The sequence below is a fragment of the Ursus maritimus genome, unplaced genomic scaffold, assembly GCF_017311325.1.
Source record: "Ursus maritimus isolate PB19 unplaced genomic scaffold, ASM1731132v1 scaffold_20, whole genome shotgun sequence".
NCBI classification, from domain to species: domain Eukaryota; kingdom Metazoa; phylum Chordata; class Mammalia; order Carnivora; family Ursidae; genus Ursus; species Ursus maritimus.
The window spans coordinates 15,115,808-15,187,896 of record NW_024424453.1 but is presented as its reverse complement, the minus strand read 5'-3'; the positions used below and the strand labels follow the sequence as shown (position 1 = coordinate 15,187,896).

Below are 72,089 nucleotides of genomic sequence, written 5' to 3'. Positions count from 1 at the left end.
TTTTTTGTTTCAGTTTGTTTTACTCATTCAGAACCAGGCCTGCAGATATCTCTGAGGTTGCATGGCTATCATTCTATCATAGGACCCTCGACTGCGAGCAGCCAACAAGCCAACGCTACATGTAGGCTACAGAGAGAGGACAAAAAGTTTCACTGCAGAGCTGTTATGGAAGTCATTCCCTTTCTAGTCTGATTTGCCAGCTATCTTTAAAAGGAACATAACTTAAAAAGAAAGCATCTTGAGGATTCTATGGTGTGGAAATGGGAGAAACTACGGTCTACTCTTCACTTCACTTGTCACTCTCCTCCCCTCAACAGGCAGGAAATAGATCTATCAGCCACACACTTAGCTAATAGTGACTCGGACGTGCTCTTCAAGGGAAGGAAGGGCACACATTTGGGAGTTGGGGAAGGGAAGCGTTTATCACCCAACACAGGATTTTAAACCCAAGTGACATGAATCTATTCAATGGAGACTTGTCTTGACTTTTAAAAAAAATGCACCTTCAGTATCGGGCTCCATGAGGAGTGTAACGCTTGTTTGAGGGAAGAGGTTTGCTGTGTCTCTTCTTTCTCCTTTTGACAGATACGTGTTTCCTGTAAAGTAAATCCCATGTACATCAGCCTCGTTTCCAGCACTGAATAAGTACCACATGACTGAATCTCCTCGGCACATGTTGAGACCAGGCTGATTCCCGTACATGAATCCATTCATGGCTGTAAAAGTTGGGAAATGGTATTTTGAAAGTGGTTTATCTCATGTCCTCCTACATGAAAACCTCCCATATTTTCCAGCGCCAACTTTGTTGATCTAATTTCTGAAAGACCCATTCATGCCTGCCCCACCGCTTTATGCATCAGGAGTGTCTCTGCAACTCCTAGTTGCACCCAGCAGCCCCAGACAGTCCCTGGCTGGAAGGGGAAGAGCTGCAGGCAGGGTTCTTGACGTTCTGCCCTGTTCGTCCCAGCTAGCCATTTCCTAGTTCTCTCAAGAGTCAGATTTGCAAGCATCCAAATGTGTGAATAATAACAGCTATTCCTTGGCACTGTAGACTGAGAATGTGTTTGTTGCTCTGGATGGAAAATTCTCTGATTCATCATGAAGAACAGGGAAGAGTGAATGCGGAAAGTTTCCTCTCACTGCTGTTACTAATCAGTAATAGTCTTGAATTCTCCAAAATGTAAAAATGCACACTCGAAAGGAATATTATCATGATCGTGACTAATATTGATTCAATTAAAACAACATCAGTTTATAACACAAGTTAACATTTGTTTCTTCTTACTACAGTGATTTTCACATGTAGTCCATTAGCAATGTGGGCATTCTGAACAATTAGCTCACTGTCTCTAAACCTCTAGAATTACACTGGGAACGAAAAAGAAAATCTGATGCTAGGTTTCAATTAAATAAGAATTTCTGGAGGTTGCCCTGAGCATTTAAAAAAGTAGTTTTAACAGTTTTAATAAAACTCCCAGGGGAATTCTAATTTGTAGTCAAGGGTGAGAATCACCGAAGTTTGTTGACAACAGAGACCATATCTCTCTTCATTTTGAATAATAAAACGAGGCTATAGCTACCAAACCACAGATGAGAAAAGCATCTAATCCAGTTGTTCTCAAACTGACACATATATCACAATGACGTAGAGGGTTTGTTGAATAGGAATTGCTTGGCCCCACCCATAAAGTTTCTGATTCAGTAGGTAGGAGTTGGGGCCCAAGAATTTGCATTTCTAACAAGTCCCTGGGTCATGCTAAAGCTGCTGATCCAAGGACTACATTTTAAGGACCATGCATTTAATTGACATATTTTGTATGTTTTATTATCCTAGATTAAGCGAAGCGAAGAATAATGGACTGATACCTTAAATATCAATATTACCCTCAGAGTTGTATTTAATCGTCTGTTGAAAATTAATCAATGGGCAAAGCAATTAGCATTTTGGTTTCATTAAAAGCATTACATGTGCAGTACTGAAATCAGAGTATTGGCAGATGGTGCGTACTTACAGTGCATCTTATTAGATTCCTGGAAGTCTTCATCTTCCTTATTCACCAGGTGCGGTGCAGTGGTAAACATTCTAATATTATCATCCAGGAGTAAACTTTCATTCTCATCAAACACTGTGGGAAACAGATAGAACTCCTTGTTTACATCTTTCTGTAAATCAAAACAAAAACAACGAAGTGAAGATAGGGTAAGTGTAGCAGAAAGGCTTCCATGTACACAACACTATTTGGGCACAAACTCGCCAAAGGAAGGAGAAGAGGTTTCCATTCCTCTTCGTAGATGGGGCTCACGACATTGTCCAGTTGACTACCAGAGTTTTCATTACTATCTGTGTAGTAGGCTTTTGGTTCAACATGATCTAAGTATCTCTCTGCACCTACGAGTTCTGACTCCTCTCCCCACCTTCCTGCCAGCTCTGCCCACACCAACGGAACACACCAACAACAATTACTAAAATAGGGGGAGTAGATGGCTGTGCCAGAAATTAGAGAAAGTGTCATCCACACTTATTCATGAAAACTTAAAGAATTTCTATAAGGCAGAGCAGGAGAAGCAGATAGAGGGAGGAATCATCTTAAGTGAAGAAATAGCCTGCCAAATGAGGGGGGCCAGGAATTCACACAATCTCTAGTCATCTGGACAAACATTCTCACTTCCTCTCCCCCGTCCCTGCTGAAAAATAAGCAAGCAGAAATGCTATCTGGTCTATGAAATGTTTCAGTAGTTCAGAAGAAGGCAATCAGTCTAAGAGACCAAAGCGTATGAACCCCTAAAAACTAGATACTCCCTCAAAGAAGAGAAAACTTTGTCTTTTTTTCTGAGATAGTTTTTTTTCAGATGAAAAATATGATTATCAAGTTTTTAAAATCCAGCTAAAGCAGAGAGCTGAAGGTTAGATCCTATAGAAAACTAAATCAGTGATAGAGATAATTTTTTTAAAAATTTATTTATTTAAGAGAGAGAGAGTGGAGGGAGGGGCAGAGGGAGAGAGAGTCTCAAGCGGACTCTGAGCTGAGCATGGAGCCTGATGCAGGACTCAATCCCATGACCCTGAGATCATGACCTGAGCTGAAACCAAGAATCTAACAATTAACTGCTTGTACCAATGAGGTGATGCCCCTGTGATGGAGATAATTTTAAGAAAGGTCTCATAAATCAGAAGAAAAGATTCAAAGATGAAAAATACATACGTAGTAACAATTTCAGAAAGAGAGGCATTATAAAAGGGGAAGACATAATGGTAATAAATAATGGAAACGTTTACCACTATAAAGAGAAAATTCAGATTCAAAAGCTTGACTGCCAACAAGGCAAAAGTAGTCATAGAGATCTATGCTTAAAAATATTCTGGTAAAATTTTTGAATTTCAGACATAGACAAATTTCTACAATAAGTCATTTTAAAAGTGTTATTACAGGGCGCCAGTCTGGCTCAGATGGTTGAGTGTCTGCCTTCAGCTCAGGTCATGATCTCCAGGTGCTGGGATCAGTCCCATATCAGGCTCCCAGCTCAGCGGGGAGCCTGCTTCTCCCTCTCCCTCTGCCTCTCCCCCTGCTTGTGCTTTCTCTCTCTCTCAAATGAATGAATAAAATCTTTAAAAACAAGTGTTATCACAAACATTGGACTTCTCTAGTACATTAAATATCAGAAAAAGATGGAGTAACATTTATGTTTCTGAGGGAAAAAGATTATGATACAAAAATTCTGTACCTAGCAAAGAACAACAAAAATATGTTCTCACATGTGTAGGGACTGTAATAGAAGACTGCTACAGTCACTTGTATTCTGATTTATAGAGAAAACTTCAGTAAAAGTCTACAGGTCATATTTTCTGATCATAATGCAACAAAACTAAAAAATACTAATAAAGGGACAAAAAGTTAATAAAATTAAAAAGATCATATTTGATCCTAATAACTCTTAGATCAGAGAGGAAGCAAACATGATTACTAAATACTTGGTAAACAACATCTATGAGAACAAGGCATAATGTATGGAATATACTAAACATATAAACTGAGAATCTGAAATACTTTTATTTTTTTAGAGAGAGAGAGTGCACAGGGGTGGGGGGAGTGGAGGGGCAGAGGGAGAGAATCTTAATTAAGCAGGCTGCACTCCCACTGTGGAGCCTGATGTGGGGCTCAATCTCACGACCCAGATATCATGACCTGAGTTGAAATCAAGAGTTGGACACTTAGCTAACTGAGCCACCCAGGCACCCCTGAAATACTTTTTATTTTAAGGAAAACCAAATAAAAATAAATGTTTGTAAATATCTGCAAATTTTAGAAAAGTAAAATAAAAAAAGAAGAAAGGAATTAATAAAGGCAAAAGAGAACCTGTCTAATAAATTAGAGCACAAATTAAAATGGCTAAACCTAAAAATGTATTATTTGAAAAGACCAATGAAATATACAGATCTCTGGCAAGTCTAATAAAAAAAGATGAGCGATAACCTAAAAATACCACAATAGAACTGAGAAAGGAATATAACCACACATACGGAGAAGGAAAAAAAGATTATTATGTACAATAAATGTTCTAAGTTGACTAAGAAGAAGGTACCTGAATAGACCAATATCCATAGGTGAAATAAAAATGTGATTAAAACACATTTTAATAGAAAACAAAAGAAGGAAAGAAAAAGGAAAACCCCTAACTACTTCTTTTTTAAAAGTCACACACTTGAGGGGCGCCTGGGTGGCTCAGTCGTTGAGCGTCTGCCTTCGGCTCAGGGCGTGATCCTGGCGTTCCGGGATCGAGCCCCACATCAGGCTTCTCCACTAGGAGCCTGCTTCTTCCTCTCCCACTCCTCCTGCTTGTGTTCCCTCTCTCGCTGACTGTCTCTCTCTGTCTAATAAATAAATAAATAAATAAATAAATAAATAAATCTTTAAAAAAAAAAAAAGTCACACACTTGAGGGATGCCTGGGTGGCTCAGTTCATTAAGTGTCTGCCTTTGGCTCAGGTCATGATCCCAGGGTCCTGGGATCGAATCCCACATGGACTCCAGGGGAGTCTACTTCTCCCTCTGCCTGCCACTCCCCCTGTGGTGTGCTCTCTCTCTCTGACAAAGAAAGAAATAAAATCTTTAAAAAAAAAAGTCACACAGTTGATGTAATTTTATGGGCAATTTCTTTCAAATCTCTAAGGAGCAGATAATTCCTATCTATTTAAATAGTTCCCAAGTATTCAAAACGTGGAAATCTTCCCAATTTATTTAATGAAGATAGTATAACCATGATACAATACCTTAAAAAAGCACACAAAATCTAAAATAATATCACTTCCAGCTTAGGTGAGAAATTCTAAATAAAACACTATTAAATTCAATGCAGAAATATAATTGAAAAAAATATTTAAAAACCACAGTGCTCATACCACCAGCATTTTTCACAGAGCCAGAACAAACAATCCTAAAATTTGTATGGAACCATAAAAGACCCCAAATAGCCAAAGCAATCCTGATCAAGGAAAGCAAAGCTGGAGGCATCACAATTCCAGACTTAAAGCTGTTATTACAAAGCTGTAATTGTCAAGATGTACTGGCATAAAAACAGACACGTAGATCAATGGAACAGAATAGAAAACCCAGAAATGAACCCACAACTATATGGTCAACTAATCTTCAGGAAAGTAGGAAAGAATATATAATGGAGAAAACACAGTTTCTTCAACAAATGCTGTTGGAAAAACTGGACGGCAACATGTAGAAGAATGAAACTGGACCTCTTTCTTACATCATACACAATAATAAATTCAAAATGGTTGAAAGACCTAAATGTGAGACAGGAAACCATCAAAATCCTAGAGGAGAACATAGGCAGCAATCTCTTTGACATCGGCTGCAGTGACTTCTTACTAGACACGTTGATGGAGGAAAGGGAAACAAAAGTAAACATGAACTATTGGGACTTCATCAAGATAAAAAGTTTCTGCACAGTAAAGGAAACAGTCAACAAAACTAAAAGGCAACCTACAGAATTGGGAAAAGATATCTGCAAATGACACATCTGATAACTCTATAAAGAACTTATCAAACTCAACACCCAAAAAACAAATAATTCAGTTAAGAAATGAGCAGAAAACGTGAATAGACATTTTTCCAAAGAAGACATCCAGATGGCTAATAGACACTTGAAAAGATGCTCAAAATCACTCATCATCAGGGAAATACAGATCAAAACCACAAAGAGATATCACCTCACACCTGTCAGAATAGCTAAAATCAACAACACAAGAAACAACAGGTATTGGCGAGGATGCAGAGAAAAGGGAACCCTCTTACAGTATTGGTGGGAATGCAAACTAGTGCAACCGCTCTGGAAAACAGTATGGAGGCTCCTCAGAAAGTTAAAAATAGAGCTACCTTATGACCCAGCAATTGCACTAGTAGGTATTCATCCAAAGGATACAAAAATACAGATTCAAAGGGGTACATGCACCCTGATGTTTACAGCAGCATTATCAATGATAGCCAAACTATGGAAAGAGCCCAAATGTCCATTGACTAATGAATGGGAAAAGAATATTACTCAGCCATTAAAAAGAATGGAATCTTGCCATTTGCAATGACATGGATGGAGCTAGAGTATATTATGCTAAGTGAAATAAATCAGTCAGAGAAAGACAAATACCATATGACTTCCTCACATGTGGAATTTAAGAAACAAAACATATGAACATATGGGAGGGTGGGAAATAGAGAGGGAAACAAACAATAAGAGACTCTTTAGAACAAACTGAGAGTTGCTGGAGGGAGGGGATGGGGTGAGCTAGATGGGTGATGGGTATTAAGGAGAGCTCTTGTTATGATGAGCACTGAGTGTTGTTTTAAGTGATGAACCACTGAGTTCTACTCCTGAAACCAATATTGCCTTGTATGTTAACTAACTAGAATTTAAATAAAAATTTGAAAACAAACAAAAAAAGCCCACAGTGTTCAAGCAATGTTTTTCCCCAGAAGTGCAAGACTGGTTCAACATTAGGAAATCCTTAATGTAGTTGGTCATGCTTACAGGTCAAAGGAGAAAAGATACATAATAATTTTTTAAATAAAAAATTTTAAATAAAATTACATATTTTGGCACTAGATATTCCCTCCACTTTCCCCCAGATCTTTGCAAGGCTTCCTCCTTGAAATTTAGATCTCACCTCAAATATTACATTCACTTTATCTGAACTAGGATTTCTGTTCACTATCACATTACCCTAAATAGAAATTCCATGTTCATGGCTAGGAAGACTCAATACCACCAAGTTGTCAGTTCTTACCAATTTGATCTATAGATTTAATGCAATACCAATAAAAATACCAGAAAATTATTTCTGGATATAAACAAAGTGATTCTAAAGTTTATACAGAGAGGCAAAAGGCCCAGAATAGCCAACATAATACTGAAGAAGAACAAGGTTGGAAGACTGACACTTCCCAACTTCAAAACGTACTACAACACTACAGCAATCAAGACACTAGGGCATTTGTGAAAGAATAGACCAATAGATCAATGGAAAGAATGGAGAGACCAGAAGTAGACTCACATAAATTTAGTCAACTGATTTCTGCCAAAGAAGCGAAGGCAATACAGTGGAGCAAAGATAGTCTTTTCAACAAATGGTGACATAATAACTGGACGTTTACATGCAAAAAAATAAATAAATAAAAGAATATAGACACAGATCTTACATTCTTCATAAAAATTAACTCAAAATGGATTACAGACCTAAACATAAAATGAATAAAATAAATGTAAAATAAATAAAGTTCCTAAACGTTAACATAAGAAAAATCCAGATGACCTTGGCTATAACTCTTTAGATATAACAACACCTAAACACACAACCTGTAAAAGAAATAATTAATAAGCTGGACTTCGTTAAAATTATAGTTTATGCTCTATTCAAGATAATGTCCAGAGAAGTGAGAAGACAAGCCACAGACTGGGAGAGAATATTTGCAAAAGACACATCTGATAAAGAACTCTTATCTAAAATATCGAAGAACTTTTAAAACTCAACATTAAGAAAACAAACAATGCAATTAGCCAATAGACAAAGACCTTAACAGACATGTTACCAAAGAAGATACACAGATGGAAAATAAGCATATGAAAAGATGTCCTACTTCATATATCATTAGGGAAATGCACATTAAAACAACGGTGGGATACCACCTACTGGGACGACCAAAATCTGGAACACTGACCACACCAGATAGTGACAAAGATGTGGAACAACAGGAGCTCCTGTTCACTTCTGGTGGGAATACAAAATGGTATAGCCATTTTGGAAGACAGTTTGGTGTTCTCTTAGAAAATGAAATACACTTCTACCACACAGTCCAGCAACTGGGCTCCTTGGTAGTTACCCAAAGGAGCTGAAAACTTATGTCTACACAGAAACCTGCACATGAATATTTATGGCAGCTGTACGCATAATTGCCAAAACTTGGAAGTAACCAAAATGTTCCTCAGTAGGTGAATGGATAAACAATCTGGTACTTTCAGGCAATGGAACCTGATTCAGCACTAAAAAGGAATGAACTATTGAGCCATGAAAAAAAGACTTGGAGGAAACTTAAATGTGTATTACCAAGTGAAAGAGGCCAGTCTGAAAAGGCTATATGCTGTATGATTCTAACTATACAACATTCTGGAAAAAGGCAAAACTATGAAACATTAAAAAGGCCAGTGGTTACCAGGTGTTGGGGATTGGGAGTAAGGGATAAATAGGTGCAACACAGGATTTTTAGGGCAGTGAAAATATTCTATATGATACCATAATGGTGGATACTTACATTATACATTTGTCTACACCCACAGAATGTAAACACCAAGAGTGAACTCTAATGTAAACCATGGACTTTGGATGATAACAATGTGTCAATGTAGATTCATCAATTGCAACACATGCACCCCTCTGTTGGAAATGTTGATATTGGGGAAGGCTGTGGGGGAGGGGGAGGGGATATATGGGGAAATCTCTACTTTCTTCTTAATTTTGCTGTTACCCTTAAAGTGTTCTGAAAAATTAAGTAGACAAAAATAATAATAAAAAAAATAAAAAATAAACTCGAAAGCTAAAAAATAAAAGGTGCTGTAGTAAGGGGATAGGTAAGAGGGGAGAAAGGATAGGAGCTAGACTTCTTTGAATATGCCTCTTTTTGTAGATTTGATGTTGGAACCAGATAAATATTTTACATTATTATAAAATAATATTACAATTTTTAAAGGCAATCCCTAGAAGAAATAGAAGTAAAATTAATTAAATAAACTTGTGTATCTGGTGGGTAGCAAAACTACACAGAGAGGAGCTACTCCAAGTGACTTTAACTTTGTAATTTGACGGAACATCCCCAGTGGAATCTACTCTCAGGACAAAAAGGGCTGCAAACAAATCTAAATTGTTTTCAATAATTAGACTGCTGGCTGTAGTGCTGTAATTGTGATTTTTGAGGCTGTTGTATGTTTATTGTGGGGTGAATTGAGTGAATGTTTACGTTGGTATCATTGAGAACTAAAATTTTTCAGTGCAGCTGAAGGGAGATACGGATGTAAGATTAATAAAGTTAAGTAAAAAAACAATAAGAATCCTTAGACCTGAATTTGAATAGAAAGTATCAGTATGAACTCATGATGAATTCTATTTTAAAAAATTTCGTTCTCCAGTTCTGCCCGGTGAAAAGGCCTAGAAACAATGATTAAGCCAATAGAAATGAGTGCCTGTGGTGCCCAGATTGTGATTCTAAAAATAACGTCTTACTGAAAAGAACTAGGGCATTTTGGGAGAAATGGCTAATTCCACGTCTGGCTCAGAAAGTGTGTAATATGAACCTAAAACAGCTTTTTATACTAAAAAAAATCAAGGAAGCTTCAAAGACTACCAAGGTCATATAGAAATGAAGGAATCAACCTGAACAAATCCCCTCAGTGGCAGAAAATAGGATATTTGGGGCACCAATAGGGATAATGTCAATGAATTCAACATACGAAATATTCTTAAATCCATGAGTTCACAACAGCACTTAACAAGAAAATAAATTTTTAAGAATCTTTGAAGTATGTTAGAGAACTATTACTTTGAAAATTTGTAAACAAAGGGAAAGAATCAGCATTTGTCATTTCTTTCTTTCTCAGACTAACCAAATAATCCATTAAGGGAAGTTTCTGCTTATGGAAGTATACTGGCTACTAAATGAAGAAGAATGATGGGGTCAGGATGTTACTATTGTGCAATCCCTGATTAGTTAACAATCTAGGAAAGGGTCCTCAGTGGCTGACAACATTCCCAACTGTATAGTATATATTCCCTGATGGAAGTACCCAGTACCACACATGAAGTAGTTTTGAAAAAAAAAAAAAATCTAACCTGAATTTGATCAAACCTATAGATCTAGCCACTGATTATAGGAAATTGAGGGAAGGAGGAAGAAACATGCTGAATGACACCACAGGAATACGAGCAGTAAATACAGGCATGGGAAACTTCCATAGAATAAATGACCCTTGCGACAGAAAAATGCAAGGAAATAACCTTGAGAAACACAACAACTGATTGCAATGAGTGTCATTATTTGGCTACTGTTTCAAACAACAAACGAAACAAGAGGCAGCTGGAAAAATGGGAACATTGATTGGAAATGTGATAAAATTTGATTAAAAATTGATGATACTAATATTATTATGATGATAATTCCAAGGTATGATAATTATATTGAAGGGATTTTTTTTTTTAAAGAGTCCTTATCTTTTAAAGGTTCATATTACAATAGTGAGAGATAAAAACATGATGGAGTTAGGTATTTCTCTTTCCTGGTCAAATGGTCATTTCCTCCTTTCTAAAAAATGCTTTAAGCAATACTTTCCCTAGTGAATGTTGAGCGACCAATTTCATTTTTTATTTGTGTGTGGGAAGTCTAAATGTATCATAAAAGACCTTGGGTTCCAAGGAAAGTCTGTTTCCAACTCATCTTGAAATAATCATGTTAGCCAGAGATTCTCTACACAAGAGAGCTCTTACGAGCCTGAGAAAAATTTGTAATAAACATTATGTGTTATATCCTCACTGTGTCAAAACCCAGAATTTTCTTTGTAATAATGATAATTCAGAAGGATTGGGAAATCATTTTTATTTTTCCTCATTGGACTCACCGGTCTCCCATTTGCACGCAAACTTCCTTTCCTGCATATTTTCATTGGCCCGATAAGCCCAGTGAATATATCTTTGGTGGGATCCACAGCAGAATAATACATCTTAGATAGGCAGACAGGGTCTTTGTAAGTGGGTCCCACTTCTTTGGGGACAGTCCATTCGTAGGTGAATGTTTGTTTGGGTGCCACATGTGAAGCTGAAGGAGGAGGCACACCTGTGAGAAATATCACAGTGGAGAGTTAAATATGCTTTCTAATGTGGTCATTTGAGCCACCACGTAGACTAGACTGGCTTTAGTCTAAGACAACCCACTTCTCGGTTCCTTATTACGAATTAGAATGAAACCCTACTTGAATGGTGTCCACTTGTGCTCCTGTGTCAGGTCACGGATGGGTGTGATTTCCTTCAGGAAGCCTCCTTCTAACCAGTGATTCAAACACACCAAATTGGTGTGATTTGGTGCCTGCTATGGTCTGAATGTTTGTGTCCTCCTAGAATTCACATATTGGAATCCTAATGTCCAATGAGATAGTCCTAGAAGGTGGGGCCTTTGGGGGGCGTGATTAAACCATGAGACTGGAGTCCCCCTAAATGGGATTAGTGCCCTTACAAGAGAGATCCCACAGAGCTCCCTAGCCCCTGCTACCACATGAGAATACAGCAAGAAGTCTGAGACCCAGAAAAGGGTCCTCATCCAACCATGCTGGCCCCCTGATCTTGGACTTCCAGTCTCGAACTGTGAGTAATAAATTTCTGTTGTTTATAAGCTGCCCAGTGTATGGCATTTCGTTACAGCAGTCTGGGCAGACTAAGACAGGGCTGCTCTCACAGCCCCTGACAATGTGCCCAGAACTTTTCATGTTATATTATGTGTATTTCCCCCACGGATAGAAGGTAACCCTCCTGAAGCAAGCATTGTCTCTGTATTTCCCTTGCTAGAAAAACACCTGAAAAGAGGGGGTAATCCATACCTGTTCTATTGAACAACACTGAACTGAAAATAATTTCAGAACTAAAAGGTAACTGCAGATGATTCTGTTCAAATATCCTGATTTTATTCCTGGGGAAACTGAGGCCAGAAAGAATGAATAACTTGCCCACAGTCACACTGCAAGAGGTGGCAAAGGCACTATTCTTCATCAGTCAGCCTGACATATAAAAATACCCAAATGCGTGCATAAAATGGAATATTTGTGTCATTAAAGTTACATTAAAATGATTATAATGCCAAGGAAACAAACTCAGTACAAAAATACAATGACAGGTACTTATATACTATGATCTCAGCTACATTCAATATATATATTATATGTACACAGATGAAAGAGTAGGGGATTATATAAGAATATAAGAGTGGTTGTCTATAGAACTATAGATAATATTTTCAACTGTACCTTTTTATATTTTTCAAATATTCTAAAATGAGCATCTAATCTTATAATTGCAAGAAGATTTTTCAAATCTAAAAATCACCCAAGCAGGACTCCAGAAATGTATTGATATAATCCCAATAAGTTACTTGCAGCATTTTCAAAACTCATCCAATTAAGGCAGGACAAAGTTCCAGACGCCTGTTGGAAATGGAAGGAGAAGAGATTTACTTGCTTCCTGGCAGATGCCTAAGAATGATAGATGAGCGGTATCCTCGGAAGTTCCTGCCTTCAGTTTTTGCAGGGCAGTTTTCCCCGGCTGACCAGCGCAGTGGGTTATTAAATGTTGTTTGGTTACAGAATGTTGTACTCACCTTCACTCAAGGGGTTGTGATGTGAGGTATAGTACGTGCCCTCGTTGTTCTTACTGACCCTCACTCCAATTGGCTCAATACTGAGGGGATATGCTCCTTTGTTATGGAAAGTGACTCTGATGGTATCTCCCACCTCTGCCCAAATGACAGGACCTAGAGACAAAGAGAGCATTGTTAGTCTTCCTTGGTATACAACCTACAGAATACATTAAGAGTAATTTTCTTTGGCTTGTCCTCTGGCAGAAACTGCTGGAAGCAACATCTTATTTATGGCAAATGGAAAACCTGTTGGTTTGTTTGTTTTCAAGTTTATTATCAACAATATGCTGAGGCTAGAAAGAGGTAAGAAGTGCTGTTTGATTTAACTTCAGGTTAAGGAAACTTGTTATCATTTTTATCCAAGTCAGTTTACCAGCTCTATACATCGACAAGAAACTATCCCGTGTCTATACTCTCCTCATCCTAGTTTTCTGTTCGCCAGATATGTGATATTTTTCCCAAGATTCACGGAGCTGCTAGTTAAACCTTAACCATCCAAAAAGCATAAATTAAATTGTCTTGGATGTGAAGAGTAACAATTTTGTGGATTTTCTGTCACCAAAATTAATATTGTTACCAAATATAGAATAAAAACATAGGTATATAGTACATATTTTATGTAATATATAAAATGATATTTATTGAGAGCTTCCCATGTGCTTTCCTGAGTGCTTATGTGTATTAACTCTTTTAATCCTTATAGCATCTTTATGAGGTAAGGACTGTTATTGTTATTTTTTTAAAGATTTATTTATTTATTTGAGAGAGAGAGAGAACATGTGGTGGGGAAGCAGAGAGAGAAAGAAAGAGAAGCAGACTCCCCACTGAGCGCGGACCTCCCGCCCCCGCCCAAGTGGAGCTCGATCCCACCACCCTGAGATCATGACCTGAGCTGAAACCAAGAGTTGGACACTTAACCAACTGAGCCACCCAGGCGCCCCGGGACTGTTATTGTTATTATTGTTCCCGTTTTACAGAAAGAGAACAGGCATAGCAAACTGAGTGCTTTCAGAGGTCACACAGCTGATAGGTGAGGAGTGCGGATAGTCTGCATCCAGACTCTGTGGGCTCACCCGCCACATTCTGTCTAAGGGCCTGAGCAAGAACAGGTCTCTGGGCTGCGCACAAGGCTCTAAGACAGACCCAGCCTTTTTCGTTAATAGCCTGGATTTTATTTCTAGAGGAATGTAACTTCAGCTAAGAATAGAGGCTAATAGCTTTGTTGTCTGCTTAAACCAAGTCATAAACACACAATTCTTACCTCTTGAAGAAAAAAAAAAATCATCGTTTGGAGTCAGGAGAGTTTTTAATGATGAAGATTTACTATTGGTAATTTACACTGGAAAAAGTAATTAGCTGCTACATTTAATTATCAAATGACCTTCCACATCCTTAGTTTGTATGTGGAAATCATACTGAGGGTCCTGAAGTTTCTATTCTTTCTAAGTTTGGGTAGCCCAGGACAGGAGTACAGGGCACCTGGGTGGCTCAGTCAGTTAAGCGTCTGCCTTTGGCTCAGGTCATGATCCCAGGGTCCTGGGATCAAGCCCCACATCGGGCTCCTTGCTCAGCAGGAACCTCCTTCTCCTTCTCCCTTTGCCTTTTCCCCAGCTCCTGCTTGTTCTCTCTCTCTTTCTCTCAAAAAAAATGAATAAAATCTTAAAAAAAAAAAAAAGTGTAACAGTCATAAATATTCTGCATGGACTCACCCAGGAGGCCAAGATGTTCCTCTTCAGGGCCTCTCTTCTTTTGATTTGTGAAGGAGGCATCTGTGTACTCACGATAAACCAGCTTTTTATAAGATCCTCCAATTCTTGTAGTACCCTGTTTAAAAAATACCTCTGAAGCACTGCCAAGAGAAAAAGGGTTTAACAATGGAGTTGAAAGTAGAACAGAAAGCAGGCATTCACATAGGAAAAATTAAAGAACAAAAGTATGACCAGTGCTCAGAGGTAATTCTTATTTATGATTTGCCAAATATTCAAACAGAAGCAGATGGTACCAGGCACGTCATAGAAGGATATTCAATTAATGAATGGGGTATCATGATATAGAGGTTTCACTTTTTCAAGTGAAGTGAAAAATTTTAAGATGGCCCATGTCAATCCTTGATAGTTATTAATTGTTTTACAATAAAATCTTTTAAACAAATTATGAAATGTTTAAAAATACAGTAGCTACTCTTTATTGCATATCAGCACCAGCCTGGTACTTAGGAACTTTCACTTATTATCTGAAACTCATGTGATAAGGCAACCAAGTTGGCATTATTCTCCCCATTTTACAAATGAAGAAATTAAATTTCAGAAAGGCATTTGATTGCCAAAGCCATCCCATTCATCTCTTCTCCCATTTGATGAATGTATCAGACACCTGCTTTTTGCCAGGAAACTTGTTACTTGCTGAAGGCATAACCATAAGCAAGCTGGACCCATCCCTGTCCACAGGGACTTTACACCATTCAGAGAAGACGGACTAGGAACCAATCAACATAATATGATGCAATAAGCACAGGGAGTTATGGAGCAGTTCTCCTGGGGCTGAGGGAAGTGGTGGAAAGAGGACCCAAAGGCTTTCCAAAGAAGTGATTTTTAAAAATTATCTAGAGGAGAGTCAAGTTAAAAAAGATGAAGTATATGTGTGGGGAGAATAGGGTGGGTGTTGACAAAGAGGAAATACCCTGTGGAAGGCTCAGAGGAAAGAGTGAATAGGCATGTTTTACAAAGTATGACAGGAGCATAGCGTACAGGGCAGGGGAAAAGAGACAGAATGAGACAGAACAGAGACAATGAGGCTTGGAGAGATGGGAGGTGGGCAGCAGGACCTAGATAAAGTGTCAGCATTCCATCCCAGAGCAGTGGGAAAGCTTAGAAAGATGTGAGCATTCGGGAGTAGTGTTTTAAGAGGATCCCTCATGTGGGGAGAAAGTAGACAAGTGTTGGAGACATTGAGGATATAATGAGGCAGTACTTGAGGAGAGAAGGAGGGAATGGTGAAGTGGGGAGTCGGGGATGACACTCAGGTTTTGGGCTTGACTGATGGATGCATAGTGATACTATTCACAGAGAGGAGGAAACTCAGATACACAGGGAAGACAATAGGTTCAGATTTGGACATACTGATTTGGAAGGGCCTCATCCAAGTGGGTTATATTTAAGCAATTTGAAATGCAAATCTACAATTTGAAGAACCTTCTGGGCTGAGATGCAGCTTTCGAGTCATTGCATCTGGATGTCAGTGTAGACTGGGACTTAAATCTCTGCTTCAGGAATCACAGACCTGGGTAGAGCCAGGCCCAGCTATTGACCTGTTGTGTGTCATTGAGTTACGTAACCTTTCCAAGTAGCTTGGTGGCAAATAAGACTTCCCTTAGGAGGTGATGTTTGAGCAGAGACTTGTAGCAGGGGTGTGGCATAAGCTCAACATTTTCGAAAGCTTACTTCGGGTGCTTTATGGAGGATGGACAGTAGGAAAGGAAGACTGAGCAGGGAAGAATGGCTGGGAGGCTCTGGAAGTCATTGAACATGGACAGGAGTAGTTTCTGTGAATCAAAGGACACTATCAAGAGAGTGAAAAGATAACTTATAGAATGGGAGAAAATATTTGCAAACCATATATCTGATAAGGGGTTAATATGCAGAATATATAAAGAAATCATAGACTTTAACAACCACCAGCAACAAAAACAAAAACAAACAACCCAATTCATCAATGGGAAAAGAACTTGAACAGCTGTTTTTCCAAATCACCAGCAAGAACGTGAAAAGATGCTCAACATCACTAATCACCAGGAAAACACAAGTCAAAACCACAATAAGATACAACTTCACACCCAATAAGATGCCTATTATAAAAAAATGGAAAAGAAATATTGGCAAGGATGTAGAGAAATTGGAACCCTTGCACATTACTGGTGGGAATGTAAACTGGTTACAGCCGTTCCTCAAAAAATTAGAAACACAATTGTCCTATGGTTGAGCAATTCCATTCCTAGGCATGTACACAAAAGAATTGAAAGCAGGGATGTAAACAATACTTGTCCTTCCATGTTCATAGTTGCATTATTCACAATAGCCAAAAAGTAGAAACAACCCAAACTGTCATCAACGGATGGATAAACGAAATACGATACATGCATGCAATGGAATATCACTGAGCCTTCAAGGGGAACGAATGCTACAACATGGATGAACCGTGGAAACATTGTGTTAAGTGAAATAAGCCAGACAAAAAAGGACAAATACCGCATCATTTCACTTGCATTAAGTGCCCAGAATAGGCAAATTCATAGAGACAGAAAGTAGAAGTTATTAGAGATTGGAAAGCTGCTGTTTAGCGGATACAGACTTTCTATTTAGAATGATGACAAAGTTCTGGAAATGGATAGTGTGGATGATGCTACAACTTTGTGAATGTACTGAATGCTGCTCTATTTTCACAAAAGGAAAGCTAATGCATTGATCAGTCTAATTGTATTCAGTATTTTCTGAGGAATTTGTTGAGCATTTGGTAATTTTTAAAACCATTTTCTTTCATGAACTCAAAAGTCATATTTCTTAAACTGGGACTCATACCAAACACCTTGATAAATATTTAGCAGGCTAAATTTCAGGTACTAATTAAAATGTTAATTGCTGAATCCATCTTTCTTTTTTTAGGGAGGCATATTTTGAAATAGTCCTTGTTCTGAATTACCTTCCAGGAGCTGTTAAGCTTTCTTTGGTGAAGACGTCTATTCCAGAAGGCGCATAGTTCCAGATGATTTCCTCAGCAGCGATGTAGTAATGTCTAACATGTTTCCCACGGATATTGTCCTCTGATGAAGTCTTGTTACAGTCTTGTACCTGGAAAAAGGCCTGGAGCCCAGCTGAAAACCACACGGAAGGAGACATTGGTTAATGAAGCCAATGGTTTTCCCCTCCTATTGCCTTGTAAACACTGCTGGTGAAATAACAGATAGAAATTGAAGAAATAGATAGCTAGAAACAATATTAAAAATGATAGTAAACAGGGTAAGTGATTTACTGATGGAAAAATCAAGCAGTAAAACTTCTCCATATGGCACAGAGAAATCATATACTAGTATTTTTTAAAAATATGGTACCAATCTCTGTGGAGTTTCACTTGGGAGGTCTTTTGATGAGAAAAAAAAGACACATTAATAGATAATTATTGAAGAAAGGTTTGGCCATATTTTAAGGGGCAGGGTGGAGTGGAGGAAGAGGAATAGAATGAGCATATATGATTATGGTTCTCAGACAAAATAAAAATGGATATGTACCCAGTGTGCTGGGTCTTCTGAGGCCAAGGTCATATTTAGTAAGTGAGGTTATGTTCGAAGGTCCAATTAACATACCAAAAGACCCAGATTAAATTTAATTTCTTCAGGAGATCAATATTACAAACTAATACTTTTTCAAGAACTAAGAATGTTCTTATATTGAAGAGATGGAAGAGGAATTTAGCAAATTAAACCAAGGAGTAGATGGATTCAAAGAACAAAGTTGGTTATATTTGATAGAACCAAGTAAAAAAGAAAAAAAAGAGCTACTTTTCAGCACCACATGCAAATCTTCTGGTGTTTACAATATTGTGTATCTTATAAAGCTGAGAAGTTGTATACAGAACAATACTTTTAGGATAGAACTACCCATTCAGAACCAGTTGTTCTTTTCCCCAAATTAATATATTTTCAGATTTCATTACTTTATAAAATTCCAGTCTTTGTTATTAGCTTATGATGCATACTGTCATAGGAATAAAATTAAGTTACCAGTTCAAAGCTCAGATTATTCCAAAGATATTTAACTTTTACATTAAGATTCCCAATAATCACCCCATTAGTCGTATAACTGAGACATGACACTTATATCAGCTGACCGCTCATTTTCGCTAAAGATGCCTTACCTTTCAGGTGGTTTAGATTCTGACAGCTAAGCAGCCATTCTCCAGGATTCTGGGCCACCATAAAAGCTTCGAAGAGGGTAGCAGGAAAGAGATTGACCGTATCAATCCGGTAGTTCTTATTAGTCAACACTTGGCCGTGGAAGAAAGCTGCGTGCACATCCACTTCATTACCCATACCAAAAAGATACCATCTGACTCTGTCCTCTGCACACATGGAGAGTCCTGGGAGACTTCCAAAAGTGTATCCGTTCACAGCTGTAAGCCAAGAGCAGAGATTGTGCCTCAGAGACATTGGTGCCTGGGATAGTAAAAGTCACCTTTATAGAAACAGAATGAATTTGGGATGGAAAATACCTGGCACACATCTTGCTGCTATTCCTCCGTCCTGTACCCCCATCAGACATTGCTAATCAATCACAATGCTCTTATCTTAGACCTGTATTCAGCCTCAGGAATTTTGTCAACACAGCATTAGCAGATGAACACGGCACTGAGGATGAAACCTATTTTCCCTCTCCGTTAGAAGCTGTACACATTAGTAGGTGTATATGTGTGTGTATTTGTAAATGCAAATATGTGCATAGATACACACATACATACAAAATGTACACACATAAATTTTAAAAAGACTGAAGATTATTTAGTAATCAATCATGTATCATGTTGATAGTGGTAACATGAATGATTTCAATGTTCCCTTTTTGCTTACAGAACTCTGCCAATTTTCTACAGTGAATGTGATTTACTTTTGTAATAAGAACATGAGGAGGGGCGCCTGGGTGGCACAGCGGTTAAGCGTCTGCCTTCGGCTCAGGGCGTGATCCCGGTGTTATGGGATCGAGCCCCACATCAGGCTCTTCCGCTATGAGCCTGCTTCTTCCTCTCCCACTCCCCCTGCTTGTGTTCCCTCTCTCGCTGGCTGTCTCTATCCTCTGTCGAATAAATAAATAAAATCTTTAAAAAAAAAAAAAGAACATGAGGAAAGCTTTTTTTTCTTTTTTAAAGATTGGAAGACAAAATTGGAAGAGATGTGAAGGAGGAAAGAAGAAATGCTGGGGAAGGATAGCAAGGACCAGTACCAGAGCCACAAAGCCCCAAAAGTTCAAAGGCAGGCTGACCTAAGACCCTTTGAAGAAACTTAGGCTCACTATTCACACCAGGTGGTCCTGGAAGTAAGGTGGGAATTGGATCTGGGAAGCACAGAGAATGTACCTGATACAACAGAGGTACAACCAGACCTCCCCAGACTTTTTGAGTATCTTTTTCTAACATCTATTTTTGATTGGTGCATAACAGAGGCAGGATTGAAGTATAGAAAGACACCTTCTAGCCAGAAATAAGCAAAAGTTCAGGAGAAAACTCTGTACTTCGTTAGTTATGTTTCTGCTTTGGTAGTTATTTTTGTATTCTCAGTTTCTGAGTAAAGATTATTTTGAAGAACTACACACAAACAACAATCTACACTCATTGGTCTAGTGGTGTGAAGAGATGTGATTTCTTATGCAAATTCTGAGTGATAGACAACCTTACTAAGCTTATTATTTTGTGTCTGGGGACACAATTAAGAATTAAGGAGAAGCCTAGGCAGTAAAGAAAGCATTTCTAGAAGAAATAAAATTAATTGAAAGATAGAAAAAAAAAGATGCAGAGGAAAAATGTATATGTAAAAGAAATACCTTTTAGTACTAGTGGTTTGAACTATTTTCCCAAATACAGTTCAATGCTTTATGATATAAGTATAATTTTAAGCATTTCATTGAATAATTTTAAGCTGCCTCAAATAATTTTTGGAATGAGTTTGGAGGATAAACAAATATATAAATAAATATGACACACATATACATTAACCATAATTGATGATGCTTTCTCCTTATTAGTTTGGGAACAATTTGGTGTATCCAGTTTTACCAGGCACAGAGTTTTGATTTGATCTGTTCAGCTGAATATGAAGTTGCATGTTTAATATACCTTCTTATCAAGGCCAGACTAGAAACACGCTACTTAAGGACGCCTGGGTGGCTCAGTCGGTTAAGCATCTGCCTTCAGATCAGGTCATGATCCCAGCATCCTGGGATCGAGTCCCACATCAGGCTCCTTGCTCAGTGGGGAGCTGGCTTCTCCCTTTGCCTGCCACTCCCTCTGCTTGTGCTCTCTCACTCTCTCTCTGTCTCTGACAAGTAAATAAGTAAAAATCTTTAAAAAAAAAATAAGGAAGCACACTACTTATTCATGTGAAGGATAAACCTAGCAGACTTAATGGATCAAGAAAAATAAGATAAAATTAACACAGCTTCTATAATCTTACAATACATCCTGTTACTCTCCTGGAAGTCTTCATTGTCTTTGTCGACTTTCTCTGGTTCAGAGCAATAGGTTTTAATGTTGTCATCTAGGTACCAGCTGAGATTTTCATCCACCACAGAAAACATCACCACAAATTCTTGGTCAATATTTTTTTCTTTTTCATAATCCAGAGAATCTGAAGTGAAAAATTACTATTTTAGTAGAAGTTAATCTTTAGCATGTATTTTTAGCAGGTGATTTATAGCTTTAAAGATTTATTTTTCTTATAAAGCACAAATCTGGATTAGCCACTTCCGTTTTACAGACATGGAAATCCTAGGAAATTTTATGGTCGGTATCCTGGGCTTGGAGATCCTCATATATCTGGATGTCCACTGACCACATAACTATTCAAGACTTTTTGGTAAATGAGAAGGTTGGAATTTAAAGTTGTGTGTACATCTTCTGGTGCATACAGCCATACGGTGAGACACTAAGTCTTTGCAGGTAACTCATTATTCCAGGAAGAATTAGATTTCGAGCTCTTGAGCTATGTGGTGTTTTTCATGATGCTAGAAATAGGTACTGTGATCTTACATTCACCAACACAATACAGATAACTGCAGACCGAACACCATGGAGTGCCGCTAATGCGTCACACTCAGTAGTCCCACATCTCTTCCACACCACTGATGGAACTTGGGGACAGCAAACCTACCTTCCAGGAAAGCATGTTTCTTGCAGTTTAGCAATGTGTGGGAATGCTTGTTCCATTTATCCGTTCTTCTTTTCCTGCCCTGCTCTTTCTTTCCTTTTTTTCTAGAATCACCCCCTCTCAACCTTACCTACTCAATCGTAACACAGAAGACTTGACTTATATTTAAAAAAAAAAAAAAAAAACCAAACTGCCCCGTCTCTTGCCTTTTGGTCATACATCATGATCAACAATGAAAAAATGTACCTTTTTTACAGATTATCAAAGGTCCGATGAGTCCTGAGGCGATATCTTTTGGAGCGTCAATGTGGGAATGGTAAATCCTGGTCACACAATTACTGTCTTCCTCACCGGGACTTTGGTCTTGGTTGGCGTCCAATACATATGTGTACTGCTCGCCTGGATACACTTTGTCATCTGCTTTGTAAAAATCTGTGGTGTTATCAGGATAGATGGCCCCTAGGAGGCAATACACGATAAAGTTACAAAGTTAATGTATTTGAACTTAAATGAGAGACTAGATGGTCCATTAATTTATTCAGCAAACATGTATTCAATTTCTAGGATGTGTCCCCTTGGGGATGTAGTGATGTCCTGTTTGAACAGAGAGGAGTGAGAGGCTAATGACTAGGGGGTCTGGCAGCTTCACAGAAAATTTGGTTATTATTTTTGATACTTACTGAATCTTAAAGGAGTAGTAATAGATAGAGAATAGTGGCTTTTTGTTTGCAATTTAAAGAACCACCTTTGCTCTGGGTCATGGTATGGAAGCATGAGCAAAATGGCTACTCTGTCTTATAATTTGAAACATCTTATATGATATAAATTTTTGCCCATGAAGTAACTACAGATTTTTAAAAATTTTGTACTTTCAATTTTGGAAATTTCCAAAAACGTGTAAAAGTTGAGAAAATAATATGATGAACTTCTATGTACCCATCACCTGAGCTTTAACAATGATCAACTCAAGGCCAATCCTGTTTCATCCTTACACCTACCTACTCTTATCTCCATCACCATCAAATTATTCTAAAGCAAATCCCAGGCATCATATCATTTCATCTGTAAATACTTGAATATGTACCTCTAAAGGATAAGGACTCTTTTTTATTTTTTTAACAGAAACACAATATAACTACCATACCTTAAAAATGAGTAATGCCCTAATATACCATGAAATTGTAAAAAAAAGAAATAAGATGGCAGTCAGCCTGTATGCCATGAGTATATTTATTTGTTTCAGAAGAATAAACAAAAATATATGGTCAAAACAATCACCTTGCAAAGCAATACCTCTTTAAAAAAGAAAACAAATAATTTTAAAAAATCGAACTTTATCTTCATTTTTAGACTTAATCCTTATAATTTCAATTAGCATGGCCTCTGCATTTTCGCTTATGATAATACCTGACATTCATTGAGCTATTACTATGTACTATTATTGTCCCTATTTTATATATGAGGACACTGAAGCACACAGAGAATTTAAGTAACTGGCCTAAGATCCTTCAGCCAATAAAAGGCAAGGCTGCACTTGAAACTTGGTCCATTACTTTCAGAGCCTTTGCTCTTACCCACAACAAAATACCATCATCATCATTACCATCATCAAGTATTAAAAATGAGATCAGAGACACCAAACCTAATCTGTGTTCTTCCTGTACCATCTTTAAGGTTTCTAAGGCCTACATTCCAATGACCTGTTGGTTAATTTTATTTCAGCTGTGGCTCTTGGGTCATGCAGCCATGTGTGCCATTTGGCTGATGTAGGAGACTATTCTGACTGCCTGAGCTGAAACAGAGTTGATCCCAAGTTAGGATGCCACGTGACAATGGCCACAGTATGTTCACACGTAGGAACTTCAGAGGTGAGAAAATCTCTACGTCGAGTCCTGTTTCCTCCCTCTGGACGTTTGCCTTTTCTAGGCCTTAATGCCCATTGCCTAGTTCTCTCATTCTCTTTGGCTGGCGAGTTACGGGGCGCTGGGTGGGAAGTCCCAGTTCTCACTGACTCACTCTAGCAGTCTACCTGGAAGTCCCACGCTCACACTTCACACAAGCGAGTGCAACCAAGGGAAACTCAGCATTATTACGATGAACCAAAATACTTCTTAATAAAATCACTTAGAGCTAAATGACACAGTTATAGATCTTATCCAGGAGGGGAGGCCATAATCTTAGAAGTTAAAAAAGTGCCCCTACTGAGAATTAAGAGGAAATTCCAGCTAGAATATGAGCTGAACTTACCCTCATGTTCTTTATGGTAAGTTATTCCGTGTGGATGAAAAGTGTAGGGCCTAGAGGCAAAGTTTTTTAAGTGTACATAAACCTCATCTCCAGTTTCAGCTTTGATAATAGGGCCTAAAAACCCCAGCCAGGTAGGTTTTTCTATAACTGTTGTAAAGGTTTTGTCTGTGTACTGAAGATAAAGGGCCTTCTTATATAACCTTCCAATTCTATCTGGGCCATTTTGAAGATAGATATCGGAGTGTTCCCTGCAAAGGAAAGAAGACAACTCTATCAGAAGCCATCATTTCGGGGGGTAACATTATAATTATAACATCTCATATAACTAAAGAGAGATTAATAATCACATCACATTAAATGTTTGCCTTTGTCATATGGATGCTTCCAAAAAATGAAGAGGTGAGCGGGTATTTACCCTCATATTTTAATTATGTGAGGCGTCTCACATCAGGTGTGTAGCAGAGAATCATGGTGTATCTTACCAGAGCATTTTTCTACAGGATTTTTATGTTAAAGCCCAGACGCATTATGAAATAGAGTACAAAATTAAAGTGAAATATTAAGATAAATATTAAGACATTACTCACTTATGGTATACATTTCAGCTACTAGAAAAAAATGAGTTTATAAGCAGTTAATCTGGATATTTGAGACTTCAACGTGTGCATATATTTTTTTCCTATGTAAATAAAATTAAAGACACTAAATTAATTAATTTGTATTTCTTTTAGCAGCACTAAACCAAGATTGGAATTGATGCATGCAATATATGTGGGTTTTAAAATTATCTTTGGATTCAAATTACCGTTATGTTCTTTTAATCCCTTGCTACTGAAAATACTTGAACACTAGATGGTTACATTCTGCTTAGTGGCTGATTCATAGTTGCTCAAAACTTTTCTAAACATATTAGCAAATTAAATTATAACTGGGTCAGGGGAGCAAAGCGAGGAGGAGAAAGACAAGAAAGGAAAAGAAAGAAAGTGAGTTTGGTATTTGAACTTTTAAAGTGCTTCTTATGTTGTCCTTAACAGAAGGCTCTGGATAGCTCAGGGAGATCGATTTGTGGGTAACACCATCTACCAACATTTAGGAGAACCCACTTAAAACCTGGATTTTGGTAAGCCCCGCCGCAAATGGATCTCTTCCAATAGAACAAACACTGTGAACGCTCAGGCTGATGATCTGAGGTTTGTGTTTCTTCGTGAGTGTGTGTGTGTGTGTGTGTGTGTGTGAGTGTGTGTGTGTGTGTGTGTGTGTGTGTTGCCAACTTTTCACCACAGTGACTTTGATGCCTTACGGTTTCTTCTCAATCCCCATGGAGCCGGAAGATCTGACTGGAGAATAAACCTCGTCACTTCCTCAGCTGCAAGATCATCAGAAAGAGTGAGAGAGACTTCTCCTTCTTTTTTCAAGACAAGAGGAGGGCTTGTCTGGGAGCTCTGGACTAATGTTGCTGCAGAGTTTAAAGGCCTCGCTGTTCAAAAAATCTAGGGTTGCAGCCTAATATTTCCTGAGTTTTAGTGTGCCTGGGAATCTACTGAAGGCCTTGATGAAATGCAAGCCCCCGAGTGCCAGCCCCGTTGATTCCGATGGTGCGCGTCTGGGCTGGGCCTCAGGCATTCGTGGTTACTAACAAACACCCCGTGTGTCCTGCTGTGGGCGGGCAGCTCTGGGCCACGGGCAACCTGAATACGGGACACTCCGAAGTGAAGGGGAAGAGAGCTGCCTCATCCTAGAGGCAGTGGGATTTCTTGGGACAGTGAGACAGAAAAGTGGCAGGTTCTGTTTCCAGACCATATCCTGGCAGTGGCCAGACCTCTGTGGGTATAGCTGCATGAGGACATCAGATTAAATCTGAGTGCTGGAGCCAATGAGCAATAGCTGCTCTGCCGTGGTTTTGGTGGCTGAGCGTGGGCAGCAGCAGTGGGTGCCGAAAATAGCAGAGCACCATGCCCTGGACTGGAGTATCTCATCGTTGTCACCGTAAATCGAGGACGCCATCTTTCCTGGATTGCGTGAACCCCAGGCTTCTCAAATTGTTCACTGAGAAATGAACCCTGTTGATGGGAAGGGGGCCAAGCTGGAAGTTAGAAAACAAAGAAGTGACATCTTTTGCTTCATTTCTCCTAATTGTTTTCATTTTCTAATTGTGTGTTGGAGTTTCCATTTCATTAGAATAAAATAGAAAAACGAATTCAGAAAGACTCAGAGGGACTTCAAGGACATCAAAATGCATGGGAAAACAGCAGGACAGGGGGTGAATTCTTCCTCTAACACTGCAGCGTTAACATGAACAGGAGTCCTAATAAGTAGATGTTTGAACAACAGCAAAATTCTGAGGCACTGAAGGCCACTGAGATTAAAAGCAAATTCATCCAGACGGGACTGCATGAGGAGGTTCATGAGAGTACAACTTGAGGCAGGCTCACAGTACAAAGATGGAGTTCCTCTCTGGTCGCCCCAGCAGACCCTGGCGCACTCAGTCTTACACAGGCCCATCCAAGTCTGAGGGGAAGCGTTCTCCAGTGTCACCTAGTGGGAGGAGATTGGCCCTGGTGATATTTAAATTGAGATTCTAATCTGTGTTCGAAAATGCCCTTTTTTTTTAAAGATATTATTTATTTATTTGACAGAGAGAGAGGCAGCGAGAGAGGGAACACAAGCAGGGGGAGTGGGAGAGGGAGAAGCAGGCTTCCCGCTGAGCAGAGAGCTCCACGCAGGGCTTGATCCCAGAACGCTGGTATCATGACCTGAGCCGAAGGCAGACACTTAATGACTGAGCCACCCAGGCGCCCCCGAAAATGCCCTCTTGATACACATTTTACATAGGCCCTCAAATTCTTAAGGCTTCACTCAAATATACTGTGTATATATATTTTCTGAATGTGACTCGGAAACACTTGAGAATATGTAACATCCCGTTTCAATGAAATGCAGTGGATTTTGTTGGAATGCCTTTGTTGCTCAAAAGTTGCCCTGTGTCAATCACCTCCTCATACAGGAGGAGCCTTGTCTAAGCCTCAGGATTCACTCTTTGTACACAGAGATTTGGGGGAGGCAAAAACTGCTTTTGAAATAATTGATCTGAAGTTATAACATATTCTGGGTTTTTAACATTTGGAATTCTTACATACACAGCAATATGCAAAATATGTTTCCCATCTTTTTTTTTTTTTAAATAAAATTAACTTAACCAAATTGGGAAATATTTCATATCACGTGATATTCTGAGGGAGGTCTATTTGATTATGTTCTGTCTCCAAAGGAACATCAAAGGATCATTAGAAGATGTCTATTTAATTTCAAGAGCACAGCCTGGGGACAAGGGTCAGTTACTGGAAACTTGCAGGAAGTCTGCCAGTCAGATATTCAGTCAAAAGAATCCATTATAGTTGATCTTTGAACCAGATAATTCATATTAATTGTAGTTCTTCCTGTTGAGAATTGTAACATGCTCTTTTCTACTCATTATAATAGATACTGTCTCCCTCTCAGTAATCACATCCCTCTTTTTTATCCCCCCAACTTCTAGAATCCTATAGTCAACCCTTATAATTTCTGGTAGAGTCACACTCAGAAGTGAGTTTTTAATGGTAGTGGAATTAAATAAAATTTTTTTACACTGCCTTAGTGATGATAATAATGCTACATCCTTCCATAAATTCAGAAAGCACTTGAGTGGTCTTGGTGTATGTTTAGACATGGCTACTAAAATGTAGGTAATATATGGGAAAAGTTTCTGGGTTCTTGGCTTCATCAGTGGAGACACAGAACATTAGTTTTCTATTGCCAAATAACAAAGGATCACATAGCAGCTTCAAACAACACCAACTGATTATTTCACAGCTCTGGGGGTCGGAAGTCTGGCACGGCGTGACTGGCTTCGCTGCTCAGGTTATCACAGGGCTGAATCAAGGTGCTGGCTGGGCTGAGCACTTATCTGGAGGCGCTGGAGAATTCCACTTCCAAACTCGTTCAGGTTATCGGCAGAATTCAGTTCACTGTGGTTGTAGGATCGACATCCGCACTTGCTGGCTGGCTGTAAGCTGAGGACCTTACCCAGCTCCTCACAACCACCCATATTCCTTCTCAAGCGGTCTCTTCCAAATGCAGGTCAGCAGCGGTTTGTTGAATCACTTCAAATCTCTTCTTCCTCTTCTTCCACTAGGAATTCTCTGGTTTAGATGAGGCACACCCAGATCATCACCCCATCTTATTTTTATTTTAATTAATTAATTAATTTAAATTCTTTATTTAAATTCAATGTTGTTAACATATACTGTATTATTAGTTTCAGGGGTAGAATTGAGTGATTCATCAGTTGCATACACCACCCACTGTTCATTACATCAAGTGTGCTTCTTAATGCCCATTGCCCAGTTACCCCTTACCCCCACTTACCTCCCCTCCAGCAACTCTCAGTTTGCTTCCTCGAGTTAAGAGTCTCTTATGGTTTGCCTCCCTATCTATTTTCATCTTATTTTATTTTTCCTTCCCTTCCCCTATGTTCATCTGTTTTGTTTCTTAAATTCCACATATGAATGAAATCATATGGTGTTTGTCTTTCTCTGACTGGCTTATTTCCCTTAGTGTAATACCCTCTTGCTCCATCTTGCAAATGGCAAGATTTCATTTTTTTTGATGGCTAAGTAATATTCATTCATCTGTCAAAAGACATCTGGGCTCTTTCCATATTTTGGCTATTGTGGATATTGCTGCTGTAAACATTGGGGTGCATGTGCCCCCTTCGAATCACTATGTTTGTATCCTTTGGATATATACCTAGAGGGCAATTGCTGGGTCATAGGGTAGGGTCACTTGAGGAAACTCCATACTGTTTTCCCGAATGGCTGTACCAGCTTGCATTCCCACTAACAGTGTAATAGGGTTCCCCTTTCTCCCCATCCTTGCCAACATCTGTTGTTTCCTGAGTTGTTAATTTCAGCCATTCTGCCTGGTGTGAGGTGATATCTCATTGTGGTTTCGATTTGTGTTTCCCTGATGATGAGTGATGCTGAGCATTTTTTCATGTGTCTTTTGGCCATTTGTATGTCTTCTTTGAAGAAATGTCTGTTTATGTCTTCTGCCCATTTCTTGACTGAATTTTTTGTGTTTTGGGTGTTGAGCTTGATAAGTTCTTTGTAGATTTTGGATACTAACCCTTTATCAGAAAAGACACTTACAAATATCTTCTCCCATTCCTTAGGTTGCCTTTTAGTTTTGTTGACTGTTTCCTCTGCTGGGTCATCACCCTATTTTAAAGTCAACTGTGCCATTGAATATAATACAGACCATGAGAGTGATAGCTCATCGTATGTATGGGTTCTGGAGGTTTAGGGCCACCTCCGGTGTGCTGGATAAGGAGATGGGGCCTTTGGGATGTGCCTAGGTCATGAGAATGAAGCCCTCATAAATGGGATTAGTGCCTTATGAAAGAGGCTCCAGAGAGATTCGTAGCTTCTTCCACCATGTGAGGATGCAGTGAAAATGCTATGAACCAGGAAGAGAGCTCTTACTAGAATATGGCCATGCTGGCACCTTGCCTTTGAACTTCTCAGCCTCTAAAACTGAAAAATAAATTTCTGTTGTTAATAAGCTACCAGTCTGTGATATTTTGCTGTAGTGGCCTGAACAAACTAAGACTGCTGGACATGCTGGTAATCAGGGTCAGAGAAGGGAGAAACAAGCTGCTACCTAAACTCATCTTTACAAAAAGTTTAGTATCGTATGAGCGAAATCGCTAAAGCTCTATTCAATAGTCACAGTTTAGATATATTTTAAGAAAGATCACAGGCAGAGGGAGCAGTGTCATTTAGAGCCACATGGCTCTGGGCTGTTGTTGAAGCCACGGATTGTCAAACCAATGTTGTGCAACCTCCCTAAGCACAGACAAGACACAAGAGTATTTAAAACTAAAGGTATTCTCTGTCCCCCAGTCCCTCCTCCCCGGACATCCTTAATAAACTCCCTCTCTCTTCTCTCACTTCTGGAATTACAGACTTCTTTATTGAAGCATGCTTGGGTCGATGTCTTGCACTTAGTTTATGTCCAGTAAAGCTGATTTGGTTTTGGATCATGAATAATAGCAGAAGAATGGCAGATGCGGGCATGGAGTATAGCAGTACTTTTTTAAAAAAATGTGTTTTTTCCCTATAGAAACCGTATATAATTTACATTGTATTTAATCAGAAAATATAGCATTCACACAAAATAGTTTGGTGAAGTCATGAAAATAGGTCATATTCCTAAGAAGAGAATACTACCTCAAAACCAGGTTTTAAAAAAATTATTTTTTTTAAAGATTTTATTTATTTATTTGACAGAGAGAGGCAGCCAGCGAGAGAGGGAACACAAGCAGGGGGAGTGGGAGAGGAAGAAGCAGGCTCCCAGCGGAGGAGCCTGATGTGGGGCTCGATCCCATAACGCCGGGATCACACCCTGAACCGAAGGCAGACGCTTAACGACTGCGCCACCCAGGCGCTCCTGGGTTTTAAAAAAGTTATTGCAAGATGTATTAGTTTTGTTTACAATCAGTTACTTTTAGGTCAGAAACTTTTCTTACTGTATATTACTAAATTAATAACTTAACAATTAGATATTATTATCAGCTATGCATTCATTTTTTACTGTGAAAAATTTCAAACATACATAAAATGAACAAGAATAGCAAATACCTGTCAACAGAATCAACGGTTATAAAAATTGGCATACCTGCTTGGCTATTTTTAAAGATGTAATCTTAGCAGCTGATGGTCATTGTGTTCATTTGTGCTTTATCACCATTAAAATACATTTTTAAAAGTAGTGAGTATTGGGTGTGGTGATAAATATTTAATTAGCATTATTAAAAATGATGACCTCTGTATAAACTTCCATTATAAAAATGTCAAGGAGAACTATACTCTTGCTTTTCTGTATGGTGACTATTGCTTGAAATAAGGGGGCTTTCACCTAAAACATGAAAACATTTAAGTTACACAGAGTTTTTGGGGGGACCATCACAATAGATATTTCATATTTTTTGTACATGTGTGATGGACCAAGCACTGTACTAAGAGCTTTACATGCACCCATTCTTCAAAGAACCCTGTGAGGCATTCTTTATCTCCATTTTACAGATTAGCAAGCTGAGACTGAGAGAGACAAACTGAATTAACTGTGTGGAGTCATCCAACAAGTACTGGGGGCAGTCATATTTGTTAAAATTGTGTTTAATTTCTATAAATGATGTTTTAAAGGATTAAAAAACATTTTATTCTTACCTACTAGTAATCAATAAATGGCATGATAAGCATAACATTTTACACTGTCATTATTTAACTTAAGGACCTTCTGCATAAACAGACAAGAAGATAGAACCGTGATGAGAGACAAAATAATAATCAGAGGAGATAATAGGGAGTGCCCGCAGACCCCCCCAGGACCGAAGGGAAAGGAGTAGGGCAGCCTTTCCCCCTTACCAAAAAATGCCCAGAAATTTAGAGGAGATTTATAAAACTCTCCTGGATCTCCAGTCCACATTTTGCAGTTTCTATATGCAACAAACTAATAAAATATTTTATCTTATTGTCTTTATTTTTTAACTGATAGTTTATAAATTTGGTCTGTAAACAATGAAAATAGTAACTTACGCGTCGACTGAGATAAGTTTCTTCTCGTTGTCAGAGGCATAGTCCCAAGTCGTTTCAATAATTCCGATGTAATAATGCTTCTCTTTCCCCCAGGCTGAGTTACTATATAAAACTAGAAAAATACTCAGCCACAAAATCTTCATTTTTTCTCCTCTTGGAGCCTTAGAAGCAATGAAGTGAAATCAGAAGCAGGCAATTTTATACTTTCTTCCTTTATTTGCTTGACTGACACAACTTAATGTTGCACAAAAGTAAATTGTTTCGTCAAAGCAAATAACGTTTCCCACCTCAGCTCAGTTCTCGTAAACCCAGAAAGAAAAGTTTCCTGTTGCCAGGCTTCTCTGATTACAAATAAAAAGTCAACAGTGATTGTTGGAGCCACTAGAGTGTGCATAACTCTGCTTTCTCCCGTTTATTGTGTAAATTCCAGGAGGGCAAGAATCATCTCTAAATGCTCCCTTTGTTCCTCGAACAATAAGCCACAGTATAGTGCCCTGCACGCAGTGAACTCTTAATAAATCAGGAGGAAATTATGCAAAGTGGCTTTAAACATGTCACTCTTTACTTTTGAAACGGCTTACAATACTTAGTTGCAACTTGATGATACAGAACATGATACTTAGCATGCCAAATTTAAGTACCCCACAATAAGAATCTTATTTTGAAGGATTTATCTATTTTGCATGCTCTGCACACATCTGCAGAGAAAGCTTACCGTATTATTCTGATTGCTATATGCAAATAACTAACAGAGCGTAACAGGGGTTGATAACTCTGCTTTATTGTCAAAGAAATCAGACATAAGTACATCTGTTTGCAAAGGCAAAGGTTGGTCTTAGTAAACAGAAGTTTATTATCAGAAGTAAACAGAAGTTTATTAACAGAAAATCCTGGTTGTTAACACTGCACATTTTGTGTTAATATGACCTTTACCCCTAGAATCCTTCAATGCATTATTATTTGCCCGAAGTTGTTTATAGAAATAGACTGGTATAGGAGAAAGGACCCTGATGGTTGTACAATTCATTGGTTTAGTACGTGCTACCGAAAAGCCTGCTGTGCGCAGGTCCTGTTCTAAGCGCGGGGCTACAGCAGACGTGAATCCCTACCTGCACCAGCCTGCATTCTAATTGTGAGAGACAGACAATGTACAAATGGAAGGTGAGAGAGCCCCTATTAGCAGCAAGTGCTAGGAAGAAAAACAAATCCGAGAAGCACAATAATGAGTGCCAGGGAAGACAGCAGGATGAAGATGAAAACCTGACGGCACTATGTCACATCAGGCAAGATGCTTAACCCTGGCCTCTGTTTCCTCACCTGTAAAATCTCAGTCCAAGCGGACTGTTGTCCAGATGGTAATTGAATTGACCCACCACGTTAAGGCACGTCGTAGAGATGCTTCTCTCACCGAGTCATAATATTCTTAACTAATTGCCCTGATACAGAAAACTGAGTCACATCGCCCAGGATGTCCCAAGACCTCCTTCTAGAGCCCCCTTTAGCTAATGTGCCCTCACGGAGCCAGCAGCTTTCCCGGCATTTCCTGCTTTCTCATTCTCTACTCCATGCTCAAACTCAGCCCTGAGGGATGTGAGGACAATGTCAGATCACAGCAACAATCCTGTCACTTCTTTCAGCTAGTCTACCCCACTCCCACCAAAAAAACACCCCCAAACGAACAAAAACCGCTCAGGTAGTTACTGAGGGCTTCAGAATGTATACTGATGGCATCCCCTACATGGGGGTAAAATGAGATGGTTAAATAGTAACACCCCTGCCCAGTGGGAGTAAATATTTCATGTTGCAATGCAGGAAGGGTCTTGAAGTCCATATTTCTGTCCTGTTTTGTGACAGTTACCCTTTCCATTAAAAGGCATATGGCTGCTGAATGGCGGGAAGTAGGGAGAATGCTCTGAACCTCAGTACTGTCTAAATAAAAAGAGGCCATTGTGGGCTAATAAACAACCAGCCATTGACAGGGTCATTTACTGGAAACCCCCTTACTGTGACTCCAGGGGTGGACCTCAAAAGTGAACTTTGAATAATGTTGCAATTGAGAACATCTGTGCTCAAGAAATGTCACAGCAGCATAAACTGGGGTGAGCCAAGAAGAGCAGGGGGCCCACCAGGAGAGGCTCAGCAGGCTTAGAGCATTGCAAGAAAAGAAGAGAGGAACCTGGATGGGACCAAGTAGCTCGTCCACTTAACCGCGTGTGTCAGAATGTTGTTACCTCAGAACCCTGGGGCACACATTTATAGTTTGTTATAAATAATTACTGCGCGCCAAGTTAACTGTTTAGTAACCGGAGTAGAGTCACATAGCACAAGTTTTAATCATTTTCCACAATTTCTTTTTTTGTTGTCTTAAAGATTTCTGGATTGGGTGAGTCTTATCTGCATTTAACAATTAAGATCCTGGGGCTGGGGGCACCTGGGTGGCTCAGTCGGTGAAGCATCTGCCTTCGGCTCAGGTGATGGTCTCAGGGTCCTGGGATGGAGCCCCATGTTGGGGGGAGGATCCCTGCTCAGCAGGGAGCCTGCTTCTCTCTCTGCCCCTCCCTTCCCAATTCGTGCTCTCTCACTCTCTCTTTCAAATAAATAAAATCTCTCAAAAAAAAAAAGATTAAAAAAAGAGATCCTGGGGCTGATAATGGCTAAAATCAAGGAAGCTTTAGTTTTACTTCTGTCTGGCAAGATTCAATATCTCCTTACCTCCACTATTCCTGCTTATACCCTCTAGTTTCTTTTTGGTTGATCCATGAAAACTGGCTTTTAATATAATATATCGGAATTACTGAGAAACAAACCGCCAAGGACAGTCTTTCATTTTGTGACAGCAGGAAACAGTATGAAATCACAGGTCACTCTGTACATGACCAGTCAGACCACCACGATGCTATCTTTTTCACAGGAAATTGTGCAACTCTGGAATGTTATCAGTGTGGTTACACACAGAACTCTGATAATGAGTGCCCTGGAACTAGTATAGCACAAGCCTAGCTGATCCTCTTCTCTCCTGCTCACTAGGGAGTGAGCAGTAGGGAGTGATCACACAGATCGGTCTTTGGTTGCTCCATCCCCTTTGGCTGCCGATTAGTGGGTCAAGGCTCTGTTCAGCACACACGGGCAGGTAGAGCTGTCACGGGCAGGTAGAGCTGTCTCAGGCAGGGGAGGAGAAAAGCCTAGACTCTCATCTAGCAAAAGCCTTGATGGTGTTAAGGTCTGCCTTACAACAGAGAAGGAGATTTGTTTTTTAATGGCATAAGGATTCCAATGACTCCATTCTTGTTTTCTTATGCTGTGAACAAGGCAGAAATCAAAGCATGGGATTCGTTAGCAATGAAAGGGAACCAAAATAGTAGAATTATTTTTATAAAAGGTTAAAGAATAACTTATTCACAAGGCTTGATTACATACGACTTCAATGTGTGACTTTAAAAAAAAAAGATTTTATTTATTTATTTATTTATTTATTTATTTATTTATTTATTTGAAAGAGAGAGAGTGTGAGTGGAGTGCTGGGGAGTGGGGCAGAGGGAGAAGCAGAATCCCCACCTGGGCAGGGACCCTGTCTGGGGGCCTAATCCCAGGATCCTGGGATCATGACCTGAGCAGAAGGCAGATGTTTAACCACTTAACTGACTGAGCCCCCCAGGCGTCCCCAATTTGCAATTTTTTTGAAACGTCTTCCTCTCTTGTTATGTTTAACCTCATTCCTTCTTGCTTCTATTCCATGTGGTGCAATACATTCTGTATACCTCTTAACACTTTGATTTGTGCCTGGGTCTTAATTTATAAAAGATGACTCCATGATGACACAAAGAGGCCAATTGAAAGAAAAGTTCCAATTCCCCTAGACACAAGAAGCACACATGTCACACAGGGCCAGAGTTGTTCAGGAGGCAGAAGCAGATACTGGGGGAGGCACAGGCCACAGCCTTTGTTGGGGTGTGTGTAGGAAAGGCAAGGCAGGGCAGAGTAAATAGCTTATGATTGGCTAGTTTGAATACTCGGTGGGCTTTGGGGCATAAGAACAGTCTCTACTTGTTTGGTACTTGGCTCCAGAATTACATAAAGAAGGTGGTTGGGTGTATGGATTCAGGGATCAGTTGGTTTGCATATGAAAGTCTGGCTCACTGGCAAGCTGTTCACTATCTCTAGGAATTAACTAGGTCGGGGGCGGGGGGGGCAGTCTTTTCCCAGCTAGCAAGGTCCCCAAAGATGTCAAAGCACGACAAAATATTGAAAAGGAAACAGTAAAAGGAATGAAAAGTCTGGCTTTGGTTTCAACTCTCATGTTGAACACTTTTATTTAATTTCTGATTTCAAATATTCTTACTTATTGTCAAAGTCATAAGCTGTTTGTTAGCCAACCCACAAGACATTTGTATTCCCCTCTTCCTGTTATTTCCTCTCCAAAGGCTACAAAAACTCTTTCCTAGCCTTCCTTGCAGTTAGGAATAGCAGATAATAGAGGTTTGACCAATGAGACATAGGAAGAAGGCTGGGTCTCCTCAGAAGACTTTTACTTTCCTGATAAGAGGAGAATATGTGGTTGGTGCTTCTCTTTTTTCCTTCTTCTCTGCCTTCAATGTGTATGCAATATCTGGAGTTGCAGCAACCATTTTGCAACCAGGAGGCAACAGTCATGAGGGAAAGGCCAAGGACATTAAAGACACCAGCCCTTGCACCATCAAGTTGCTGAACCAACCCTAGCAGCCTCCTAAATTACTTAAAAATATGAGACAACATCATTGATAATCCCCTTAGCTGGGTTTTCTGTTACTTGTAACAGAACACATCCCAAATGTGAATATTGCTAGAGACAAAGTCAGAGCATGAGTACTTATTCTTGGTTTTGGAAAACTGACACTTATACATTCTGTAACTTGCCATCTAATAATAATATATGGATTTGCATTGTAAAGACTGATTCTGATTTTCATCCATGCTATGAGAATTTCTTTCTTTCTTTCTTTTTTTTTTTTTTTGATGCTTGGTGATGGTGCAGTTTAGTCTTGGATTGTGTATTTTTTTCCTAACCGAGCTAGACTTCAGATTGTACCTGCTCTCTTTGTTCCACTTGCCCACCCCCTTCGCCATATGTTGAAAGCCTTGTTAACACCACTAGAAACTCTGCTCCAGTGGCACAGTTTACAGAAAGAGGAAGCAGCTCACACACAAAATTGGCCAAAAAAAAAAAAAAACCCAACAAAACAAAACCAAAAAACCCCCAAAACCCCGCATTTATTTCAAGCTCGTTTTCCTGATAGATTGCCGTGAATCTTCAGCCAGGGCCCCCTGGATTCCTTCACCCTGGTGTTTCTCCTTCAGCAGCTTTAGCTCTGCTCATGGACTTGTCAACACTCATATCAGAAAGATATTTATGCTGTGGAAAAGAAAGTTTCATGATGTTCTAAGAAGTAACTGAGTCAAAATATTACAATCATATTAAGAGACCAAAGGGTAATGACTTCCGATAGCCTAAGTAAGGAACTGATGAAAATCTCAGAAACAAAGATACTATTTTTATCCTAAAGTTCTAGTAAAATGTGTTGGAGAAAAGGGAGATGGGAATGAGACGAAATAAAGTGTCACTTGAATATGAAAAAATACGTAATCATTATTTCGTTTTTTCAAGGGTTGTGGAAACACTTTATACTTCTACCAGAGTATATGTAATGCACCCATCTCACCACAGTGTTATTGATATTATCTTTGAAAAAAGAAATCTTTGCCAAATCAATAGCTTCCTTACTCAACAACTGTATCTGACTGTTGTTTAAATACAATGTTTAAATGATTTGATTATTAGCAAGGTTAGATATCTTTATAGGCTCAGTAGTCATTTGTGTTTCATCTTCTATAAATTATTCAAATCCTTTTTTTTTTAAAGATTTTATTTATTTATGTGACAGAGAGACAGCCAGCGAGAGAGGGAACACAAGCAGGGGGAGTGGGAGAGGAAGAAGCAGGCTCCCCGCGGAGGAGCCCGATGTGGGGCTCGATCCCGGAATGCCAGGATCACGCCCTGAGCCGAAGGCAGCTGCCCAACGACTGCGCCACCCAGGCGTCCCTAAATTATTCAAATCCTTATGCATATATTATATAAATCTAGAAATAATGCATTTAATTCTAGAGTATCTTTTAGCAGATCAGAAAGTTATCTAAGGAGTGCCTGGGTGGCTCAGTCGTTAAGCGTCTGCCTTCAGCTCAGGTCATGATCCCAGAGTTCGGGCTCTCTGCTCAGCGGGAAGCCTGCTTCTCCCTCTCCCACTCCCCCTGCTTGTGTTCCCTCTCTCGCTGCCTCTCTGTCAAATAAATAAATAAAATCCTAAAAAAAAAAAAAAAGAAAGTTATCTAAGTTTGAGAAAGAAGATAAAACCAGAGTTTCTTGGTCATCTAAAAACAGTAATCTTTGGTTTTTGTTTTCTTTTTTTGAGATTTATTTATTTGAGAGAGAGAGAGAATGAGAGAGAGTGTGGTGGGGGAGGGGCAACAGGAGAGGGGGAGAATGAATCTCAAGTAGAGCCCAATGTGGGGCTCCCCCTCATGATCCTGAGATCATGACCTGAGCTGAAATCAAGAGTCGGATGCTTAACCAACTGAGCCACCCAGGTGTCCCTCAGAACAGGAATCTTTGAGTGAATGAGTTGTGTGTGGGATCATGTAAATGTTCAGTGGATCAGATATCTTTGTATAAACAGTGAATTTATTTAAATACGATTACTTCGAATCAATTTGGCTTACCTTTTCATTCGATTACAGTGTATGTGGTTTCCATTCCACCCTCAATGTGAACACTAACATGGCAATGAAATAACCAGGTCCCAACATCTCTTGCATACATTTTTACAGTCTGATATACTCCAGGAGGAAGGTCATAAACATCAGAGCGATACAGTCCCGTATCCTCAATAAGGAGACAAAACATCATTAAATAACTTATAAAAGGTATCCGTCACTTACACAGCCTATCAATTCTAATATACTTTGTTAGATGACAATTAGAAAGCATTAGGTGCCACTGCACTTCTCCTCTGAGTACAGTTGAGGGTTTTAGAGGAGGGGCAAGTCTGAGAACATTTCAGGGATAGGCCACAGAGAAACATCTCCCTCTAAAGGGATCTCATGTCATTCTTGGTGTTAGATACCTTGTCAGTATCTCCTGCAGAAGAATGCTCTAGATTCCAGACAACATCCGGTCTTACATATCCCAAAAGTTTTAACTGAAGTATTTCTAACTAAGGATGTGGGTGATGTGAAGATGACGTTTCTTGAGAGGTAGCTAATCAGGAAAAGTCATGGTTACGGGAAGGAGAGGAGCTCGTCTGCCTTCTGGGGTTGGGACGAAAGACTGAGGGCCTTAAGGGCTATTTTCTCTCCCAAGCAGAGAACCAGATGTTCAGAAGACTACCTTCTCTGCAGGCTACTTTGATTTTGAAAGATGAAGTCCCAGGCCTGGCCTGGCTGGATTAGGATGGACTTGGAAGAGCATAGGAAGGAGACGAATTGCTCTGAGTAATGCAATGGGAGGTATTTGGAGGGTGGGGGCGTGTTGAAGAGTGCAGCTCAAGATGGGATCTGGAGTAATTTGAGGAGAGGACAGATGTCAAGCAAGTCTAGAGAGGAAGAGTGTGAGGAAAGAAGTCCTGAGTGTGAGAGGAAAAGGCGGAGAGCCAGTGTTTCGTGGTGACGCATGGTAGAGGGATAACTGAATACAGGGGTGTCTACTGTCAAATGCTTTCACCATGTAGTACTGGGTAGGGGGGAAGACTTCATCTACCTCCAAACTTTCACTAAGAGTCTCTGACCCACAATGGCCTTGTTTTTGTGGTGGTTAAGGAGAGTCAAAGGAAATGGGGGTGTGTTCCATTCTGGAGATGCACAGAGATGAGAAAACACCAGTCATGGTAGGTGAGAGGTAAGGGAGATGAGCAGAAACAGGAAGTGAGAGTGGGAGGTGACTAGAAACAGGCTCTCAAGATGCCCTGGAGATATTGGAGAGTGGAAAGCAGGGAGGCAGGGCTGTTTTCCACAGGCTGTAGATTGGAGCCTGAACCACTGTCATTTAGGAAGATTAATTTTGCATCTACAGGGACAACAAAACGGGTGGCATGGTTTCATTTCTAAGATGTCAGAAAATGTAGAGAACAATACTGAACAATTTTAACTAAGAATTGACGATGTTTAAGGCACCAGTAAATGTGCATGATGTATCTGGAGCCCTGGCACCAAGGGAGACCATGGCCTTAGGGAACAGGTAACTGGCTGTTCCAAGACCAAGTGAATAACCCCAGAGGGCTACTTTGCTGTACCCGGGAGTTCCAGAGAGTAAAACCCAGAGGCTGCATTAACCTTGGAGTAATTAATTTCCACCTCAAGGGAGGGGAAGACTATTTGTGATCATCTGAAAGAGGTTAAGGATGAGTGGTGAGAGCTGACAGCTTCTGGTACTAGGAATAGGATTATTCTTGTTTTTAAATTCAAGTATAATTAACATACAGTGTTATATTAGTTTCAGGTGCACGATATAGCGATTCAACAATTCTATACCTTTCTCAGGGCTCATCACGATCAGAGTACTCTTATTCTCCTTTATTTCACACCCTCCCACTCACCTCCCCTCTGGCAACCACCAGTTCTTCCCTGTGTTTAAGAGTCTGGTTTTCTGTTCATCTCCTTTTTTCTTTGTTCATTTTGTTTCTTAAATTTAATAGGATTGTTCTGAAAAGAACAGTTTTGTGAAGCAGTTAAGAGTGAGGGACTCTAGAGCTGGGGGTTCAAATCCTACTTCTACTCCTTATTGTTATGGGAAAGTTCTCTGTCTTGTTAATCCTTCATTTTATTCCCTTATAAAATGGTGATAAAAGAGTGTCTATCTCTGGGAAGGCTCGATGAGAAATCCACGCAAAGAACTAAGCATAGCATTTGACACATAAGTACTTAATCAAGGTTAGCTTTAATTAACACTATAGAAATGTTAGCACAAATTCCACTTAATTTGATGCCTTTATTATATAATATAATCGTCTGTGTAGAACGAGCCCCTGAGAGCTAACTCTTTGGATTTCCTCTGTCTCCACACAATGGAATGTCAGAGGCATTTGCTGAAATGAACTGATCTGAACTGAACATCAAACATACTGTAAAAAATTATAACCAGAGTTTAAATCTGTCTCTTTTGTTCTAATTTTTAAAGTCTAATGTAAACACTTATGAATAACAACCCTAATATCAAGGGTTTTCCTTCAAAAATACAGGGAATGTAGATGGAAGAACAGGAAGGTCATGGTTGTTGGCCCTGGGTGGTGGGTAACGGAGTTCATTATATTATTCTGTCTAGTTTGTCATGTAAAATTCCCTAGAATAATAAAAAAAGTTTTTCAGCCAAAACAAATAGTTTGTTTCAGCCAAAACAAAGAAGGAATCAATGTGTTTATTAAAGGACAGCAGAGAAAGCGGCACATCCAATAAAGCTTTGCCAATCAAGTCATGCACACTCACTGAATTTGCCTGAGATAGGCTCCGAGCATTACAGAAGCTATGAGCATAATACATCTCGAATCCAGGAAAGCTTTACGTGAAACTTTTATCAGAGCCGAAAGATGCACTGTATTATGCCAAGTGGCTGGACTAAGTGAGGTGCCAAATGCATGAAACAGAATTGGTTCTCAATGGTACATTAATGTTTATAAAAGGGACTAGGACGAAGAGATAAAGAAAATGCTCCTTAAGTAAATAAAAGACACTAACCCGGACACTGAAAAGGGGAAGGATAAAACTTAAAATTCTTGTAATAAATTAGAGAAAGGGCCAGGCAAAGACGGTCAGTAAAACAACAATGGCGTAGAGCATGAGGGTGTGGTGGGGGAAAAGCTATTCAGACAGAGCTATAAAGAGACTAAGAATACATAAAACAGAAAAAGAGGAAAATAATTATCTTAAAAAGTTACCATAAATCCAAGCGTCACCTAAATCCACATTTTTATTTTATAACAAACGCTGAAGGAATGACAGAATTAGAAAGCTACCATTTATAACTCCCAACGGAAAAATTGATTCTGGCAACAATCATCAGTGAGTTCTTTTTATAACTACAAGGTGAAATATAGTTGGAGAATAAAATATGTTTTAAAAAATCCCTTATTAATCACTTATTAATTACAAGGGGAAGATGATGCTGTTATAAATGGAGAGACATAGTAGGCATCACCTCAATAAAGTTATCAAACAGCCCCAACAATGTCAGCACCTGTTGTCAGCCTGTACCCCTCGGTGTGATGCATGGGAAGCACGTAATATCACCTGTGTGCTGTTCGTGTCAAGAACGTCTGACGTGGATCCAATCATGAGCAAACTATCAGACCAAGGCCGAATATGGGACATTCTACAAAGCAACTGGCCTGGACCCTTCAAAAGTGAAGTGTCATGAAGGATTGAGAAAAAAAAAGAAATCTCTTCTTTTAGGAGAGACATGACAATGACAACCAAATGCTATGTATAAATGATTAGATCCTGGATTTTTTAAAAAAAAAAGTTATAAAGAGCATTTTGGGGACAACTGGGGCTATTTGGTTGGATTATATGATAGATTATATAATTTTTAAAAAATATTTTATTTATTTATTTGACACACACACAGAGAGAACACAAGCAGGGGGAGCAGCAGGCAGAGGGACAGGGAGAAGCAGGCTCTCCCGCAGCGCAGGGAGCCCAATGCGGGGCTCAATCCCAGGACCCTGGGATCATGACCTGAGCCGAAGGCAGACACTTAACCAGCTGAGCCACCCAGGCGCCCTGACAGATTATATTATTGAATTAAAGTTAACATTGGGAGTGTGATAATGTTATCACGGTGGGGCAGAGATTCTCCTTAGTCTAAGGATGCACATGGTTTTAGTTTTTAGGGGTGAAGAACCATGATGTTTGCAATTTGCTTTAAATTAAGTTCAGAAAAATAGAGAAAGAAAATGTGGCAAAATGTATGACTGTTCCAAGTGTTTTTCTTTTATGTTACTAAGGGTTTGAAAAAAACAAGATGGGATAGAAAGGGTGAAACTCAAGATGATTATAGAAGTCGTATTTACCTATCAAGTAACACCAGATTAGAGTGAGAAGTGCGCTTCATGCTTTCACAAACATTTACTGAATGTCCATGGGACACAAAGAGCCAAATGTATAATTACTTACATGTACCTGATATGTTACAGACTGTAGGTATTGAACTTCAGTTCTGGCTGGGTCATTTCCTTTCTAGTCCTGTTATCCTGCCATGCTGCCCCAACAAGACACGGCAATAATTAAACGAAGCTGTCCAAGGCTCTTACCGTATATTCAAAGCTGTGGCCGTGAAAGTGAACCGTGTGCAGGTCAAATTCACTCCCCATGCCAATCAGATACCAATTCACTTCATCCCCAACGTGGAACGTCAGACCTTGGTTATTTCCAAACATTCTTCCATTAATTGCTGTGGAGGAACACAATTTATTATATTCAACAAAGATTTAAAATAATGTATGTTTAAAAAAAAACACCTCATAGAAAGTATCATAGATGTTTTCAGAGGCCATGAGGATGTTAAAGTCAGCCTAAGGAAGCTGTTGAACATGACCAAGCCGTCCATTCGTGTGGATGAGTCCAGTTCTAGAGTTTTCCTTGCCTGAGGAAATGACACAGTGACTTTGCTTTAAATAATTGGGCTGGACTAGAATATTTCACAACTACCGATACCTAAATTGATGAATACTTAAGTGTGTCTACATATTTAAAGTATATTTAAAGTGATCACAAGAGGCATAGAAGTTGAGTGTGTTCCTCTTCAACTGCTCTAAGTCAGACCTTCACGATCTGTCACTGGTGTGACTAGAATGGCCATTTAGCTGAGGTCCGGGCCTGTTGTCTTTTCCTCTCTCTAGTCCTCTGTAGGCATGGTTTCCAGAGGATAATAGGAAGAAGATGTTAATTTAATCACATGATTATATATAATTCAATTATTAATCATATGCAATCATATATTAATATAATTACTAATAAATCAATATATTTATTAATATATTATATAATTTATAATATATTAATATGTTTTATAATGAATAATTTACATGACATATAAATTATTAATATATTCTGTATATTCTGTATAAAATTATATAATAATTTAATTATATATAATTAAATTATATATTGATGTATATTTATATATCAATATATAACTATATATTAATTATTAATTAACATATTATTATTTATATATAATATTGATAATTAAAATTAGTTAATATACAAATATAATATTCACATTAAATTTCAATATATAAATTATATAAATTTATATAAAAACAATATAAATTATACATATAACTATAAAATTATATATAGCTTTATATTAACTGTACAAATTATATATTATATAAATTATATAAAATATTAATTATATTATTAATTAATTTCATTATATAATTATGGATCTATATATCCTCCTTTTTACTTTTCTTGTTTGTGTTCATCTTTTGAAAAACCAAAAATGCATTAATACAGTGGTACAAATATGGTACAAATATTTATTTACAAATAAATATACTAATTTATAACCATATGTCTATGGAGGTTGGGTTCTAAGTTTTAGCTGATGGAGAAATATAATAGAACTAGGAGACTCTGCTTTAGACCGTGCTTCTCAGACTTTAATGTGTATGTGCCCTGAGAATCTCGTTCCAATGCAGATTATGATTTACTTGCTCTGTTTCACCTGAAATTCTGAAATTCTAACAAGCTGCCGAGTGATGCTGATGCTAGGACTACACCCGGAGCACAAAGGCCTAGCTGAGTGCCAGGGCTGTTCCTACAACACACACCTATTCCTACCGTTCCCTCCTTTGGTGTCTTGAGTGTCTTCAGCATAGAGGTTCTTAGCTGAATTTTGTCCCACAGGCGACTTTTGGCAATGCCTGGAGATATTCTGAGCTGCACAACTTGGGGGAGGGTCTTACTGGCTTCCGGGGTCGGAGGGTAAGGATGCTGCTAACCATTTTACGATGCACAGGAGAGCCCCCCACAAGAGTTCCCAGGCCAAAAATACGAATAGTGGCAAGCTTGAGAAACCCCATCTTGGATCGCGTCTAAATTCTTAACAGGTTATTCAAGGTCTTGCACAATTCTGTGGGCTTTTCTTTTCTTTCTTTCTTAGGTCACATTCTTCCGTCTACATGGAATGTCATTCGCCTCCCTTTCTACTAGACAGACTTCCGTGCATCTTTAAATACTCAGCTTAAAAGTCCCCTCCCCTTCATGAAGATTTTCTTCCAAATAAGAATTTAAAACACAGCACTGTGTTTATATTTCTGTTACAGCACACCCCCCCCCCCCCAAGTCAGCAGAAGCGGGCTGGCCCTGTGCTGTGAACAACCTGAGAGAAGGTGCCTCATCCTATGGCCTTCGTACCCCTCAGCACCAGTATGGTGCTCTGCGCCCTCCACGAGGCTTATTAAAAGACGATGGGTAGTGAGGATGCAGTCCTTGAATTAATTTTGAATTTACTATATGTATGGGAGGAAAACATGAAGAAGTTGGAAAAGATTACATTTGGGTTGGCCTTACTTAAGGGTCCCTTATCTAGTCGCATCCCCGAGCTTCCTCTGGTGAAAGGACTGGGACCAGAAGTCTGACTGAATGTGACTATGATTGAGTGAGATTGTTCATGTGCTTTTTCTTTGAATAATTGTCTCATTATTATGATTCTAGATGGGAGGGGAGACATAAACAGGACATGCCTAGTCACAAGCCACTTACAAAAGAATTTTGATTGATGAGCACGGGGTTTTTGAAAGTTCTGCCTGGTGGGAAGATTGGTTGGGGCCATGTGCTCTCCAGTTTGCCGTAAGCCCCACCTCTCCCTGTGTCCGTCCAGGTAAAATACTTAGAAAAGTGTGTAAGAAAGCCCTGTAGAGTGATAGCTGGTATTCTTGGTTTTGCATCCCCTGAGTGGTTCCAGAAGCATTAGAATTTGCCCCATGCTAAGTCTACAGCCCTTAGGCCAGATCCACCCTCTCGCTTCCTGTTTTTCTATGGCCCATGAGTCCAGGATGGTTTTTCAATGGTTCAAAAAACAAAAAACAAAAAAAGAATATTTCCCAACATGTGAAAACTATATGAAATACAAATTTCAATGTCCATAAAAGAAGTTTTACTGGCCTGTAGCCACCTCCACTTCTTTAGGTCTTGTCTGGGGGTGCCTTTTATGCCCCATGGCAGAGTAAAATACAGCCTCTGGCAGAGACTGGGTGGTTTACAAGTCTATACTCTTTACTCTCTGGTCCTTTATGGAAGTTTGCCAGCCCCTGGTCCACGTGATCTACGTCACAGCCCCATGCGATTGCCTTCCGTCAACTGCTGAGTGTGACAAGCGTGAACCTTCCTCTGTTCCCTTTGTGTGAAACACCCCACAGGCGCCAGCTGTTGAGTCAGCTGGTGGACATTACCGTGCATTTGGTTGCTGAGGTCAAACAGTTCATCATTCCTGTCTATGTTGTTCGGATCTGAAGAATAGGTGTTGACATTTTCTTCAAAGTACCAGGACTTGTTCTCATTAAAAATCATGAAGTGGAGCACACGGTGAACTATGCTGGCTTTGGTGTTTTTGCGACACACGATCAGAGGGCCTACCAGTCCACTGTTAAGATCCTGGAGAAGCAAAGCAGGATTATTAACTGTGCCCAAAACGAAAAATTTCCCCCAACCAGCAAAACGAGTAGAATCAAGGTGGAGTTCTAGTGAGGTCAGATCCTGAGTTTTTAGTTATTAGGATTCTAAGTCTGAGAGTAAGGAAGAAAATGTTTGACATGTTAAATCCTTGACTGAGGAAACACGGTCATCTCACTCATTCGAGTTGAAGTCTGACGAGAACAACTAACTCCTGAGAGGGATTTTAGTCACATTCCTCAGTGGATTTAGCTCTATTTTTGAAATTTTAATTAAAAAAAAAAAAACAACCCAGAGCTTTGTTTTTAATTAGAATTTTTTGGCGTTGGAGTTGGTTGGCAGCAATGTCTAAAGGTCTCGGATCCTTGGCTGTGCGATGTCCCTGCTCCCAGAGTCGCTTTCAGCCGGGAGCCTTGGTTTGTTTATACTCATTTTGGTTTCGGGTTGAATGTCTGGGTGGATTCTTATTCTAGACAGAGAGCAGACCAAAATAACCAAAGTTTGGAGATGAGACTTTTGTTGTTGTTGTTAAGTGAAAATAAACTGAACTCCAGAGCTGATGGTTTAAAAAAAATATACCTCTGTATGTGTTCATTTCTCATTCATCAGAGACCTTTACCTCCATACTTTGTTTTCTGTAATCCAAATTCAACAAAACAAAGAAGAGGCTATTACTATACTTTCCAATTCACAGTGACATTGTGGAAAATACCATGACTCGAAGTAAATAACGCCGTGATTTTGCTCGTGGAAAACGCAAACATCTATAGACTTCAAAGCTGAGCAGAAATTAGGTTACTTAAAAGAAAGATTACATAGAACTGTGATTTTTTTTAAACACAAATAAATTCCTTCTTTCTTCCTTTATAATTTCTAAGAGGAGATGGGAGGAAAAGGACGACTTGATTTAAAGTTTACCTTAACCATATCCACGGTCGAATAGTAAAACCAAGGTATGCACTCAAAGTCCTCTGAGGCAGGACCAGCTCGTTCAGGAATCTGCCAAATATATGTTTGGATCTCTCCTAAAATAGACAAACACAGTGTATAGAAACAGAATGTCTTAAAGCCCATGTTTTTATGGGGAACCGGATAATGAGTAAACCCTAAAGCTATGCAATGAGTAGGCAGCATAGCCCTAGTTTTCACTTCTGGCTCATCCGCTCCTAGCCTTGTGGTCTTGGTCAATGTCTTTACAGTTTCGGAGCTTCTGTTTCCTCCTGCACATAAAATGGGAATTTAGGGATTAGGCAAGATGGTCCAAATAAAGCATTACTTGGGTCTCAGGGTGAAGTTGATGTAACTATCACTGCTGGCTCTCATGTTCTCAGGGTTACGGCATCAAAAGCTTACAGTGATTTTGCCATTGAAAAATGTCAGTCATTACATATCTAACTCATTTGTTCAACAAATATTGATTGTAGTGTAGATAACACAGGCTTTGAAACGTGACAGACCCGTTTTGAATTCCAGCTCTGAACCTTCCAATTTATAGATCACATGTGCCTCTTCCCTGCTCCCAGGGCATTTGCAGTAGCCCTGCTGAGTTTAAGTCCTAAACTCCTGCCTATTTCAGAAAAGTTCTTTTGGACACCTCCTTCCACTCCTGCCCCTTGCTGTATAATCCTGCGTCTTCCACTTCCAGAGGTTTAAATATATTTTCACAAACACCTCGGCTAACTAATCCTATCCCCAATTTCCCTGCTTCCAAATCTTTAACAATCAGTCTACTGAGTACCAGCCCTCCCCTTCCAGCGCACCACACAGTGCCTGGGCACAGCAGGTACTCAGAAGTGGTTGTGGAATGTACGCAATGAGATCCTTCCCTGACTAACGAGGACAGAGTGCTGACTTGCAAACTCTCTTGATATGAGATTCATGTTGGCACTACCATGGGACTGGCTCTTTTTTAAAATCAAAAGGGACTATTTCACCTGTCATCAAAACCTCTCTTTCATCCTTCTGCCCCACACATCTTTCCTTTCTGACTTTGGCTCTTTCCTTCATAACCCTTAATTCCCAGAACTACTTGTTTTGGTAGGCAACTATGATAACAGTCTCGATGCCCCTCTCAGGTTCCCCTTTAAGAATGAAGGAATCTTTGCTCCACAGGCTGTCCACCCTCTTCTGAACTGGCCTCGGTGGAAGAGAGCCACCTCACCCAAGCTTCCATCCAATGACAGATGCAGGGACAGAAAGGCCCAGGTTTCTCACCCCAACTCAGGACAGCTGAGGACCACCCTTTCTTTAGAACTTCTAGGGTGGCTGTGATTTCTTTTGAGGCTATATCTCTGCTTAAGCTCTCCTCCTGTCCAATTCTGTCTTCGTCTTTCTCTCCATAGCCTTTGATCCCAAGAACACTACTGCTGACAAATTTTCATTTCAGGGTCTGCTCCCTAGACATTTATATTAAAAAGCATTTCTTTTTGTCTGAGGCACGTGGAATGGCATGCTGTAGAGTGGGGATGCCATAGAAATGTTAATACACGAGGTTACCTCCTCTTAGTGGCTCCCTCTCCCCTGCCCCCTTCTTCACACACTGCATCGTATACTCAACTCCTGCTTTAGCACTTGAATTGGAGAGATGGAGGATAGCTTAGGGATACCTGGCAGCTGGATAGGTGGAGAGATGGGAAGGAAGGTGGTTCTAGAAGAGAACTGTACACACGGGGGAGTTTTGCTCATAGTACCCACTCTAGAAGAAAACTCAAGACTTGCAAAAGGAACTTGTTCCCAAGCTCCTTCTTTAGACCCTTCCTGCTAGCCCACTGGTCTCTCTCATCTCGAACTACCCCATACTTCAGAAAGAACACTAGCACATAGTCTTGCATAAAAGCTTTGAAGCTTTTTTTCTCTTCCAAAGCAGTTACCTGGCTGTGTTGGAACAACAGTGGAACAGTTTGTTTTCACTCCATGGGCGTGAATCGAATATGGTCTTGAGGCTTTATTTTTAAAGATAATTCGGAGTTTTTGACCAGGGGTGAGGAATATTAAAGGACCTAGGGGATATAAAAAGGAAAATGTGCGGAAATTGTTATTTATTTTAAATTATGAATCATCTGTCCTCTTAAGTATTTATACAGCGACTTATTTTTATCCTTTTTCCTCAACATGCAGCCAAATAAAACACACTTTTAACCAGTGGATCATTGATGATTTATGAAATACAGTTTTTCCCTGGGAAATTTAAGTCTTTAGAAAACTTAATTCGATGAGCCTCAGTTAATGCCTACGAAAACACACAATTTGGAAATGAAATATTTTATTTTCTTTCTTGACCAACATTATCACTTAAACCTTTTTTTTTTAAAAAGGATTTTATTTATTTATGTGACAGAGAGACAGCCAGCGAGAGAGGGAACACAGCAGGGGGAGTGGGAGAGGAAGAAGCAGGCTCCCAGCAGAGGAGCCCGATGCAGGGCTCGATCCCAGAACACCGGGATCACGCCCTGAGCCGAAGGCAGACGCTTAACGACTGCGCCACCCAGGCACCCCTCACTTAAACCTTTTATCCTTTTCCCCTTTCACCTTAGTGGAGAGTTAGGAGGAGCTGGAAGGCCTTTTTATTGACCAAAGGTGATTTTTTTTTTTCTCCACACTGAAGACCCCTTCATTGTACCCTCTCTCCCTTTCATCCCAGGCCAAGAACTGGAGGTAAAAAATTTGTTTTAAATCTTCTTTCTATTTAGAAGCAGATTGTATCAGTGACTCTAAAAATTCTGAAACAGAGATGGCTTTGAGATGAACTAAGCAGTAAGAATTCCCTTCAAACTTGTACTATCATTACTGAAATCAGAGCCCTGAAGACACCTACTAGACGTTAGATGCTAGCTCGGGACATCCTTTCTTTGTTCCCATGGCCATTTCACTTTCCCAAACACTAGAGAATTGTTTTCCCTTTTCCATAAAGTGGTTGGGTGTTTTGTTTTGTTTTTGGTATAAATAATAATGGAATCTAGAGGGTCATACTATGTCATTTACCTTGATGCATGCAGTCAGAATCCTAGCAAAAACTAACATCCTGCTGTTACTAAAGGTAGGAGCCCACCCAATAACAGGGGGACCCAGACAGCACAGACCTCCTTCTGGGGGTTGCAAAGGGACAAGCTCAAGAGGCCAATGCGGAGCTAAGAAGAGTAAGAGTCTCTCCAACAGCATGTAAGTCCATCTTGTCGGGGCCCCACACCAGAAGATAGTCTCCAATAGACACTTAGATGTCTATCTCCAATAGACACGTAAAATTTGAGCATACGGAAATGCCACGTGGCTTCTGGAAATATTATGCAACATACAGAAATGTCATTTGACCTATGAAAACATCATGTGACCTCTGCAAACGCTGTGGCAATTAGGAAAATGTTACACGTAGGTGCTGGGGGCAACTTGTGGTTTTCCTGGCTGACCTGTCAAGGGTAGAAGAAAGGGCTGTAATTTTCCTCACTCTTAGAAGGTGAAACTAGATATTAACACTTTAAGTATTTAAATTAAACACTTAAATTTAAACAAAGAGGTCCCCCTCCTCACTATAGTAGGCCTTCTGGGCTTCATTTTAATATCAGTGAAATGATCTCTAAAAGCTACTTCTAAGGTCTCTCTAGAGTTCCTGAGTTCTAGGAAGCCAGGTAATCCATAACTAATCACATTATATTTCTATGGTCTCTTTAGTTTCCGTGAAACAACGGTTGAATCAATTTTCTTTTCCCAGTAAAAGTGCCTATCGGCAAACAAATTAGAATTAGCATTATTGGCACTCTTCTCTGTCCTGGTGGAGGTCGACAGTACCCTCAATGTGTGCAACAGTGCCTGGTGGTCGAGGACAAGAAGAAAAACACGAAGACCAGTCTGATCGTATATCAGTACCTAGTATATCCAGATGTTTTTCGTCTTCATTTCTTTTTGTTCGATTCTTGAATGTGATATCATCATACTGACGGTATATGACTTTCTTGTATTTGGACCCAAGATACGTCCCAATTCTATCCAAATATATGTTTGTTTTACTTTAAGGAAATAAAAACAAAACCAAAAAACCACAAAGTTAGTTAATTTAACCATTAAATTCGACAAATTCTCATATGGAAGAACTCCTTATTGAAACAACACAATTGATTAATGTCTAGAGGCTACTTTACCTGGAAAAGTGATTCTTTTTTTTTTTTTTAAAGATTTTATTTATTTATTTGACAGAGGATAGAGACAGCCAGCAAGAGAGGGAACACAAGCAGGGGGAGTGGGAGAGGAAGAAGCAGGCTCCTAGCGGAGGAGCCTGATGTGGGGCTCGATCCCATAACGCCAGGATCACGCCCTGAGCCGAAGGCAGACGCTTAACTGCTGTGCCACCCAGGCGCCCCTGGAAAAGTGATTCTTCTTAAAAAAAAATTGCTAATACTGGTAAGATTGCTGGATATTCATCCTGTATTTTAAAACATGTTTTCTGGATGAAATTTTAGTTTTGATAAATGAATAAATAGTAAAAGTGAAAATCAGAGAAAGAAAGCAAGTTTTACCAAAAGAAAAGCAAGGATCTTCAATCTGAGGTTCCCAGAAGAAGAGAGATTGACAGAAACAAATGAAGACAAGAGGAAAATCTGACTGATGCCAGATGTTAAATGTAGCTGAAAGAGGTTTATCACACCTCGGAGTGGCCAGGCTGGATGGGAACACGCATCAGGAAGACTGGAGGCGAGAAGGGAAAAGAAAGACAGTGAGAAACAAAGCACAGAAGTAAGTGACGCAGCTATTTGGAAAGACTGGAAGTCATTTGTAGTTGAAGGTAAGATACACAGATACATTGTGATTTGTAATGGATCCTCTCCTAAGCACACACGTGCCTCACACGTACCATGCACACGCACCCGTCGTGCACATGTACGCCATACACACATACCCACACACCGGAGCAAACAAATACACAACACGTGCACGCATACGTGAGACTGGAAAGGAAGGGCGGAGGACTCCAGAATGAACCCTTCTTGGTTAGAGATGGAAGTGATGGCCATACTTCTCTCCTTGTAAATGTTGCAGTTGTTTCTCCCACTTCCTGCTGGGAGAATAATCCCACACAACTTCCTCAGCAGCGATGTAAATGGTTTTCTCTTCCTCATACTGTGTTTGATCAGGGTTTGGCTCCGCACACTGCCTCACGTGGTATTTATGTTTCATGCCTCCTAGATAGTGCTCTGTTGTCATACAAACCACAGCAAAAGTTCCTGGAGGCAAGTAAGAAAAGAATGCATAAAACTTTGCGTTCAGATTTCTTTTCTCTGTGAAGTCATCTAGAAGATATTAACCCCCAAATGTAAGACAGTTTATTTTTTTTTCATTAATTTGACAGATACTTATTTATGCTTTATGCCAGGATTATTTCTAGGCACTTGGGAAACATCAGTGAACAAAATAGTTAAAAATCCATGCCCTTAGGGTTTCTGTTGCAGGGCGGGTGTTGCCAAGATAAACATGGCAGGTAACATTTATGGATGTTGGAAGCTAATAAGCACTGTGGATTAAAGAGAAAGGCACACCGGTGTCAGAAGGATTGAGAATCCTGGTGGGGTGGGGTGGGGCAGGCAGAGGGGAGCTCTAGGGACAATGAGCAATATTTTATAGGATAATCAGGGTAGGCCTTGATGGGAGGGTGACACTTGGACAAAGATGAGAGGTGAGTGATGGATCCAGGGCCAGAGTAATCCAGGCAGAGGAAACACGCAGCAAAAGCCCCAAGCTGAAGGCCTGCTTGGTGTGTCTGCAGACCATTCGAGAGGCCTGTGTGTCTGGGATGGGGGGGGGGGGTGAGAGGAGACAAGCTTGGTGTGGGTTGGAGGGCTGGGTCCCAAGGGCTCTTAGGGGTCACTGAAAGTCTGTGGCTCTGTGCAATGGGGAGCCATTGTGGGATTTTGAGCTGATGAGTGATGAGGACACTGCGGCTGTGCTGAGAACAGAAGGTAGTGGGCAAGCGTGGAAGGAAGGAGACCTGTTAAGGCGCTAGGAAGTAATCCGCGAGAGATGGTGCGGCGTGGGTCAGAGTGGCCGAAGTGGAAGGCGATCAGACTCACACTTTCAAATCCCTAAGCGATGACCACAACAACAGCAACAAAAAAACTCCAGTCTGGTTGAGACCAGTAAATTCCACCTGAATTCAGGTTGTCCTTCTTTGATTTTGGTAATTTTATGCTCATTGCCTGCCGACGCTGCTTCGCAAAGTTACCTTTGTCATCACCAATACTCTCTTCTGTCTCTGGACATGTTTCTGTTGTTGCTGTAACTTTTTGTGGAGGGTAAGATTCAGGAAGACTGACAATGATCAAAACCTTCAGACTCAAGGATTTGGAAAGAAGTCATTGTTTAGAATGAACCGGCGCCCATGTAGCACGGCGCTCGACACATAGCAGGTGTCTCCCATGTTTACTGCTGCTGATAGCGTTAAGGAAAGAAATGAAGAACAAAGCAATTTTTTTTTTTTAAGTCCAGGAAAACACCTCCTGGGAAAAGGAGAGGAAGAAGTAGGGTGGGCGGGGACAGGAAATCACTTGACACCAAGTGAGTGCCCAGGGCAGAGAGGAGAACGAGTGTTGGAAAAGATTTCTTTCTTTTTTTCCTCCAAGTGGTCTTAATCACACGTTCTATTTGTTTGAAAAGTAAAATAAAAAAATGTTAAACGTAGAATATGTAATCAAGTGAATCTGTGGTATCACCAAGAGTTCGGACACCCATCCATGGCATTTACGGAGTAGCTAGCTTATTGTACAGCCAGCATTTGATTGGTGCCAGTAGTTTTTGACCAAGATGAATGGATTTTTATTTATTTATTTATTTATTTATTTATTTATTTATTTATTTATTTATTTATTTTGATGAAGGTGGATCTGCAGGATAAAGGAAGAAACTAATATTTTACTGAACATCTAACATATGCCAGCACTTTACTATGCTACCTCTATCACACCTGGTCCTTGTCTATTCCTTTTTGTGGATTGTAAATTATTGCCATCCCTCTTTTACAAATGAGGGTATTAGGTTCAGAGAAGAGGGGATATATATATATATATGATATATATAACAATATTCTAATTTTAAAATTTTTGCCAGCTGCAATCGACCTCCCTGAAGTGAAAACATTTTCCTACAGAACAAAGCTAGCAAGGAGAGGAGTAGAAAGAAGGCAGAAGCAGAGGGCAGGTCTGGGAAACAAAGGGATAGAAGAGTAAGAAATGGAGGGGATAACAGAGTGAAAACAGGTGAAAATACTTCAAAGCATCTCACCGTGTTTGAGGAATGTGAATTGATTTAGAGTCTGGAGGCCAGGAAGAGAAAAACGAGGGGTGGGTGTGATTTTTGTGATCTGGGAAATGATATATTACTGTTCTTGTAGATTACATGGGGCAGGGGAAAGGCTTTTTAAGCACTGTTTACATAAGTTCCTTTTTTTTCCGTACGAACAATATTCGGTGCATGTAAAGACACTGTTTTTCATAATTCGGACACATTTCAGTTTGAAAGAGAAGATCTACTACTTACCTACAGAATCAGGTTTCATAAAAAGCGTCTGGGAGGTGTGGGGAAACACAGTTATGGTGTCATCCCTTGATCCTAAGGAAGTGAAGGTATTTCCTGAGAAATATATCCCATGTAAGTCTTTTTCAGATCCCACACTAAGAATGTGCCATGAAACATTGTCTCCTAAGCACATATCCAGTCCAGGCAGATTTCCATACATGTATCCATTTATGGCTACAAGACATTGGTGACGAAGAAAAGAAAATTCAATGATAACTGGCATCTCTTCAAACTCAACAAAGGACTAATCATAAGGAAGCTCAATCATGTAAGAATCTCAAGATTTTCCGAGTTAACCCCTTCCTTTTAGATTTGAGGAAACAAATGCCAAAGAGGCAATTACTTGTCCAGTGTTATTAAGCTAATATTTGAAACAGTTCAGATCAGAGTTCAAGTCTCTAGATTCTAGACCAGTCCTTTCCCCCTACACCTGCAGTCTTCAAAAACCAACCAACGAACCAACCAACCAATCAACTAACTAAACCAACTCAATAAACACTCCACCCACCTACACCACTAATTTGGCAATAAAAAAAATACATGACTTTTCTATCTCACATTCGTAATAGCTAAACAATATAGTGCACCAACAAGGCATTGTTAAATATTAAATATATTGAATTTAACATAATCATCCTAGTAGATAATATTTTTGTTGAGAAATTATCTTTAAAAGAAACATGAAACATATTAGCCAACCCTTGGGGAAAAATGTATGTCTCTCTTAATCTGCGATTCTTTAGATATAATGAAATTAAACAAGTGCTTAATGCATTTATATTGTAAATTGTATGTTTTCTTACAATACATCTGGTTGGACTTTTGGAAATCTGGATCCTTTTTATCCACATTTTCAGGTTTTGTGGTAAATGTTCTTATATTTTCATCTAAGAGATAACTTTCATTTTCATCAAATATCGTGGCAAGCAGGTAAAACTCTTTGTCTTTTCCTTTCTGTGGATGAGAATAGAAAAAGAAATAGACATGAAATATATATATAGCTAGCTAGCTAGATATAGATAGATAGACACACACACACACACATACACAAAGTCTAGTCAAATAGTTGATCTGCATACAGGATTGCCTAAACAAAGTGTTTTGTATACTCCTGGAAAATCCAGGCATGGATAAAGGCATGAATCCCAGTGAATGGATTTATCACACAACTAAGAAGTTAGGAGAATTATCTACAGCTATTTTCATATAAAGCTCTTACTCTAGGGACCCCTACAGCTGAACTTCATAAAACTAAACTGTATGATCGTAGATGTTTATAGTGGCTTTTCATAGGATGCTTTGTAGAAAGTGAGTTAAATAAAATGTTTTCTAGTGCATTTTTAGCATTTATGAAGAAATTAAATATGTACACGTATTTATATTTTTGGATAAATAGATTACATGTACTATAAGAATCACGAGACTTATAATGCTTGCATTATATGGATGCCTATTAATATATCATCTCATTTTTAAATAAAATATACATTGAATTATACTTTACTTGGGGATAATTAGTAGGCTTTATTACCTTATAAATTATAGATGAAAAAAAGAAATCGGATATTAGTTCACTTGTGAGTGAGGAACAAGGGAAATTCATTCCTCAAACATTTATTGAGCACCTACTACATGCCACAGAGGGGGTGTGGTTGTTCCAAAAAATTAATAAAACCTCATGTATGGTTTCATTTCATAGTGGGACAGAAAGACCAATAAACACAATTGCATGGAGAAGTGCTCCAATGGAAACATACACAAGGAACTGTGGTATCTAGCAGAAACCACTGTAGTTAGTGAATATTGTCGGAAGGGCAGGAAGGGACCTTCAGTCGGAGTTTTAAAAATGGCTCCAGTGAGGAAAGGCCATTCCAGAAAGAGAGAAGAGGGCACAATCAAAGAGATGTGAATTAGTCTTTCTTCCTCATGGACTAATAAGCCAATTCTGCAGTAGAACGAGAATTGCATGCCCAGGGTGGCAGGAAGGAGCCATGAATCTGGAGGGATCGATAAGGGTCTGATGGGCTGACTTCTGAGCCAGCAGACTGCAGAATGTGGAGAGTGCTATAGTTCGATTTGAAAGGAAGGGATGTGGAGCTGTACTGAGGCAGGGTGAGAGTGGAAAGAGGAGTCAGGAGGTTGAAGGAATTCAGAATGAGGAGATGGGACCTCCGAGAAGGCAGTGGTATTGGGAGTTTGGTGACTAATGTTGGAGGTGAGAAAGGAGTTGCTGATGAAGTCCTGGGCTGGATGGTGTCATTAACAAAGAGACGGAGTGGAGGAGAGAGGGGCAGTTATGGTTGTCCAGAGGGAGATGAAGAGCTAAAACCATCAAGTGGAATTGGAGGTGTCTGGTACACGCTAGGGTGGGTGCTCATTGGGCGGAGAAAGATGCAGGTCTGGAGTTCAGAAAAGGATAGAACTGAGAGAATCAGCACACAGAAGAAACTGAAACTGCCGATTGCCACACTGCGTTTCCTCTGCAGTTCGTCTCAGGCAACCTCTCGTCAAGGCACATCTAGTCGTAGGTCCATGACTCACCTGTTTGCCATCCTCTCCAAGACTTCCATTTCTGCACACGAGGAGAGGCCCTACGAGGCCACTGTTGATGTCTGTTGGCATATCTACTGAGGAATAGTATAACCAGGTCAGGCAGTCGGGATCCGCGGAGGTAGGACCCACGTATCTTGGAACTTCCCACGTATAGACAAATGTCTTGCCAGGATTTACATGTGAGGAGGGTGGAGGAGTACCTAGTAAGAAATAAGTATTTGTAAAATAGGACCTAGAACCAGAAGTACCCTGGTCTAGGCTGTGAGATCTCTGAGAACAAGGACTGTATCTTGCTCACCTTTTAGCACCTCGGGGGACAGTTGAAAGGGGCTGAGGGAATCACCGCCATAATAAGGACACAGTGGTTACTATGTCAAAAGTGGGCTGCGTCCCGAATTGAGGAGGAATTTTATTTTCTAGCTGACATTATGTCGCAGTGTGGCTTGCTTGGGCCTCCCTTGGGCGTTACTTACTCCCTCCAGGTGTTTTGTAGAAGGAACCCTCGTTGCTCTTGTTGTAACGCAGTCCATGAGGCTGAATGCTGAGTGGCACGGAAGCGTTGTTATAGAAAGTGATCTTGATGATCTGTCCTACTTCTGCCTTAATAACAGGGCCTAGAAACCAACAGAGTCCGTAAGTGTCCTTGGTTTTCACCAACAGTTGTCTGGTGTGTTACTTGAGTAAGTTTCTTCTAGGAACAAGTTAAAGAGATAATGCCACGAACCAGGAACGCATCCGACTTCAAGAGCTCTAGATGATTCACGGTCACAGAAAGTCACTTTGGATCATATGAACGTATTAATCTCATTGGATGTGTAGGGACAAAAGAATGTACTTTAAAATTGGCTGAATCCGAATGAACTGTTTTCATAGATGACGGCTAAAATCTCTAAAACTGTGAGATGTGAATACTATTTTGATTGCATAGAAAATGTGTCTATTATAACCCTGCAGAGCTATGAAGAGAATTTTACCAAGGATTCCAAGGTGCTCATCTCTTGCTTTCTGTGTTCGGAAGGAAGCATCTGTATATTCGCGGTAAACTAGTTTTTTGTAAGATCCTCCAATTCTGGTCGGGCTTTGTTCAAAATGTAGCTGGGATTCACTGTGCAGAGAAAGTAGGTAACACAAAGAACCTTTAAAATAACAGTGATCATGTGAAAAGAAAGCAAGAATCTACATACATCTGTTTTAAATTAGTTGCAATTTATTTATAAAAGCAATGCATGTTCATTGTAGAAAAGTTGAAAAATAAAAGGAAAACTGACCCAAAAAATTAAAATCTTCATAATCCCATTATCTACATATAACCACTGTCAACATTTTCCATGGATTTCTTTTCAGTCTTTTATCTGTGCATGCGTATATAAGCATCTGTGCCTGTCTACTCGGTGGTTTATCCACACACTTTCTTCTGGAACAAAAGGTATTTTTTTTTCAGTCAGGTAGGAACAAACACCACTTCTAAAACTACCATGTGCCAAGATGTTAGAATAGTAAGATGAGCGATGTCAGTCCTCTTTTTAAATTTTATTACGATAAAATTAAGTGGGGTCCCCTGAGAAAAAGTGTTCCCTAGCAGTAAAGTAGTGACTTGTCATGCTAACGCATCATAGAATTTCATAGGCAGGACAGTCAAGCAAGTTGAAAAAACATCTATTCATTCATACTTATTTGAGTCCATATAAAGTGAGAGTTGGACCTAATTCTGAATCTAATTTTTGCTCTAAGCCCAGAGAGCCTTCATATAAAATTTCCATCCCGCAGATTGAATAATTTATTGATGAGCTGATGTAAGAAGAGAAAATATTCACTTGATATAGCAGTCTTAGTTTTCACAAATTTTCTGCGAGTAAATGAGAGAAAAATAATTACCATGGGAAACACTGGTTGGTGGTTTTAGAGCTTGATCTCTTCTGACATATAACTTTCATTCAATGGACCAGCAGGATTAAAATTCTTGTAATCTTTGAGTTGATAAATACAATTATAGCAGGTGGACTATCAAAAAACCTTTTCGTGTACTTTTAAATGCTGGTGTCGTGGTAATGTTTTTTGGTCGTAGGTTTTGGTCATTAAAATAGTAATTGGTAATATATTCTTACATGTTGGAATAAAAAATATTTATAAAACGTGATTTAAGAATGTCATAGGAAAGAAAAAAATAATAAATGTCATGGGCAATTATTTAATTATGCCTTCAGATCTTAGCAGGAAAGTATAAATTATACAGGAAGAACATTTTTGAATTTTTGTAAAATTGTTATCGATAAATTATCCACTATGTCTCATAATTACATATAATAAATCTATTTTAAAATTTAGTGCTGGGGAAAAAAATGAGCAGCATGTTTTATTTTGCACTGGCTGCCAAGGCATTTAGAGAAAAATTTTGTGTGGTAGTGATCCTTTGATTCAATAGTTTCTAATTATTGATATAATTATTTTTCTACTTTTGTTTTATTGGTATCTTTTTATGATAAGATGCCTAAATCCTTTTTAGGAGTAGCTGGTTATGAAAAATTTCGATTATTTTTATTTAACTATAAATATTTTAATCACCAAATTATTACCTTCCAGATGCTGTTAAATTTTTTTTAGTGAAGGAATCTACACCAGAGGGAGCATAGTTCCAAACAATTTTTTCAGCAGCAATATAGTAATGTACAACACGTGTCCCAGGAACGTCTGTTGAAGGTTTTTGGCAATTCCTTACATTGAAAAAGGCCTGCATACTATCTGAAAAACAATAAACCCAAGCATAGAACATTACTACAACATTTTTCTTATTCCATATATATCTATATTTTAGCCAATAATATTGCAACTTCTCCTTTTTGGAGAAATTTCAGGGATTTTACTTACAGAATCTGTGTAAAAACCTAAAATGTATGAAACAAATACAGAAAGCAGGATGCAAAGATGAATGTTAGAGGAACACGTATTACCTCGGAGAATAATCACCACCATTGGCCCAGTCCCTAGATGAAGATGGTGCCTGTCTACCAAGAAGATTTGAGAATCTCTTTGGCCAAAAACGTCTTTCCTCGGGGGTATGAAATTACTACCATTAGTCACTAGTGAATTAGCTGATTTATTAGATTAACTAATTGGCAAGCAGGAAGAAATCAGGCAGGTTCCTCTCCATGAGGGCACCAGTCCGGTGATTTGATTTCAGAGCACTGTTGGTGGGAGTGTAAATTAGGACAGATATTTTGGAAGGCAATCTAGCAGCATTTGTTTAAACTAAACACCTTCCATTACATAATTTCACTTCTTGGTAGTCAACCAAGAGAAATATTTGCACGTACATAAAAAGATACAAATAAAAAGATGTTAACTATAACATTGTTAATAAGTAAAAAACGTGGAAGCAATTTAAATGTTGGTAGGCAAATCGGTAAATAACTTAAGATACATCCCCAATGTGGAAAACTATACAACAGCGTAAAAGAATAAGTTAGGTGTATGGGGAATGTCAGGGAAAAGATTTCAAAACATTGATACGTGAAGAAAACAACAGCAGAAAATCACATGCAGCATGATCTAAACTTATGTAAAATAAAACACAAACTATAGCAATGTGTTTTTTGTGTCTACATGTTCATATACATTGTGTGAGAATGCATAGTACACAGGTTTTCAAGTATTCACACCCGGTGTTTATTCTCTGGGGAGGAATGAAGATGGCAACGGGAGGGTTGGACTAATGGTGTGTTCTTAAACCAGCTCTCTAAAGACAAAAAACACAATATTTGATTTATTTTGCTAATTTTTGTAGTCTAAACACTTCCACTGTGACCAATTTGAAGTTACCAAGGGTTTACCAGTTGGCTGACTTAACCCTCCACCCTCTTGAGCTGGTATGAGCAGGCTCCCATACATCACATTAGATTTTCACTTTTTCTGCCTACTACCCCCCCACCAAAACCTCCCTCCGCCTCCTTCCTTCCTCCTTCCATCCTTCCTTTCTTTCTGGCCAAAGTCTATGCATATATTCTTGTAATTACTAATAAAATAAAGTAAAATTTTAAATAAAATTTAAATTAAAAAATTTTTAAATGCAAATTTTAAAAAGAGTGGAAGTAAATTTTGAAAACCACACACAACTCTAGGACATGGGACACAGGAGAAAGCTCTGGAGTCAATCGAATCAGCCAAGGAACTCTCAGAAGCTTCTCAATTGTGCCTAGGGCTGACCCTATCCTTTCCTAAGAGTTGAGGACCAGCCCTGGCTTGAAGGCACTATCTGCAAAGTCAGTAAATGGGACGAGTGGGACTGAGTGTACATTTTCATCTGAAAATGATATTCCTTTCTAAGTGAGAAACTTTTTACCATTAAATTCAGTCCTCAAGTTGCAGTAGCTGCGAGTGGTTCTCCTTTTTCCCAGAGCCCTACGAGGACCCCAGCACATAGAAAATCCTGATAAATATTTGCTGTGTAGTTATTTCAGTAACTAGTGGAAGCATGATTCTAACCAAAGTATGGGACTTAGAAGACAGGTTTGACCACAGAAATAAACCCCAGTTTTGTACAAAAGAAGAAAAGTTACATTCTTCAGTTCTAATAACCATGTTTTTTGATTGAAAGGTAAAACAAAACATTTACATGATTATATGTAGTTTTGGTCATACTCAAGTATAGAAAGGATCAATGACTTCATAACTGGCCATCGTATGATTCAATGGAGGGTGTGATTGAAGAGGGAAATAAATGGAAATACAGAGGTTTCCTGAGTCCTGGATTAGTATCATTTAGTCCCACAATATTCCTAGCAATTCTTATAGGGTTTTAGACAAGTGTTTCAACCTTGAAACTTGTTTCCTCAACTAAAAAACAAACAAACAGTAATAGTACCTTCTCTGACATTCAGGCTTTCTGCAAGGCTTGCTGGCTAAAAATAGAAAAGTTTTTTGCACAAACAAAACAAAATATCCCGATATACCTAGAAGCGTCCATTACTGTGGAGTTAAGTGTTAGACACCTGGGTTCCAGTTCTGACCTTGTCACTGCCTTTCGAAAAGGCAATCCCATCACCTCCCTAGAAATCAGTTTCTCCATTTGGAAGAGAAGGCATTTGTGAGGGGTTGCAATCTTGAAAGTTCTCTGACCCTGTATTATGTAAAGGTCACAAAACCCTACCGTGTATCTGACATCCCAGCTGCCACTCTCCAGGGCCCTTGGCTACCATGAAGGCATCTTCCAGCGAGGCAGGGAAGACCGTAATGGTGTCCTTTCTGTGATTCCGAGATATCAGGGTTTGTCCGTGCAGATAGATGGGGTGTGTGTCCAACACACCACCCATGCCCACAAAATACCACTTGACCCTGTCCTCGGCACACATGGTGAGATTGGGCAGATTTCCATACATGTATCCGTTTATTGCTGAAAAAAAGGGCATGTTTTATTTATTTATTTTGAGCAAACTCTAGCCCCAGCGCAGGGCTTGAACCCATGGCCCCGATAGCAAGGGTTGCATGCTGTACTGCCTGAGCCAAGAAAACAAACGTGTACTAATCTCTCACACACGGTAGATGAGGACCACGTGCTGTACGTTCTGTGCATTTGCTCGTTACACAAACCTCACAGTGTCAGCCTTATTCTCACGCATAATCTAACAGGGGACTTGACTGGTGTTTCACACAAAAAGGCCATAGATATTGTAGATAATTAGAAGGGTCAGGAGAACCAAGAATTACAGGTGAGAGGAGGAAAAATGAGCCAAAGGGCAGGGGTCATTGACGAGGGGAAAAGACCAAAAAGAAGCTAAGTCCCGGAAAGAAGAGAACCAGGATGGGTGACTGAGAGAATGAGAGTATCTTTTCTGAAACATCTTATGTAGAAACACATTTTTTTTTTTTAAGAAACACATTTTCATAAAATACCCGGTTAGTTATGTTTTTGTTCTTCCATAATATTTTATTATCTTAACATTGTGTCTTTCTTGTTTTTTACCGTCTCCTTTTGATCAAGATAAGACTTTAGAAAACAAATGCATCTACCTAACTTCACCTGCTAAGAACCTTTGCCAACCAGCAAGATTTACCAGACGCCTTGCATATCAACCAGCGTAGCTCGAGTGAAAGCCTGGAAGATGTAAACTCAGCCACAAAAACTTGAACAGAAGAAATCACGGAAGTTAGAATTATAGGGCATGATGAATCAGAAAGCTTTCTTTCTTACAGGGCATGAGATTGCTCTCCTGGAAGTCAGAATCGCTGGCATTAACTTTGCCGGATTCAGTATATGTATTAATATTGTCATCAATATACCAGCTTTTGTTTTCATCAGTTATGAAAAACATCAAAACGTAAGATCTGTCGATATTTTTTTCGGTGTCTCCATCCAGTGTGCCTGAAACATAAAGAACAACAAAACTTGCTCTTTGCCATAACTAGTTTTGCCACGAAATAAACTGGTGATTCTAACTGATTCAAGTTAATCTTGCACACCTACAGACAGAACTCTTAAGGAACACAGCATGCAAGGAACAGACAGCCCCTCATCGTCCTAGTTTCTCCAACGCTGCTGATGGAACACTTCTCTATAGGAGAAAGGTGTCAAGTCATTTTGTGAAAAGGTGGGTAAAGTGAAGTTTACTGGGTTTGACTACCATCTAGTGACCAACCTGCATCACTGGAGTTGAACTGCGGCATGGGACTCACCATCGCCATCTAGTGCTCGGAGTCTGAGAGGGCAACTTTACTTTCTTGACGGAACAACCAGGGTCAAGGCAGAAAAGGGGAGCTCGTTTGATAGAAAAATTCCACTAGGAGAGCAGGGGAGAGACGGCTTATTCTGGTTCTTTGGCTACAATGAGATTCTAAAAATACGATACCTCGTTTGCAAGTCAGAATTGGTCCAACTAGACCCGAAGCCACGTCTCTTGGAGTGTCTACATGGGAGTGGTAAATCCTTGTCACGCAGTTACTGTCGTTGGGGCCAGGCCCCTGCTTTTCTTCTACATACCACTTGTAAGTATATTGTGCCCCTGGCTGCAGACGGTCATCTTCCTTTTGCTTGTTCGTAGTATTATCAGGATAGAGAGCACCTTGGAAGACATAATCTACACTGCAGTCACAGTAACCATTGGGCAGCACTGTTTTGAATGTGACTCGTGCTTTCTCTAGTAAGCCATAAATGTATGTTAATTTCTATTTTTAGACTCAAGTGTGCATTTCTCCCCTCCTCTTTCCTGCCTCCTGTCTCTTCTTCCTTAGCTGGCTTCCACTTGTATGTCCAGCTGGTCTAGTTTTTAAACTAAACTGGAATGAGAGAGGCAGTATAATTGCAGACTATTATCACAATTATTGATGGATTCCAAAAATATTTACTGTGTATCTACTATATGCCTAGACCTCAGATACAGAAATCTAGGCTCCTGAGATGCCTTCCATATTTTCTTCAGAGTTGGGACCCAGGGCATCAAGAGACATCCATGTGTCCTCTAAGTGGACCACTGGAGCCCCAAAGAGGCCTTCTGCGTAGCTTACATTACCCTGAGCTATTAGTTCTGAATCTGGGCTTTCTCTTCTTTCTTTCTTCTTTTCCTAGAATTTTTGCTTCAGATCTCTATCTCTTGAGGCTGGAGTCCTCATAACTATGCATAAAGTTCCTACCTTCAATAGAGGGCTTTGAAGCATGGCTAACCTCTCATGTATACCCATCTTCCAGGAACCCCCTGTTTCATGGAGAACATAAAACCTTATTTGGTGGCTTTCTCTTCCCTTCCTTTCTCTAACACCACTAGGCAGCTGTGAGTGTGGATGTCTAGGAGACAAGATACTGTCTGGAAAATGATTTTTCTTGACACTGATGTTTTCAAGAGGCTAATCCTCGTCCATCAGGAAATGAAATGAGATGGGGGTAGAACAGTATTTCTGCCAACCTAACATTTGCTCGTGAGCATCTCCCACACACACAAAAAAAAAAAAAAAAAAAAAAAGGAAGGAAGGAAGGAAGGAAGGAAGAAAGAGACCCATGCTTTCTCTATTAAGCCATGAATGTACATTATTATTATTGTGAGTGAAAAGTGTATTTTCTTTCCTTGGAATTGCATAAGGGTGGGCACTTACTCAAGATGAGAAATTGAAAAAGGACTGTCTTGGGTATAAACATTAAAGACATCAAAAGTAAGTGTCTGCATTCACCCCAAACTCCTCCCAGTTAATAATTACCCTGCTTTCCCTGAGGTCCTGGGCTCCCACTTGCCATAAGCAACAGCTCAGGAATGTAAGGAGAAAGACCCACTTACCTTCATTTTCTTTAGTGTAGGTGAGTCCGTGAGGATGGAAACTATACATTCTCGAAGCAAAATTTTTTACATGAACATAAACCATGTCTCCAGTCTCAGCCTTAATTATTGGCCCTAAAAATCCCAGCCAGGATGGTTTTCCAATGAGTGTTTGAAATGTGTCATTAGTATACTGAAAATACAAAGCCTTCTTATAAACAGATCCTATCCTGTCTTGGCTTCGTTGCAGATATTTATGGGACTGAAGCTCCCTGTAAAAAATAAACAAAGAAACAAAAAGAGAGAACTTCAACAAAGTTTGACAGGAAAGAAAAAAAATATTGAATCAAATGAAACGAGAAAAAGAAGCTTTACAGACTAATTTTGATAGACAAAACTCAGACACTGGAGAAAATGTGAAGGGAATCAAAAAAGTGGTGTAGGCAAGGAGAACATTGGAGTCTGTGATAAAGGGATCAGACACAAATGTAGCAAGTCACAAACGTGGCATTTTGGTTTACAAGACTCACCCAACTCTTCACACTGAGCCACAAAAGCTTCTAACCCCACTTGAAGGTCACGTTAGATCTCGAACATTACATCGATCCTGGTGACTTAGAATCGTTTACCCATTTCAGAGGATTTGTGGATTTGCTGATAGACTTAGGGTCCTTTTGGCCAACAAACGTGGTAAATCCAAACCATGGATAACCACTTGATTTCTCCCTCCCACTTACTTGAAAAGAGAAGTCAAGAACACAAATGCAATTTTAGAATCTCTGCCATACCTTCCCTATCAGAAGGACTAGTGTCATTTTATATCTTGAGGGCCACACACACAAAATTGATGGTAAACACAGAGTTAGAGGTGACCCCTGAAATACTGTGCCATGTTGGCAAGAATGGTGACAATTCTAAGAATAATTTCTGATTTCTATCAGTATCTGTCTTTCACGCCATGCTTACAAGAAAACAAAGGAAGCAGTTCTAATAGCAAACGTGCCCTTAAAGGGTCGATGATGGGAAATTCTTCATCAGCAATTTCTCAGTGAATAACGATTAACAACTTTTGTTTCTGATAGCAACTTTTTCATTGCAAAGGTATTACTTACTGATCTTCTGAAAAAGGCTTCCCATTGAGCATATTTTTACCCGTAGGAGCATAGTTCCAAGTGGTTTCTTTAATGCCTATGCTGTAGTGCCTATCTACTGCCCCACCTGGAGAACTAATAAAAACCAGAAAGATTAGTGGTAAAAGGGCCTTCATTTTCAGACCCTAAGCCTGGAGAGTCTAAGTGAGGGATGCCTGCCTTTCTTTTATAATCCAGGCTTTCTTCCTTTATTTGTGTCCATTTACATAAGTCAGAGTTGCATAAGAGCCTGTCATGTGTTTCATCTACACATACGTCATTCCCATTCTAAATACATTTAGCTTTCATTAGTCAGGCTGAGTGCAATGTTGCACAATCCACGGAGAATACTGGTGCTTGGCCAGTATCAGAGCTTGCTTGAATTACTGGATAGATGGGCTACCAGATCATCCATCATCCCCTGACAATTATTATCTGTTCCTAGATTATAGGAATCATCTCTAGTTTATTCTCTAACCTCTACGTTCTCGCTGTCCCAGTCCGTCCTACTACGTACCATTCCCAGATTCTTCATTACATGTTAATTTCAGTAATGCGTTCCTCTACATGTCAATGTATTTTTTTTAAAAGATTTTATTTATTAATTTGACAGAGACACAGAGAGAGAGGGAACACAAGCAGGGGGAGTGGGAGAGGGAGAAGCAGGCTCCCAGCAGAGCAGGGAGCCCAACGCAGGGCTCGATTCCAGGACCCTGGGATCACGCCCTGGGCCAAAGCCTCAGTCGCTTAACCACTGAGCCACCCAGGCACCCCTCTAGATGTTAATTTAAATTCCTCGTCATTTAATACGTCAAGTTATTCTCAAATTTCTTGAAATTTAAGACTGTCCGTAATCTAGCCCCCAATCTGATATTCCACGTTCATCTCCATAAGTCACTTACAGGACCCCTTCCCTCTGGGAAGTGGACTTATTAGGGACACGGCCTGGTGTGGGGCTGGTGGGAGGATGCCTGAGCACTGGCATTAGAAGGCTCTAAGTTTGCATCTTAACGCGGTAACTCCGCCACTTACCGGCTGTGTAACCCGTGTGTAATTGTGGAGCTCAGTTTCTTCATTTATAAAATGATAATAATATTATTATCGGAAGTTGTGAAAATTAGACAAAACAGCACACACTGTAGAGGAGCTCGGGGACCCATAAGGAGCCTGGTACACAGTCAGCATTTAACAAATGTTATTTACCTCCTTCCTCCCCATTGTTAGAATGTGCTTTCTGAATTCATCTGAACAAATGCACACCCAGTCCCTGCCTGATATTTCCTCCCTCTCCTTCTCCCTTCCTTGTCTTACCCAAATTGTCCCCGTTTTTTCAAGCCTCCCGAAACTTTACCTCCTGAGTGAAGACCTCCCTGATTATTTCAGCCCATAGATACCTCTCTCTTTCTGAATTCACCAGCTGTGTCCTAGCCTGGCAATTAACTACACAGCTTTGTACTGATGTTTAAATTTTCATGTATTTTCTCTGTCCCCATTAGATTATAAATCCTTTTTATTCCATGTATCCTCTAGAAATGTCAAGGAATAAATGTTAACATTTTTTAGAACAAATAGAGCGTCTTGGCTGCAGTTACAGTATGTAAGGAAAGGAACAGGGGTCTTCGTCATTCATCTGTGTCATCATATACTGGGATATCTATTGTCATTAGGTCTTGTATGAGACTTTACAACTGGAAAGCCACAATGTCTTCCAACAGTTAGTGTGGTATTCTGGTTTAAGTTTGAAAACCCACACTTAGAAATATTAAGACAGGGCAATCAAATAGCATGTATTATTTTGTAGCTTGCTTTTATTCCTCAACCACCTGTCTTAGAGACCTCTATACATCACTGCCTACAAGGCTACTTCCTTCATTTTAATTGCAGCATTTTTTTCTATTATGAATGTAATGCATTTATTTTTTAAAACACACAAAATCAAAGTATATTTTTCCTGGTGTACATACAGATGTCTATACACACTTAAGAAGGTGCCCCATAGGGTAACCTATCGAACTAAATGCAGCTCTGAGAAGAGAGAGGATTATTATATTTAAATCATGTTTTTACAAGGAGGATGCATGTTCATATTACTTGATTTAAAAAATTGACCAAGTATTTGCATTTTTTTCTTTCTTGGATTAAAAAATAACGAAGCTCTGAGTCTTCCTTAGAAGTCATGGTTGCTAAATTCTAAGAAATCAAAACTTCTAGGCTGTTGTATAACAAAAATTATTCACATTTGTGAATTCATAGGTGAGTTTTAAGAACAAGTTGGGTAAACATCCCACTGCTTTGGCAGGTTTTAATGTCACCGGCAGATGTTGGAAGGAATTCAGAAAAGCTAAGCGTGGAGGGACCTCAGTGTGTGGAAAGACTGCCCACAGGAAAATCAGGAAGAGGAAGAGTTTCCCCTTGGGGAAACAGTTGAAAGGATTGAAGAGAAGACCCAGATCAGACGCGATGGGTCTCACAAGAGAGAGAGGTTAGAAACTGGCTCTCTGGCCCCAGGGAGGAGACCCATGGGTTGGAATAGTTGGAAACTACAGTCTCACATATTTAGCTCTTTATATGGAAGAACCTTCTGACCTTCCCTGTCACTGCGGTGGTCTAGACCAGTAGCTGTGAAAGACCCACCCATCAGGCAGGGGGGCAGGATTCCTTAAATGGCCTTTCCAATGTCCCTTTATCCTGAAATTCTGTGACTTCCTTCCTCATACTCCCAGAAAGAATTTTACTCTGCAATGTGGATAATAGAAGACCCATTCAGCTGACTTTTTTTTTTTTTTTTTTTTACTCAGCAAGTACCCCAAGAAGTTCAAAGTCTAGTGTATTCAAATCAAACAGATGTATTCCCAGTTCCCAACTCCACCATATACTAGTTATGTGATGTAGGACGAATTGCATGATCATTCTGAACCCAGGTCCCCTTATCTGTGTAACACAATGGTAATAACAATTTAAGCTCACGGCTGCTGTGAGGATTACCTTCCAGCCTATCAAAGAAAGTTAAGCATCCTCCCCCCAAGACAATAAAAATGGTGTTGGTGAACATGTGTTGTTTGTTTTTCTTCTCCAAAAAATGACTAAAAAACCTGGTTTGGGTTTGTTGTTGTTGTTTTGTTTGTTTGTTTTTGTGATGGATGAGATGGGAAAGAAGCACTTTTTCTTAGGTGATGTTATATTTTATGGCTTGGCAAGATGACAATTTCTGTCCTTCCCTTCCTGCATAGACCTCAATAGATCCATCTTTTGGTACGGCAGTATTTGAAGTTCGTCACCATGATTTGGCTACGTTCTTGGTTTGTAGCCCAAGAGCACAAGGCAACTTACTTAGTTAAGCTTTGTTGAATTTGGCCCAAAGGTGTAAGCTCAAACACCTTGGAGGAAAATTTGGATTCCTTTCTGGTTTTTCTATTCCACAGCTGAAAATCATTTAAGAGGAAATAGAACATATGGAAATATACATAATGACACTAGCACCTTATGTTTGTAAAAAGCTTTACAATATATAAAACTACCTTTAAAAATTATTCTTCAAAATGTAATCTTCAAAACACTCTCCCTCATCCCAACTCTTACACCTGTTTAATACATGAAGTACCTAAAGCTGGGAAGGTCTAGTAACTTGCTGCAAGATGCACGTCCCAAGTTATAATGTCAGAGTTCAAACAGAAACCACAGGATTCCAAGTCAAATATTTCTTCCATGTGACCTTATTAATTGGCTTCAATAGTTTAAGTGTATATACTTCTATATTATCAATAAATGCTAAGTTTCGCTCAAAATATATAATTCTAACTGTATCTTCCAACAAGGCAGACCAATGGGATATAAATGATGTGGGGGCAGGATGGGGAGTTTAAAGACAATGGGGAAGATGTTAGCAACGCTTACATCCATTTCCATTGTTTCTGTTTCTTCTGCCAATAACCACTATTTGTTGAAAGTCAGATCATCCTTAGCCACTTTCTGAACAGTAACCCTAAGTGTGTCAGCAAATCCTGAAAGGGAAGTTCATTAAGCTCTTTTTATAGTTGAGGAAACTAGAACTCGGGGGGTTTAAAGAACCAAAGCCAGTAGGTGTTGTTGTCAAATTTAAACCCAAACCTTAGAGCCTGGTAGATGTTCTTACTACTAAACTCCCCACCTGCTACTCTGGGGAACTCCGGGCAGTTCTCAACCAGATCAGAAGAGTTTAAGTAGAACAACTGGCAGCTGGGACATGTAGGGACACTTAGGCCAGAGCCCTATGTCCTTCTCAGGTTGGAACTATGCACACTGCGAGCTTTTACAGTACGGGCTAGACTCCATGAGAGACCAGATGCCCACGAAACAAGGCATAGGAGGAAATAGTGGGAAATGTTGAGGACCAAGAAGAAAGGGAAAAGCAGCCCCTGATATTTGGAGCTGGCCTGATCCTATGCTGGGCCCTTTCCTGGGACTCGCAGTTAGACCTCGGTGTTTTCCTCCTATTGGACATAAAATTTCCAGAACTCTAACATCAGACTACACCACTGTGACCACAATGTATTAAGACAAAAACAAGTCCACTCCAGAATAATATCTGAACACTTGGGAGGAACATGAACATTGTCTAAACCTTTAAAATAAGCAAGCATTCCCTTATCCTGGATACAACTGACTGATGTTTCTTCACCAATCAAAGCATTAGCTTTGCTTCGTTCCTCCTGACTAATAGATAAGATTTATTAAGACGTCCAATCATAGAATCAGCCCTACTGCACCCAATCTAGAGCAAAGCCCTGCTTCCTTAAACATCCCTCAAGTTACCTAACACAAGCGCCAATCCCGTAAGTCCTTTGTAAACCTTCTTTCCGAGATACTCCGTGATTCTCCATGGTATGTGTTGTCTTTCACTGCAACAAGCAATAAACACAACTTATTCAATTACAGGTGTATTCCTGTGGTTTGGTTAGGGTGCACTGACACTAATTTCCCCTAGGAAAAAAATCCATAACATGGCTACTATTAAAATACTATCAACAAAACTTCAGAAATTTATGTCTCCGACTTGGACCTCTCTGCCTAATTCGTGTATATACGGTGGTCTACTCACATCTTCACTTAGTTTTTTAGTACAGCACTTCACAAACATTTATGTGCAGATGAATCTCCAGAAAAAGCTGAGGATCTTCAAAATGCAAATTCTGAGTCTGTAGG

General features: G+C 39.5%; 2 protein-coding genes across 7 annotated transcripts in view; both read right to left on the bottom strand.

The window, feature by feature from the left end:
- Window positions 1-32,235, bottom strand: part of LOC103678054 (ceruloplasmin) — a 58,494-nt gene extending 26,259 nt beyond the window's left edge. For 3 of the 6 annotated variants that reach the window (XM_040636685.1, XM_008707355.2, XM_008707362.2), the window contains exons 1-11: window positions 31,736-32,234; window positions 24,102-24,349; window positions 22,101-22,313; window positions 21,162-21,335; window positions 18,857-19,111; window positions 17,645-17,816; window positions 14,659-14,798; window positions 12,911-13,063; window positions 11,166-11,380; window positions 2,013-2,163; window positions 504-716 (exon numbers count right to left, since the gene is read on the bottom strand). In XM_040636685.1, the coding sequence (XP_040492619.1) occupies window positions 504-716; window positions 2,013-2,163; window positions 11,166-11,380; window positions 12,911-13,063; window positions 14,659-14,798; window positions 17,645-17,816; window positions 18,857-19,111; window positions 21,162-21,335; window positions 22,101-22,313; window positions 24,102-24,349; window positions 31,736-31,878 (2,077 nt within the window). In that variant the 5' untranslated portion in view covers window positions 31,879-32,234. Of the gene's footprint in view, window positions 1-503; window positions 717-2,012; window positions 2,164-11,165; window positions 11,381-12,910; window positions 13,064-14,658; window positions 14,799-17,644; window positions 17,817-18,856; window positions 19,112-21,161; window positions 21,336-22,100; window positions 22,314-24,101; window positions 24,350-25,401; window positions 25,890-25,920; window positions 26,162-31,735 lie in introns of those variants that run through there. The other 3 variants (XM_040636687.1, XM_040636686.1, XM_040636688.1) reach the window with 3 other exon arrangements.
- A 3,787-nt stretch (window positions 32,236-36,022) lies between these two features.
- Window positions 36,023-67,064, bottom strand: LOC103678034 (ceruloplasmin-like). The gene is made up of 19 exons (XM_008707324.2): window positions 66,891-67,064; window positions 65,800-66,050; window positions 64,384-64,596; window positions 63,729-63,899; window positions 62,688-62,930; window positions 60,118-60,283; window positions 58,519-58,649; window positions 58,018-58,158; window positions 57,533-57,744; window positions 55,795-55,945; window positions 54,953-55,165; window positions 52,440-52,647; window positions 51,296-51,435; window positions 49,306-49,434; window positions 47,354-47,460; window positions 46,216-46,417; window positions 43,066-43,205; window positions 38,486-38,648; window positions 36,023-37,124 (listed from the first exon to the last, which is right to left on the bottom strand). The coding sequence occupies exons 1-18, from the start codon at window positions 67,043-67,045 to the stop codon at window positions 38,490-38,492; spliced, it is 3,132 nt and encodes a 1,043-aa protein (XP_008705546.1). The 5' UTR covers window positions 67,046-67,064; the 3' UTR covers window positions 36,023-37,124; window positions 38,486-38,489.
- Between the last annotated feature and the right edge of the window lie 5,025 nt (window positions 67,065-72,089).

Excerpts from the sequence above, each read along its gene's own strand:
- LOC103678034 (XM_008707324.2), bottom strand. The coding sequence starts at position 67,045 with ATGAAGGCCCTTTTACCACTAATCTTTCTGGTTTTTATTAGTTCTCCA. Across the intron at positions 63,900-64,383 it reads AATTCTGACTTGCAAACGAG|GCACACTGGATGGAGACACC; the intron begins GTATCGTATTTT and ends TTTATGTTTCAG. Across the intron at positions 38,649-43,065 it reads GCCACAGCTTTGAATATACG|GATACGGGACTGTATCGCTC; the intron begins GTAAGAGCCTTG and ends CTCCTTATTGAG.